General features: G+C 34.1%; 4 protein-coding genes across 5 annotated transcripts; 2 read left to right on the forward strand and 2 right to left on the reverse strand.

Annotated features, from left to right (window-relative positions):
• The first annotated feature begins 7,077 nt into the window (after positions 1–7,077).
• Positions 7,078–11,482, forward strand: LOC142624759 (two-component response regulator ARR2-like). Of its 2 annotated transcripts, none has more exons than XM_075798502.1 (6): positions 7,078–7,720; positions 8,235–8,387; positions 8,491–8,871; positions 9,255–9,331; positions 9,456–10,640; positions 10,723–11,482. In XM_075798502.1, exons 1-6 carry the CDS (start codon positions 7,546–7,548, stop codon positions 10,795–10,797), a joined length of 2,046 nt encoding a protein of 681 aa, XP_075654617.1. In that variant the 5' UTR covers positions 7,078–7,545; the 3' UTR covers positions 10,798–11,482. The 2 variants fall into 2 exon arrangements, with proteins under 2 accessions (XP_075654617.1, XP_075654618.1); XM_075798503.1 differs by having other exon boundaries at positions 10,726–11,482.
• Positions 11,483–13,124: 1,642 nt separating this feature from the next.
• LOC142626126 (COBRA-like protein 7) lies at positions 13,125–16,148 on the reverse strand. Its single transcript, XM_075799916.1, has 2 exons — positions 15,552–16,148; positions 13,125–14,688 (listed from the first exon to the last, which is right to left on the reverse strand). Exons 1-2 carry the CDS (start codon positions 16,084–16,086, stop codon positions 13,280–13,282), a joined length of 1,944 nt encoding a protein of 647 aa, XP_075656031.1. The 5' UTR covers positions 16,087–16,148; the 3' UTR covers positions 13,125–13,279.
• Positions 16,149–46,596: 30,448 nt separating this feature from the next.
• LOC142626359 (uncharacterized) lies at positions 46,597–47,730 on the forward strand. The gene has a single exon (XM_075800182.1). It carries the CDS (start codon positions 46,766–46,768, stop codon positions 47,303–47,305), a length of 540 nt encoding a protein of 179 aa, XP_075656297.1. The 5' UTR covers positions 46,597–46,765; the 3' UTR covers positions 47,306–47,730.
• Positions 47,731–64,497: 16,767 nt separating this feature from the next.
• On the reverse strand, positions 64,498–65,726 carry LOC142623219 (GATA transcription factor 15-like). Its single transcript, XM_075796616.1, has 3 exons — positions 65,307–65,726; positions 65,119–65,208; positions 64,498–65,020 (listed from the first exon to the last, which is right to left on the reverse strand). The coding sequence occupies exons 1-3, from the start codon at positions 65,325–65,327 to the stop codon at positions 64,730–64,732; spliced, it is 402 nt and encodes a 133-aa protein (XP_075652731.1). The 5' UTR covers positions 65,328–65,726; the 3' UTR covers positions 64,498–64,729.
• Between the last annotated feature and the right edge of the window lie 6,363 nt (positions 65,727–72,089).

The raw sequence follows: 72,089 nt of genomic DNA on the forward strand, positions 1-72,089 counted from the left end.
TTTAATGCCACAATCATATCAACTTGAATCACTCGTAACTTATAAAGTGTAAAATGTAATATCTCAATTTCTAAAACCTTCATTAGTTTATCACAATGATAGTGGAAGAGGTTGATGGAATTAGGCACTAGTGATGATGTTAACACTGTCCATTTCATTTATATAACAAGTCACAAGTCTGATGATCTCATCACGTGAGAGAAGAGGTTGCAAAAGTAATACTTTTCAATAATTTTTAAAAATTATTTATTATTATTATTATTCAAAGATGACAGAAGTGTTAAAATATCATTCGCATTTGGGAATTGATCTCATAATAATAACCAAGTTAAATGAACATAACAGATCAACTTGATCAATCATTGTTAATTATCCAATTCGTTTGAGCCTTGAATTTATATAAAACATAATCTAATACGAAACATAAATATTAAAACATATATAGCTTGGCTCTTGGAAAATAAACTATTGGACCAAAACTAAGTTCTATGTTAAGACTTAAGAACTCAATTTTAAATCAGGCATTTGAATTTTATATGAAAGAGACATGCATGAACTTTTTGATATTATATATATATATATGTGTGTGTGTGTGTGTGTGTGTGTGTGTGTGTGTGTGTGTGTTTTCAATTTGAGTAGTTCCCTCAAGCTGAGTTTATTGGCCAATTGGGTTATTGAATTCAAAGATAGACTGATTGTTTTCCATCATATAATTTTTTTTTCTACTAAGATGGAGTGGACCACCTAATCCAGATATAGTCCCAAATTCCAATTCATACCAATTCAACGTCCAAAACTGTACTGGGTTTGTGAATATTGCATAAATAGTAGTAGCTTGAGTTTTATCATTTATGTGGTGTTGGATAGGATTGGTACGAGGTATACCATTTCTAGTGCTTTTTTGGCTTGTGGTTGTGACTTGGTGCCAAGCAAGTGTTTCTTTTATTTTTTATTTATTTTTTAAAAATCACCATGTGATAAGAACATCATGGAATGGAAGAGATATTGGAGTCGCAAAGATGAAAGAATTAACATCTGAATGCGACAATTAAATGGTAATTAACACCAAAACGTGACTCATGGTAAGAAGTTGGAGCAATAATTAGATAGGTTGTAAAAGTTTGACAAACTCAACGTGGAGAAAATGAAACCTTATTGAATTCCAAAATTCTATTGTGAATTGACATCGAATGAAGGAAATTTTGGACATATATCTATATACTGACGTGTCAAGTGTATTAATGCATAAGACACAAGTCATATCCCTAGCACAAACGCATATCATAAACTTCATTTAAAAGTTATGATAACTTTTAAGAAATGGTAAGACATATTATATTACACACAACACACTCTCTTATAGTTTCATAAATATAAATATAACTTGAATTACAAAGTTTAATTTGAAATTTTTGAAATTTTAGGATTTAATCTATAACCATTCCTAATATAAAAATGTATTTATCAAATATCAATAAAAAGGTAAAATTTATAAAAAAAATTATTAAAAAAGGATAATATTTAATTAAAGAAAAAAAAGGTGAAGTGTTGCTTGGGATGGCACTCATGACTCATGTTGCACAGGGAGGGGGGGCGGAAATAGAAGATAGGGAAAGTTAGGAAAAGTAGCTTTGGACTTTTCTCCAACTTCCATGAGGTGCCACGTGGCACATCTCCAATCACCTGCAACCCACCCCACCACAAATTGCTAATATAGTATATAGTTTTAGCTTAGTTTAATACGCGCGTGAAATCATGCTCGCGGTTACACATAATATTCGATTTCCCTTAAAAGCATCTCTAACCCCATAAAAAGCTAAATCCAAAAACCAATAAACAATTGCAATTAGGATCATCATCAACTTTAAAGATTTAAATCTATTTGAGAACCCAACCAATAAAGCTATACCCAATTGCAGCTTAGACGTTTACTGATTTTTATTGGGCTTTGTAGCTATGGCTATGTGTGTGTGACTCTGTGTCACAGTGTGTGTTTATGTGTGTTTGAATGTGATAGAGAGTGGGAGTGAGAGTGAGAGTGAGAGAAAGAGCTTAGAATAGAACCTCAAAACACAGGTTATGACAGTGAAAGAGAGAGACCTCCTTCAATGAATGAATATATATTCATCGTAAGGGAGAAAAGGTTTTACAGGGAATATACGGTTTCAGTAAGGCCACTTTAACAAGTTTCACTGCTTTTCTTGCTGTGAAAAAGCAGCATGCTAGGTGTTATTTTACATTATTTTTTTCCTACAAAAAAGTAATGTGTGAATTGCTTATTGGATTAGACCTACTATTTGTTGTACGCTGTTTCTTTTTTCGGCTAATAATTGATGATGGTACTTGTCTTTCTTGAGGAAAAGAAAATGAGGAAGTTTAAGGTAATATCAAGAAACAAGAATGATATGTTGTTGCACCTTAAAAAAAAAAAGATTTTTTGTTGTAATTCCAAATTACGCTTTTTTTTTTTTTTGTAAACAATAATTCCAAATTACCGCTAGTCATACCACACACCCATATTATATTGCAATAATCGTTTATTACATGAGCACAAAATATTCACCATCATTTTTTTCAAACTTTTTATGAAAAAATATTATATTTATAATATTTTTACAACAAATTTTATATAACTTGTTGTTATTGGCTATTATTTGTAAGCAAAAAATTATTTTCAATTGTGTATTCAAATTATAACCAATAACAACTCACTACCTATAATTTGTTATGAAAGTGTTATAAAAATATTATGGATGTAACACTTTTCAACATGATAACACCACATTTATTATACACCAATTACAACATGACTTGTGAACAATATGTCCCTAGATTTTGTATTATTTACATGAATAATAATTGTGGGGGTAAGAAACTCAAACTCACCTTAACAAGTAAAAATGTCTATGTAACTAACTTTCCACAATATATTTATTATAAACATGAGGTAAAAATTCCACAATTGGAGGCCCTAACAACTGATTAAGAAAGCATGAGTGAAAATGAACTATTCTAAGATACATAAACTGTTTTCCTAAGGTATAGGGAGTAAGCAAGAAAGCAAAAGTACAATGTGGCTCTACTCGACTTCTTTGGTATTCTCTCTATTCTTATTTTCTAGAGTTTTCTCTTAATATTTCCTAACCCATTCTTTGTTGCAACCTCCTCCCCTTTTATAGACATTTTCTCTTCCCTTATCTCCCCAGCTAGCCTACTTCCAGTCGAATTATTTGGGATGTTTGTCACATCACCTCTCGGTTTTGCCCCCCTTTCATCATGAAATAGGATTTTTTGGGGTGTCTACACTATTCAGGTTGTCCTATATGCATTTAACATGGAAAAGATTAGGTAGAGAACCTCTCATTAATGCAAAGGTGACTGTCTCTGTGATCCTTATCCTTTTAGGGTGTTTCCCGCGGCGAATCTAGTGGGAGTGGCATCTCAAATTAAAAAGGGAACTAGTTGCCCGCGGTCCCACTCTTTTCCTCCAAAGGAACATCCATACTCATTACCTCAGATAAGAGTTTCGGTATTGGTGACCAACTCAAATCTCCATGAAAATTGCTTTAGTGAGTTACTTGTCAATCTTCAGACGCCCTAGCTTATATCCACATTAATGGGCCTGGCCCGTTTCTTCAAGTACAACCTTCTAGTTTTTGGGCCTCGGCCCTGAATCAAATTCACACCCCCCCCCCCCTCAAACAATAATTTTTAAAGAAGTTACATGAATAATGTTAGAGGTATTACTTAATCTTAACGGAATAATATTACTTAAAACTCCTAACTACCATTTTGGAGCCACCCTTAAGGAATTGTTTTTGGTAATTATCATGTTGTGTGTGTGACAGAAGAACTATTATAAACACCCAATAAAATTATCGAGTGCTCGAAAAGATCCAGACACATATTATAAATGCTACAAGTAGTATTGAATGTAAGAGCAGTTTTACAAGAGGATCATACCTAAGAACATCGTTTATCATCAAAATGCATTGTGTAATTATATTAAAAGTAATAAATTCAATAAATAAATAACTTAATAGCCTAAGGTAATGACAAGTGGCATTAATATGGTGATGGTCGAAGAGATCTCAACACGTGTATTAAAAACATGTATGGCTCTCATTAGGCTAGAATTATAAATGCCCCCAATAATATTGAATTTGGGAATAGTTTTATAAGAGCATCATCAGAATGCATTATATAATTATATTAAAAATAACAAATTCAGTAAAAAAAATAGTTTAATAGCTTAAGGGAATGACAAGTGGCATTCATATGGTGACGCTCAATGAGGTTTTGACACACATGTAAAAAAATAGGATGGCTCTCATTAGGCTAGTATTATAAATGCCACAAGTAGTATTGAATTTGGGAATAGTTTTACAAGAGCATCATACCAAAGATCATTGTTTATCATTAAAATGCAGTATGTAATTATATGAGAAATCATCAATTCAATGAATAAATAGTTTAATATCGTAAATCAAGAGTTAGGAATCAACAATTGGCATTAATATGTTGATTATCATGGCAATTACCTCGTTGAATCAATGGGCAATTATCTTGAGCTATTACAAAGAATAGTCAGACATAAAGAATCATGCCAAGCAGCCATAAATAACAAGGGGACAATTGCCTCAGAGCGATAAAGAGAGATTACCAAGCCTTGTTAGTCACAAGACATTTGGAAGAAGAAATTATTTTAGAAGCAATCCGTGGAAGGAGAAACTAAGCATAACCGTCAAAGGCTCAAGTACAAATAAAGGCTTATTCTATAAGAAATGACACCATGCACAATTGAGAGCACACCGAAATACTTCTAAGATCATTTGTATTTAGATTCTTAAGAGATCCTCAGGAAATTTAGTAGTTCTTAAGCAATCCATTAGTCCTAAGGCTTTGTAGAAGACTTTATGCTTGTAAGTTGCTCCCTTTGTATTTGCAATCTTGTTTAATTAAGGTTTTTGATGAGTTAGTATTGCATACATACCCATATCATATAGATTAAAAATTGCTAACCTATGAACATCAAAGAAAAGCAATACACGCCAAAGTGTGGGGGGTGGGGGGGTTTGTCTCATTGTGCCAGGGAAAATGACACGTGTCGGTCGGGGGAAGTGGGACAAGTGGTGGAATGACAAATTAAAAGCTGGGTCTGAGAGTAGAGAAGAACTTGACGGAGGTAAAAAGTAAAAACTTGATGAACAGTTAGCATCAAGCCATCAACCACTGCTTAAAAAGAAGAGCTTGAAAAAGATCTTAGAGTTTCAGACTATTACTATATCATATGCCCCCTTATTACTCTATCAGTTTCACCTTGTTTTGGGCTTCACGGGAAATGCGTAAAGCCTGTTGGGTTTTGTTTTGTTTATTAACTTTTTTTACCTTTTCTGACCAATAAACAATGCCAAGTTGTTGAAGCTACACAAAGCTTTTTTTCTAATAGCGAAGAATAATAGCACTCGCTACTCGGAATGAGGAAACCTAAACAACCACATTGACTATGGAACAAGTTTGTGATTCTATTGCAACTTCTTCTGCTCAAAACTCAAAAGAAAAGAGTTGGTACTATTAGTCCATGCTCTCTCAATTAGTTATTAAAGGTCAATTTTTTTGGTCAATTTGTATAACTAGTTTCAAATGCTTTACATTTTGTTTATGTACTTTGTTTATATAGATAATAACACCATGTCAAGGCATTTTGGTGTTACTTTAATTAAATTGCAGAATAATCATAGAAACATGGGCATTGCTGTATTTAAGAATGTGATGCCCCATCAGTTTTTCTTTAATTATGTAGGTCAATTGGTCAGTTTGAGAATAGAGGACAATGATAAACAAGTGAAAAAGAAAAAGAAAATAAAAAAATGGGTTCAAAGACGAAAGGGAATTTTAGTGAAGGACGCTAATGAAAAATTGCTAAATTAAGCAAAGGAATCGAATTGTATGTATTTCCATTTTAAAATCATTTTAAGCCAATGATTGATTTTTTGACAATTTGAATCAGTTCAGATCCTTGCCCTTAAATAAAAGCCATTTAATTCATAAAATTAACTTTCTATTTATTTTCCCCTCAAAAAAAAAAAACATTCTATTTATTTGCTCGTCCATTTTTCCCATATTTTGTTTATTGGTATTAATGTATTATTATTAATTAGCATTTTTGCGTGTCAAAGATTCTATTCCTTATAAAGTCATTTGGATAACGAGTGGACTCATTTAAAACTAGTCTTAAATTTTTAGAATGAGAGTATTCATTTCCCTGGGTATTCACCAATTTGAAGGGGCTAAGTAATTATGAGGTTTAGACGTTTAGTTAAACGCTGATTAATCCTTTTTCATTAGTTTGGTTGAAAGAAAATGTTAAAAAGAAAATTAAAATAACCTTAACATACGAGAATTAGTTAAAACTACTTTTCATCTTACACTCCATTTTCGGAGCTGCAATTTGAATGCAGTTGCCAACTTCAAAAGGCTATGTCAAGCTGGGAATTTCCTCAAAAAAATAAAAATTGTTGGAAATTCCAAACTAAATTTGACATTTAGAAAAACGTATCTTATTCCACGATCTTAAAAAAAAAAAATTCTAAATAATACTATTTTCAGTTTTTAAACGAACAATTTAATAACATTATTTTTATTGTACAATACCATGTGACGGCCCAGCAAAATAAAAAGATAAAAATATTAATTACGTCATTTTTCTTACAATTTATTAAGATAATTAACGATAAATTATGATTAGTGTAATATCAATTTATTTTGACACACAAGTTCTAATACTGGAATCATAATATACTATTCTAATAATTTTGAAAAAAAAATTAATAAAAGGAAATTGTAACAATAATAACATTCGAGTTGACTTTTTAGTAAGCGAGGATAGTGTTGTTTTACTTTGGTAAACGAAAAAAAAAAAGGAAGAAGAAAAATAAATAAAATAACACAAACAGAAAGAAGTACTTTAAGAAAACAGTAGAAGCAGTAAAATCTTGGATTTGTTAACGTTGGATTTCTGTTACTGTTTCTCTGCTAGAGTAGATTTAGGATGCCCTGTTGTTGGGTTAGTTAATCGTAGTATGTGTGAGCTGGATCCACTCTTCTAGGACTGTCCCACCTTTGATTATAATATTAAATAAAAAAAATAAAAAAACACACACACACACACAGAATTAATTGAAAAAAATAAAATAAAACCAAAATAAACCCAGAAACAGAGAAATTGTGAGCTTGAATTGAAGCAGAGACAACTATCCAAAAAGCCCACAAGTCTTCAACTTCTATTATTAATAACAATCCCACGCAAAAAAAAATACACATAAAAATCTCATCTTTTTGTATTTTGAAACTCAAATTCTCTATCTTTTTCTTTCAGATTCTTGCGTAGCTCAACTGGGTTCTTTGAATTCGAGCTGGGTATCGAGCTTTTTGATGCCGAGTTCAACTATGTGAATTCAATTCCTTTCTCTTTGTGTATGTGCGTGTGAAATTTCTCTTTGTTTTTGGCTTCTGGGATTTGGGTCTTTTTTGGTTTTGTGATAAATGAATCAGAGTAACTGTAAGGGATCGATGTCAACGGCTAGTTCAAGTACCAATTGGAAGGCCAACGACGTCGTTCCGGACCAGTTTCCGGCCGGACTACGTGTCCTGGTCGTCGATGATGACCCCACCTGCCTTGTGATCTTGGAGAAGATGCTTAGGACTTGTCTTTATGAAGGTAATTTCTTCTTTAGTTTCTCTTTGCTTTTTATTCTTTAATTATAGTTCTCTCTCTCTCTCTACCTCTCTTTTTGCTTTTCTTCATAGGTTCTCTCAGTTTGTTTTGTTTAAGAATTTGATTTTCTTGTCCTTTTGGCTAATTTAATGTGTATATACATATATGTAGATATATGTATTCTTTAATGGTTTCAATTGTTGTGTTATCATTTTATTTTTCTTTTGGCATGGAATTGGGAATCTTGGTAAAAAGGGGAATGGAATGGACTCTTGGATTATTGTTATTGTACATGTTAAAGATTGTGATTTGGTTCAACATGGCTTATATTGTACAAATTTCTTGTACTTTTTGGGTTGTTTGTCTTGTTTTAGAGATCAGTTTGAGTTTCAAAGTTGTGCATCTAGAGCATCTCTTCTTCTTCTTTTTTTTCTTTTTTTTTTTGTGTGTCTTTGTTCCTTGGGTTTGATTGTTTAAATTGTTGAGTGATTGATTTAGTTTATTTATGTGATCTTAGTTACCAAATGCAATCGAGCAGAAGTTGCATTGTCAATGCTTCGAGAGAACAAAAATGGGTTTGATATTGTTATTAGTGATGTTCACATGCCGGACATGGATGGATTCAAGCTCCTAGAGCACATTGGTCTGGAGATGGACCTGCCTGTAATCAGTAAGTTCCTTCTTGTTGTAAGTGTAAATTGGTTTTATCCAGCCATGAATCCATAGTCTATATCAAGTTAGTGCCTGATATCTGGATTTATGTAATTGAACAGTGATGTCAGCGGATGATGGGAAACAAGTTGTCATGAAGGGTGTGACTCATGGTGCTTGTGACTATCTAATCAAACCAGTCAGGATTGAGGCATTGAAGAACATATGGCAGCATGTAGTTCGCAAGAAAAAGAATGAGTGGAAGGATTTGGAGCAATCCGGTAGTGTGGAAGAAGGAGATCGGCAGCAAAAACTATCTGAAGATGTGGATTATTCATCCTCTGCTAATGAAGGGAATTGGAAAAACTCAAAGAAGAGGAAGGATGAAGAAGAAGAAACTGAGGAGAGGGATGATACATCTACATTGAAGAAGCCACGTGTTGTTTGGTCAGTTGAGCTCCATCAACAGTTTGTAGCAGCTGTTAATCAACTAGGCATTGACAGTACGTATTCTTCTCCTGTATCTCTCAATTTCCTACCAACCAATTTTTTGCAAGTTTCATGCTAAAAGACTTGAGAAAAAAAAGTTTACATCTCACACTTGGGGACTTAGGGTATGCGAGCCATAATCAATGTGTATTCATTTTTCCTATTGGCAAAAAGCCCATGCTATTGGTTGGATTGATGTTGTAGTGGCTTCTGTTGTGAGTTTGATTCATTTTGAAATGACTCTTTTTAAGATTAGTATGAACCACAAATCTGGTATCTTTTGGTACCCTTCATCATGTTACATGTTGAATGATTATTAATGAATGTGTAAATTAATTTCCCATTTACGAGAAGCTCTTTAACCTCTTACATTTTCACCTTTGATATGCAATTCCAGAAGCGGTTCCCAAGAAAATCCTGGAGTTGATGAACGTCCCTGGTCTCACAAGAGAAAACGTTGCTAGTCACCTTCAGGTATAGTACAATTGCACTTAGATTGTAATTATATATGTTTTACTTCTACTTGACTTGACTATTTCATGTGATGGCTGTCTTTTTTCATTTATTATAGAACTGACTATTCATCCTTATGGTACAGAAATATCGCTTGTATCTTAGAAGATTAAGTGGGGTTTCGCAGCACCAGGGTATGAATAATTCTTTCATGAGTCCTCAAGATGCAACTTTTGGGGCAATGTCATCACTCAATGGGCTTGACCTTCAAACTCTCAGTGTCACTGGTCAACTCCCAGCACAAAGTCTTGCCACACTTCAAGCAGCAGGACTTGGTAGGTCAACCACAAAATCCGGCATTCCCATGCCTCTAGTTGATCAAAGGAACCTTTTTAGCTTTGAAAATCCAAAATTACGGTTTGGAGAGGGGCAACAGCAACAAATGAGCAGTAACAAACCAATGAATTTACTTCATGGAATCCCAACAACTATGGAGCCAAAGCAACTTGCCAGTTTGCACCAATCTGCACAATCAATTGGGAGCATGAATATGCAAGTGAATACCCATGGAGGACAGGGTAGCTCTTTGCTGATGCAGATGGCTCAACCGCAATCAAGAGGGCAGATACTAAATGAATCTACTAGCAGTCACGGTCCTAGGCTTCCCTCATCCATAGGGCAGCCTATTATGACTAATGGCATTGCTGGTGGGGTTATAGGAAGAAATGGGATTGGTGATAATAGCAGAGGGACTGGGTACAATCAAGTTCCGCCAAGCTCTTCAATGTTGAGTTTTCCGATGAATCACACCACAGAATTGGCTGGCAACAGTTTCCCTCTTGGAAGTTCTCCTGGGATATCCAATGTCACATCTAAAGGACCATTTCAAGAAGAGGGTAACTCTGAAATGAAAGGATCAGCAGGATTTATTTCAAGTTATGATATTTTCAATGACTTGAACCAGCACCAGCACAAATCACATGATTGGGAATTACAGAATGTAGGCTTGCACTTTGATGCCTCTCAAAATGCAAATCCAATACAAGGCAATCTTGATGTCTCACCATCAGTTTTAGTTCATCAGGGGTATTCTTCTAGCCAAAGGAGTGGACAGAACAGGAATGCATCAGCTGTAGGCAGGGCTATGTTTTCAGGGGTCGAATGTGTTGAGCAAGGGAATATGCAAAATTTTAGTCCACACCTTAATAACCTTCTTGTTGACAATTCCATAAGGGTGAAGGCTGAAACAATTCCTGACGCAAATAGTCAGACAACTCTCTTTACTGAACACTTTGGACAGGACGATCTCATGAGTGCACTCCTCAAACAGGTTTGTGGTTTGGATGTTTGCATTGGCTTTTATCTAATCAATGTTTTCAATTACTAAAGTAGAAAATTCTTCTGTTTTCCAGCAGCAAGGAGGCATTGGGACAGCTGAAACAGATTTCGACTTAGATGGTTATTCCATGGATAATATTCCCGTGTAGAAAAATGCTCCATGCTTCAGCTCCTTCTATGATTGCAGTTTCTGTTGTACATACTTGCAACCATTGATGGAATTTTAACCTGCCTCACAAAAAAGATTCAATTTTCTACCTCAAGGTCCTGAACAAAGGGGGCTGCATTATTTCACTTATATGCATCTTCCTTTGTGAATAGCCTGCTATGCTAGTTTAACTTGGATGGATGATGATTGGACCAGTGGAAGATTCAGATGGATCAAGCAGGTAAGATAGACCACTGCATTATATGCAAAGATGTACATGGCTACATGCAAGTTTTGACTGCTGTTAGCAGCAAACTACAGCAAGAAGCTACTAATTTTAGGGTGCTTGTGAAGTTGTCCATTGATTTTTGTGCGCATGTCTTTGAGTTGTGGAGACAAGGTTTTGATACATCTGCAGATTTGTAGGAGCTTTTCTAACTCTAATAACACATTAAGTTTGCTATGTTTTTCTCTATTTTTGTCGTTTTTTCATTTTATTTTATTTTTTACTCTTACTCAGAAATTGACTATGATGTAAATATACCATTTCATTGCTCAAGACACAAGTCTGGGCTTTCTTTCCTGGTTCTTTTCTTGTACCAAAATTTGAGGAGGCTCTCATCTATGCTTTATAATAAGCTTTTGTTGACAACCTCTTCATTATGTGACCTCCATTCTGCTTTCAGCTCTTTGTGTAAGATCTTGTTTTTTGAATCTTGTTAAATTTTTTATTAGATTGGAAATTGTTATGTTGATCAACAAGCAACATAAATGTCAAGGTAGAGCTGGGGAAAAAAGCCTTAGAATTTTCCCCGTGCTTAAGTTACAGAATGTTTTAGATGGACTAGTCAGCAAGGGGGGTTGTAGCAATTCTTCACTTTCTGTTTATCTCCACACAGATCATATGCATCCAAAGCGTGGTCTTTGGACTTCACTCCTGGACAGTTCATTTCGTAGAATTGAAACCTATACTGCGCGCTAGACGTGGCTGTAGCATTTGGAAAAAGAGATTTTGAGCTTGTCATGGTAATGGTACAAGTTCCATTGCTTCTATGAGAAAACAGAGGTACCAAATGCTGATGATATGAGAATCAGTTTGGCACATCAAGGAGTATATATACCTGGACTTGATTCTCCTAAAAAAACCTGGACTATAGGGCTAGAACATAGTGAATAGTGAATACTTGAAAGGACATAGGTTGAGACGTTGAGGCAGTACAAAACAACATATTTGATGTAACATGAAAAGTAAAGAATAGAATCAATTATGATCACTTAAGAGTCGGCGTACAGGGATAGGGTTGCTTGAAGTCCACACCAAGGGAGGTTGAAAACTTTGGAATCGACACTTTATATTGGCTGGAGTCAACATCAGACTGTAAGAAAATTTCAAGAGATTTTTATTAACCAAGCAAACTATAAACTCTCCCTAGAGGTAGAAATAGAATACTATGTTTATGAGTAACCCCAATTCTAGTTGATTAAATAAATTCTAATTCTAATTGATTTAGGCCTTTAGGGCGTCTAAATTATTAAATTATACAAATAACCTTCACCCTAGGAAATTAAATACGATACCAATAAATTGAATTATACTCTCAACCTAGAAGTGTAAATTATTAAATTATTGGAATTATAAAAATAAATTTCAATCTAAGAAATTAAATAAGATATCAATAAAAATATAATTTACTTTCAAAATAAAATAAATATTTCTTTGCATTTTCCACATCAATCACTTTTTAATGCCTTACTATGAACAAGTAAACTAGGCAAACAAGAATGTAGAACCAACACTCGGTATGGACTTGTTCTGCCTTTAAGAAGTACACGACACAAAAATCGACTGGCTAACCTGAGAAGTGAAAATTTTGACTCTTTCCATATAACTAGTTCAGGGAAATAATTTATTATCATTCACTGAAAAGTCTATTGAACAACGCAGATGATTGTCGAGCAATTTTGTTTCAAGAAGCAAGAATTGCTATGACAGTAATGAACTAGTAAAAATTCAATAAGATATAATTTGCCTTTAAAAATGAAAAACAAAAAAGAAAAGAGAGACTCAAAGATCAGGAGAAAATATCACTGTCCAAATTAAGTTTACCAAATTCACACGGGATAGAACATGATCTACTCAACACGAAATGATGATCACATCCAACAAAGGATGAGTGGGAGACATGATACAGAATTATACCATCCAATTGGCTTCAATGATGTTAACGCAATACAAAATTCTACATCACTTTATAGACTTGCTGTCATGTATCATTATATTCATCTTCTGTTAACTATATGCAGATCAGCAAGATTAAAAAGCCACAGTAGGAGCACAATAGCATCATGTATATATATGTAACAATCATAGTTTACACGTCTTCCCGTAATGAAGAATGTGCCAAACAACTCCTGGATAAGGTATATATCAATCACTAAACGAATAAAAAAATCAGAAGTAGCTACAAAACCCCATCCCCCAGCTATTGCCACATCAACATAAACACTACAACTGAGAGGACTGAAAATATAGCAGCCGGGACCTTTCTACTACCACTGCTTGGAATTGTTGAAGGAAGTGAGCACTCCTCGCCATTGAAGTATACCTTAGTGGGAAAGCCATCTCCTTTAGCCACATTTATTCCAGGAGTCAACTTCTTAGTAAAAGAGATCACAGACTGTTGTTTCCCAGGCACCCAAGGATTCTGCTGTTGGTCTTCCGCCACAAGATAGTTTAATCCTGGATTACCCTGCATGAATATAGTATCATTGACACCATTCAAGCTCAAGGTACTTCCGTTGAACGAGTACATTTGTTGGAAACCAGCGGATGCCTTGTCCAATTCTACTGCAGCAAACCAATCAGCAAAGGAAGTATCGCCCCAATTGAAAAGTGTGATTCTTGCACTCCATCCATTAGTGTAATCTGTATACAAGTGCCAGTTAATACTGACCCCACAGTTATCTCCACAGGGCAATGGATTTGGCACTGGCTCATGTTGAAGTCGAGCCCACGCAGTAGACAAGGCAGTCCGATTATCAAATGGAACAAGAAGTGCATTTGATGGAAGAAGCATAGCTGGAGCTGTCGCGCTACAAGTACGAGCAGTGTTGCTAGGGCAACCACATGCACAAGTTTTGCACGGAATGACAGAGTCATTATAGTAAGCAGAAAATGAGACACAACATTTGGGACTTTCACTCTTGGGAATTGTGATATTGCACACCACCTGCCAGCTTGCAACTGCAGTTGAATTCACTGGTACACCGCTTGAAGCTGGAAATTCACTAGGACTCACCTGCACTGGTTGGCTGCATTGATAATTAGGGTTGAGTGTACCATTGATCGCCCAGTTCATTGGAGGTGAGAGCTGGGAACGGTTGAGATCTGGTGGCATTTTAAACACCTGCATCTGGAATGATGAAATTGACTTGCTTGGATCCATCTCTGTTGGCAAGATTGTACCATTTCGGCAACAATAAGGTTTAAACCCAAGGATCGTGTCATTGTACATTGTTGCAGGCAGATCAATTATGGTTGGCCTTCTTTGACAATTCAATACAGTGGAGAAGTCTAAACTCTGGTAATAAATACCTTGCGGTCCAAAGATACATTCTGAAGAATCTACGACAGATGGATACGCCCCTTTCATTGCAAATATGAATTCATCATTCATCCACTCCCAGCTCAATTTCCAATAATCAAGACGGCCAAGAGGGTTATGGTTTGAGATTGTGACCTGTGCCCAGTAATTCGACTCATATGTTTGGGTAACATCATACATAATTGTAAGGTCACCGCTCCCACGAGCCAAGAACCCATCACTTGCAGTGATGTTTGTTTTAGCATTTGGGTCTTGCACGCAACAGATTTCCGTCACATTACTTTTCCCTGAAAAATCATCAAGCATCCATGCTCATTAACATGTTCTCCATTCAAGTTGAAACACCCAAATCAACAAAGAAGCTATACATATTGTCTTCATAAATCAAAGTGTAATTATAATTTTGTTCACAACAAGAAAAGAAAAAGCTAAAAAATCATTTTCATTCTTTTATCATAATTATGACAAATTCTCCTATGGTCATCATGACTCACTCAACAAGATCAACAAGACTTTCCTTACTAGTGAGACAAGTCCAAAGAAAAAAAAAGAGGTCAAGTTTATGAATATACATGATCTCACACAAGTTGATATGGTCAACTACATTATAGGAGGCAATATTGAAATAATCTTCATCCAATTCTCCTTGGAAAAAAAATAAATAAAAACAAAAACCAAGAAGATTCAAGACATATTTTCATTGATCTAGTCTATCCCACCATCCTATAACAACAACCAAACTTTACGGCCAAAATTTTTTACATCGGCTATGGATCCTCAACTACTCATAATTAGTCATATGTATTCTTTTCCGTCATTTTATTTTATCAAAAGTCATACATTTAAAGCCTTAATATAACACTCAAAACAAAAAATCCAAACAACCCCAAATATAGCTTTTAAAAATAAATAAATAAATTGTTGGTTACACCTTAGTCCCAAAACTATAAAATGCATTATGCATACTCAACAAAATGGGCATATAAACAATTCATTCAAATGTATTCTTTTCCGTCATTCTATCCTATCAAAAAAAAAAAAACACTTCAAGCCGAAAAAAATGCAACAAATATAGAATCCAACACAACCCAAATGCCAATATACCCATTAAAAAAAAATTTTAATTAAATCCAAAAAAAAAAAGTGGTACCTGTTGAGGACTTAGGACAAGACCAACCATCGTTGACAAGTGAAATGTTAGAAGGCATAGGAATACCAGGTGGAGCCACACCGAACTGAGTCCCGACCATGCTGACCTGAACTCGCATCTGGGTCAAGTCCCCGGCTGTCTCGGTCGCCGTCTTCAGATCCGTCATCGGGTACCCGACCAAAACGGTGCCGTTTCCCACACTCGCCGGCGAGCCAGTGCCTCCGTTACCAATCACGGCGTTAGTGGCCGAGACCAATAACTCGCCGTGTTGAAACCCAACGAACACTTTCCATGACTGTAGCTCCACGCGGTCGTTATTCTGAACAGTGAGTACGGATTCGAAGCGGTAGGGCTGGTGGGTCGGGTCGGATCCTGTAAGGTTGGGTGGGAGCTGGGAGCCGGTGACGTAGGCGTAGGAGACGTATATGCCGTTGCAGGAGTTGGGTCCGGTTGCTTGTTGAGAGAGTGTGGAGGGTAGGATCGTGAGTAGGAGCAGAACGGCGACGTAGAAGTGGCGGCGGAGTTGGGAGGCCATAGCTTTTTGGTCTGTGAGAGAGAGAGAGTTTTGAAAGTTTGAATTTGAAGTAAGAGAGAGAAGGAAATGAGTAGAGTTTATATATAAAGTATGGGGTTTTAGAGAGAGAAACGCGTAGAGTTTTGTGTGTGTGTGTGTGCGTGTGTGGGTTTTGTACAGTGTTTATAGTGTGTGTACAGCTTAGAGGGAGCTGTGTTTTTGCTTTGAATTTTTTTTTTTTTTTTGTATTTTTATATTATTTCTTTGGTTTGCCATCTTGGAGTTGATCAAATCAAAGGAAGGAGGGGGATTTGGTCTTTGAACTGCGGATTTGGATTGGGAAAAGGATTGCTTGTATTGTTTTGATTAGTTTTAAGTTTACATTTGATTATTCTTTATGAACAATCCTCTTTGTGAATATAAACTTTGATTTAATTATATGTAATATTATGTTTTATATGTGTGTATATATACATGAGGGTCAACTAAAGCACAACACATATAAGCAAACCAAATTGAAACCATTTTCACCAGTCCTTCGTCATTAGTAATGACAACTATGAATAGATGAATGAAAAATTCACTTAACTATTCCATCATGACATTGATGTTATTATCTGAAAAAAAGTGTTGACTGTTCAGAGAGTCTCTAATTTATTGCACCCTAATTACTTCACATCACATTTGATTGGATACAATCTATCCCCTTTGAGGGCAAACCAAAAGGCCATCTTGTACCCTACAAGCCAATTGAGAAGTCAGGGTTTTGGGAATGCTTTTTGGCATGAAAGAGACCACCATGAGCAAGTATATATAAAAGGCATAATATTTTAAAGAATGTAAGAAAAACCTAACCCAAAAAATCAATATTGTTATTCTAAAGAATAAGCCCCTTAGGGAAGAGCTTATCTTACCAAGAGCTTTCTATAGTGCTTGTGCAAGATTCATTACCCAAATTCATTCCACATCTAGTGGTCTTCACTTGTCAAGAGAATCTCATCCCTCACAACATTAAAAAAAAAATATATATATATATATATATATATCAAATTGTATAAGTTTGTAAATTATTAAATTATAATATTTCAAATTATCATTTAAAATTTATTAATATTATAAATAGCCCATTTTGTAGTAAGAACTAGACAGTTTGAAATTTTATAAGTTCATAACAAAATCATTTTATTTGATTAACTCAAAAAATATAGTGTAAGGACTGGATTTGGTTCCCAATCCTAAAGGGAAAATGATTCAGGCCCAAAGAGTCCACCTTCTACAAATTTATTGTATTAGACTCTTTAGGCCTAAATCTTTTTCCCTTTAAGATTGGAAACCAAATCCAATCCTTACATATAGTTTCAACTATAATTTAGTTACTAATTAGTATTCGCACAGATGTAAACACATAAAAATTTTTAGTTGTAGTGTTTACAACATATGAGAAAATTATAAGTTAATCAAGTTTAAAATAAGACAATTACATCCCCAAAAATGACATCCCCAAAAATGAAAATTATTTACCTTGACCTCTCTTGAAAAAAATGTTTCAAAAATTTTATATTGTTGTCCATACTCCCTCCAAAAGGAAATTCAAGGTTTAAAAAAAAATTCAAAACTTTTCTTTTGCTATTCAAGGAAAGTTAGTGTAAATAGTTTGTATTATAGGGAAGTTGAGTGTCTTATTCTAAATTGAAGGGGAGGTGATTAATGCAATAACAGAAATTCAGAGAAGGTCAATGCAATTTTTCCAATAAATTATTAATAGTACCTTTTTTTTCTATTACGAAAAAAAAAAACCTTTATTTAAACAATAAATAATCAAATCCACCCATGGAAAATTTTTTTTTTTTAAAAAGGAAAAAAAAGGACAGTTTAAATGTGAAAAGGTGTTGTCATGAATGTTTCCGTTGTTTCTTAGAAAGAAAAGGTGTTGTGAAGAATGATTCTTAGAAAGGTTCTGCGAATGTTCTTTAATTTGAATTTGTAGTACCAACTAAACAACTCCTATACTCTATGATATTGATATGAGCTTCATATGGTCAAAGACATGTTTCTTTGATTCATATGGTCTACCAATAACGTAATGACAAGTGGACTATTCAGTCATTTTCACACACACAACCAATAAAAAATCAGGCAATCATTTGAAGCTGAGACGGTGGGTGATTAGTCAAAAAAAAAAAAAAAGAAGAGAGGGTGGGTGACAACATGGTGTGGTTTAATTGGAGAGCTAATCGTGAGCCATTATATACTACCATATGAAACGCACAAAATCCCGGCTTGTGTTGCGGCCTGCGGACACGTCTTTGTCCAAACCAGTTGTAGGAAAAAATAGTCTTACGTTAAATGTTGTTGTGCATATGCACATGTACATTTAAAATCAATCACAATTATATATATATATATATATATATGATTTAGAATTTAATTAGATCTAAACTTTTCAGTTTTTGTACCTAATAATTCATTTGCCATAAAAATTAAAAGATTAGACGAGGCACATGACACAAAATTGAACTTCAATTAAAATTTAGAATCTAATTGAATTTAGACTCTTTAATTTTTGCACCTAATAATTCACTTGACAAAAAAATTAAAAAATTAGATGAGACACAAGGCGCAAAATTAGACATGATTTAGAATCTAATTGAATCTAGACTCTTCGATTTTGCACCCAATAATTCACTTGTCACAAAAATTAAAAAATTAGATGGAGTACATGACACAAAATTGAACTTCAATTAAAATTCAATTTAGAATCTAATTGAATTTAGACTCTTTAATTTTTGCACCTAATAATTCACTTGACACATAAATTTAAAATTAGATAAGACACGTGGTATAAAATTAGACTTCAATTTAAAATTTAATTGTATTTTCTCTCAGCTTCACCTATTATTATTATATATAAATTAGCTTCTGAACACGTGTTTACGGTCTATTTTTTTTATAAAGATTAATAATTTGCATTCATTATAATTTGAGATACTACATTTTTCAATCACAAAAAATTCATAGGAGTGTTATGAGTAATATGTGTTTATGGTTAAAATAATTTTTTTATCACACCTTTAGGTATTTTTTGTAATTGAAAAATGTAATATCTCAAATTATAATGAATGCAAATTATTAATCTTTACAAAAAATAAAAGAGCCTCTGAACACGCGCTCTAATATATGATTAAAATTTTATAAATGTAAAAGAATCATAAAAGAGATGAGTAACAAATTGCAAACATAGAATTATCAATGGGTAAGAAATTTCTTCTCTCTCTCTCTCTCTCTCTCTCTCTCTCTCTCTCTCTCTCTCTCTCTCTCTCTCTCTCTCTCTCTCTCTCTCTCTCTCTCTCTCTCTCTCTCTCTCTCTCTCTCTCTCTCTCTCAATGCTCCTCGTAGCCTTGTGAATCCTAGTAATGCCTTTGGAATGAAAGGATTTGATGTCCAGGAGTATTCGTCAATCTAAAGAAAACAAAATTATATTTAAATCAACAACATAAAGCTTCATTGCTCCAGTGACATTGAACTCCACATTTGCGTCCTTTACATAAGCCCGAATAATGCTGCAAAAAGATATTAAAATAACTAGACAAAATTTTATTTGACATGAGAGAGGAAAAAAACTCCTTAAAAAGAGTGTATAAAAGAAATGGAATAGAAAATTTTACTACTAACTATAAAAATAAATAAAAATTCATGTATTTGTGCTAGTCCTTCACCACAAACACTGTGCTACCTTTGCCCCAAAATTTACAACCGTATTATCACAAAAAAAAAAAATTAATAATAATAATAATTATCATGAAAGGGGAAAAAAAAAGAACCCATTATCAACCAAAGTTTAATAGAGAAAAAAATAAAAATAAAAACTCATATGGATTGAAATTGAAGTTGGAGAATGCATGTGAAGGTGCGAAAACAAATGGGTTTGGAATAAGCAAAGAAGGCAAAGAGATATGAGAGCGATGGATGTGGGAGTTGTCATTTAGAAAAATAATCCAACCAAACTGTGGTGTTATGGTTAGCAATTTGAAAATCAACAGGAGAGTAATAGAGGGCGTTTGGATGCAGCTTATTGCTGCGTCCACGTTTTGATTTTTTTTATTTTTTTTTTGTTTCTGCTGCAGAGGGGACATGTGCGCACTGTGCGGCACTGTGCGCGTACTGTTCATGTACTTTTTCATCAATTTTTTATTAAAAATGGGTCCCGCATCACTATTCACACATTTAAAAATTATTTTGCTACAGTGTTTTCAGTTTTCAGCAATAAGTTCTATCCAAACAGACCCATAGTGTCTAAACTTAAGGGCTATGGATGAAAAGTTATAGTGATAATTTTATAGTATGAGTTTTTTTTTTTTTTTTTCTTCCTCTCTTCAATTTCAAAAAAAAAAAAAAATAATTGTTATAAGAAAAAATAAAGAAGAACTGTTATCAAAATATATATAAAATAAAGAAGAATTTATTTGAAAAAAACACGTGAGATCTCAGATTTAGGGAGTAGGAGTAAGGGAAACATGAATTAAAAAAAGAACAAAAAAAGAAAAAGAAAAAGAGAACCTAATATCGAAAAGGAATAATAAAATAAACAAAGAGGTAATTATCGAAAAAAAAAAAAAGAGAGAGAAAAAGATCACGTGAAAAATGAAATAGATAAAGGAAAAAAAAAATTGCGGCCAATTAAAAAAGAAAAAGATCACTTCAAAAAAATAATGATAAATAAATAAAGAAAGAGAAAAGTGTAAATGTGGAGTAATGGGGGAAATTCAAATCTCTTAATAATTTCTTCTAAATAGAATTTGTAAATTTATCTTATTTTATAGACAATGTTTTAGAAAAGAAAAAATGGATAGAAAAGGAATGAAATGTGGGGTTTTAACTTTTTAACGTGAATTTCTTCTTCTTTTTTTAACTTTTTAATGTGGATTAAAAGAAAAGTAATATTTTGGACCAACCAATTAAGAAAAATAAAGGAATAGAAAAGTTTAAACGGGAAGTTTATTTCTAAATAAGTAAATTAGTGGGAGAGTGATCATATTTTGTAGACAATATTTTAGTGCAAGTTAAACATATATTTTTACCGGACTATCCCTTAATTTTATCTTTACTTAAACTTAGGAGTGTTGGGAGTATTTTGAAAAGAAAAAAAAAATCCAGTCCAAACAAGAAAAATCTCTTAAATAGTAGTATAAATGTAATTAAGTAAAATCTATTTCATCTTTAAAAAAAAAATGTAAAATCTAGGAATTTTGTACAAGTAGAATTTTTTTTTAATGTCTTACTCTTACGCTTACCTAATGTAAAACAATTTGATTAGGATAGATCCGGTAATGGGCCCAAAATTCAAATACGAGGTTTGTGATGCTGATCAGCATTGGCTAACGGATGTTTTAATGATATGATTTTGAAGGCCCACACATGAAAAACGTTGGGATGATGTGTGCCCTACTAAACAATGTGAGAGCTGGGTTTTGAGAAGTCATCGATGTCAATGAAATTTCCTTTTCAAGCAGTTATGGATATGTGAAGATTTTTGTTGCTAAATGAAACTTTATGACTTTTCAATGAAAACATTCGGATTAAAATTTTTCATCTTCTATTGTATCCATTGTCCATTAAATAATAATAAATAATAATAAAAAACTAGTAGATATTTGAACAGAGTTTATCACCAAACTAGTTTATAAAGAAACCCTTCAAACTCCATTTGTTTTTTTCATGAAATGCTCATTCCAAGTATCGATTTCACTCATCCAAGAACAGATCTCTCGCTTAGAGTGTGTTTGGTTGGGGTGAAAACAGGGAGGATGAAAACTAGAGAAAGAAAAATAGGGTAAAAAATGACATTTTTCACTGTTGGTTGAGAGGGGGAGGGGGAGAGAAAAGTGGTGGGACCCACAAGTTTTCTCTCCTCCCTCTTCAAAATATAATCTCTCCAAATTGGAGTGAAAAATGAGAAATTTTTTTGATAAAACTGCCCTCACTTTTCTTGTTCTTTTTTTTTTTTTTCCACGGTAACGTTGGTTTTTTTTTTTTTTTTGACTTTCTACTGTAACATTGGTTTTTTTTTTTTTCTTTTTTTTTTCTTTTGTTTGGTAAGGTGGTGGGTTCTTCTTTTCTTTCTTTTTTTTTTTCTCTTAATTTTTATTTTTATTACTTTTTAAGAAAACACTTTTGGATGATTTGTTATGCTATTTTATCTATACACATTTAAAAAAAAAAATACAATGCATTACTTTCTCTTGTATTTAAAAGGGACACGATGGTAAATTTATACAAACCTTATTTTCAACTAAATCAAATAATTTTTCATCCCTCTACTTTTCCATTCTCTCAACCAAATATAACTGAGGAAAACTAAAAACTTTTCTATCCTCCTACTTTTCCATCCTCTCTCTATTTTCTATCCTTTCATTTTTCCATCCTCCCCACCAAATGGACACTTAGTGCACTTTTTTTCTTTTCTTCATTCAATCAATTTGTTGTCTACGTTTCAGTTTAATAAAATTGTTAAGAATAGTTTAATACTTTGGTTTCTAACAGCCCAGCAGGGAAACAGGTCTCATGCTTGAGTTTCTGACAAGTGTCACACTCTTTCACATACTGCTTCAAGTCTTGTCTCAACCCAGACCAATAAAAATCCTTCTGAAGCCTATGCAAAGTCTTCAGATCTAGTGGTTCTTGAATATGCTCATGGTGCTGAGCTCAAAAATCGCAACATTCTATACACAATGCGAGTGTGGTTGGAATGATACTTGCAAATACAATAGAGCGTTGAGGAATTTGCTTTGAGAGATAGTAATGGATCTAGGTTTGTTTGTGTGTTCAGTGGTAGGAATGACAATTTTGTCCCACCCCGCTTAACCCGCTCAGCCTTGCCCTGTGCAAATTTCCTTGTCCTACAAAGAGCAAGATTTTAGCCCCGCACCACGAGGCGGGGTGGGAATGAGTTTAGACTTTTCAGACCTACCCTGCTTCACCCCTCCCCATCCCCGCCCGGCATTGCTAAGGGCTATAATTGTAAATTTTTCATACCCTAAAACCCTACTAATTAAACAAACATTTCAATATTAGCTTATTTTATTTTACTCAATGTGGTTCTCTACCTATATTTTGTTATGTATTGTACTATAAGATTTTTTTTTTTTTGTGTGTGATTGTCTTGTTAAATGCTTGGATATATTATTCAATTTTTTCTAAAAATTGATTTGATTTGATGGGCTAAATTTAGTTGTAATTTCAAGTATATTTTTATTAATAAAATAGGTTTCATTAAAAAAAGGTACTAATTGTAGGAAAAATTAACAAAAAGTAGAGTTTTACAGGGTTGTGGGGGGGGGGGGGGCTTCGCGAGGCCCCAAGGGGCGGGGATGGGATGAGAAAGTCTTCCCTGTCATGCGGGGTGGGACAGAGATGGGGCAAGACAAAACCATGCGTGGCGGAGACGAAGACTCCATCCTTTGGCCTCGCCCCGCCCCATTGCCATTCCTATTCAATGGGGTTGGGTTTAAGTGGTGGTGGCAATGACGGAGTCAGGAGTTTATCTTTGAGGGGGCCATATATAATTTTTTTTTTTTGTATGAAACGTAAAATAGTAATGTGTAATCTTTTTGAGGTTTTTCTTTTTACTTGAAATGCCTTAATATATTGTTAAGTGGACCAAAGTTTAATTTTATTGGGCATAAAAAAAAACTTAGGATGGTCACAAATCTTTTTTTAAGCGTAGACAATGTTTATTTTCAAGTATGGAGGACCAAAATGATAAGATTATTTAAAAATTTTCAAATTATTTAAGATATTTCAAAAAAAAAATTGTTTTAATTTTTTCAAAAATTTTGGGGGGCCCGGTCCTTTAATAGCTATGCCACTGGGTGTTGGACCGTTGGGTTGTTGGTAATTCATGTTTGGTGGTGGTGGTGGTGGTGATGAATTGAACTACGGCATCACCAAACACTAAAGCTGTGTTTAACAATATGTAAAATATTTTCCGAACGTAAAATATTTTTGAGAAATGAAAATATTTTCAAGTATTTGGCTGCATTATAAAATTTTTTTTAGAAAATGTTTTCAGGTATTTGGTTGCATTCTAAAAATGCTATTTTCTACTAGTTTCTCACATTTTCTCAACTTCCAGGCAAATTTTATAATAGAAAATTTCAGTATATACAGTTAACAAAACAAAAATCGATTAGTTCCATTCATTCACAAGCTGAACTCGGTCAAACTGAGAGAGAGAAAGGGAGGAAGAAAGAGTGAGAGATTAAGGGAAAGAAAGATAGATCGGGAAAGAGATGGGGATCGGTTCAATGAGATCGGTCTTCAGTGGTGGCGACGATCTTCAGCGGCGACAACGAGATCGGTCTTCAGTGGGTTGAGAACGAGATCGGTATTGGGTGGATCGGGTCTTGTAAAGGGTGGGTTTGAGAGAAGTGTTTCGCCGGTGATGTGAAAGCAACGGATCGGAGATGTTGGAGGTGAGATGGGCTTCTCTAGCGTGAGGGGGGACCTCAGACCAGTGTCTGCGTGTGGGGTGCCAAGATTTAGACGACGAGAGTGTTGGAAAATACTGGTTTTGTATCTCATACAAAACACACAACGGAAGTAACAAATAATGATCTATTTCATTCATGATTAATAACATGCACTATGTAAATTTCATAATTTAAAAACAAGATAACATAACTTGATGTGGTGAAATTCAAGATAAAAGATTAGAAGTACTTGGGAACACTTTTAATCTTCACTCTAATTTCACTTTATGCCCAAGAAGTGTGGTATCTCAATCAGCTTCCAAGGGAGAATAATTGAGTGGTTTCACTCACACATACACACCAATTTACAATGATGTCTCTCTTTTTTTTATATAAAAAATTCTGTATGTTTCTCCTTTTATAACTAACTGATTATCTAATTAGGTTAGCCTATTGGGCCTTTCCAATTGGGTTTTAGTGTGTGGCTTGGAGTGGGACTAAAAGGTAGCTTCAATGGGCTTTTGGCTTTTTTGTCAACTCTTGACAAGTCCAAAGTTGCCATTAATTATATTTAATACCATTATATAAATATAATTGCATTCTAGGCCTTATTAATAAATTATATTCCAAGACTTTATTATACATGCAACCCCTTTATAAAATATTCGTAGTGATACAAAGTCATGAATGTAGATTGTCACTTTGAAGATTACTACATCTTAATCCTTGAGTACCTGGTTTAATCCTTTAAGTTATTCATCATATATTTATGAAATCCAATTCCATAAATATGTACTTTAGTATCTCCTTACTAAAGTAGTTAGGTCTAACACTCTGAATAACCAAACCCATTAAACTTATTAAGAGAATATTTTATATCTCTGTTAAGAGATTATGAATTCCATCTTGAGAATATATGTTCCGATTATAAATTTCATCTTGAGAATATATATTCCATCAACACTAAATGTGACTGCCCAACATACTGAAGTTTTGATCATGACTTTAGATCTCACTCTTGATATATCAAAGTAACTTACACCTTATGATCAAGTCCATTATTTTTTCAGGATTAAGAGTTCATGCAAATAGAAGTCGTGAGATTTATTATTCATTTGACAGTCATTAGGAGAATAATAAATCTCACAACAGTTCAGTTCAATATGTCTTAATTCTTAAAACATATCAACTAGAAGTCTCCGCTTCTATGATCATGACAAATCATCTTAGTTGCTACGTTATAATCTTCGCAAATGAAATACTCAATTTCATCGCCGACTACGAACTATAATTCTAAATTTACAAAGAACTTGTGATTTATATCTTCTATGACTTTTCACATAAATCATATACTATGCATCTCATGGGCTATATGATAATGTTCAAATATTCATGTTACTATTATTTTAGATAATAATAAAACAACTTTATTATTCATAACATTAAGTCATATGTAATGTTATACATGACATTATACAATAGGATTTAATGGCACATATCCTAACAGAGAATTCAATCTAGAGGGCGCTAGTGTGATCTTGGCGATGCGATCTGGGGTGCGATCTCGGCAGTGCTAGGGTGCGATGAGATCGGTGCGATCTGGGGTTAGGGCAGTGGTGCGATCTGGGGTTGTGTTTGCTTCTAGCTCTCTCTCTCTCTCTCTCTCTTCAGGTGTCTGAGTCCGAAAGGTAAAACGCGTATGTAATTCATTTTCCAGTTCTGGGGGCTGAATTTTACAATCAATGAAATGGTTTTCATTTTGACCAAATTTTCCATGCTCAACCAAACACACAGTAGGATGTAAAATATTTTCTCAAATCTATTTTCAACCGAAATAAACGCAGTCTAAGAAAAATTCTTCATTGCTTGATCTATCACCTCACATGACACTCATTTTTCTTTGAAAATCGGAGTTTTCAAACTTTAAATTTAGTATTTTCTAAAGTTTTTGAAAAATAAATGTAATAAAAAAGATTATTTTATTTTATTTTATTTTATTTTTCATGTGTATTTTTTTTAATTCTTTAAAATTACTGATACTATTTGAATGTCAAAGAAATTTCTTATTATTATTTTGTAGTCACGTAAGAATAACTGAATAAGACATGCCAATAGTGAACACCATTTGTTACATTTGCGTTTCCATTAATAAGTTAATAGTAAAGATTAAATTAACTCCAAGTTAAAAATAATAACTATTAAAATTTTATTTTATTTTGAAAGCAACTATTAAATTAATTTGTACCAAAATATTAGATATTTAGAACCAAAATTATATTTTCGCTTAAAAATTATTGTGCGATTGATTGATGGGATGGTCTAATGAACCCTGGACTGTGGCAAGAGTTCATAGATCCAAGGAACAAATTCTATTTCTGTGCTAGCTGGGCGCTTACTTGGGCTCCTGAGTTTTTTTACGTGCTCACAGTCACAGCTGCTCATTGGATTTTCAATGGGCTTAACTTTAAACTTGGATAATATTGAACTCACTGTGGGCTGTGGAGAGGCGTTTGTGGTTTCTGATTTGATAAATTCAAATTCTAAGTACGGCCCATGACGTGGTCCTTCAGCCGATTTTCAGATCAATTGTAGGTTGGAGCTTGGGCTTATTAGATTTGTTTGCACCTTCTTATCCGCGGGACTCCAATACGATATTGCTTGATTTATTTATTTATAATATCGTGTTTTTTGAGAATTCAATAGTATAGGATATTACTTGATCAAATAAACGACAGACGTGATTCTTCGTTGTAAGTACCCCAAGATCCAAGAAAGGTAGACGTGACCAATAAATGATTTGATATAGTTCGTTTGGATGGAGGGAGGAAGAGAAAGTATAGTAAAACAGAGTAAGATTTGTCTAAAATTAGCTTATTTTTAGCAAATTCTACTATATTCCTCTCTACTTCTTCTCTTTTCCCTCTCAATCCAAACAAACCTTTAAATCCATGAAACATATGTTTTGCGTGTTTATATATACATATTACTCTTTACGTTTTGGCATCTAAGCATTAGTATTGGGAGTGTTAAAACAGTTCAAATTGCTATTTAACATCCGAAAATTCCAAACATGCCCAGATTGCACTTTATCCATGTTGTTATTGCTAAAACTTTTTTAGAAACTGTGAACAATAAGTTAGTATATTTAACAACTACTATAGTTGAGTTTGAAAAATAATATATATTATCTTATTGCCTCTCTCCACACTCTCTCTCTCCCTCTCTTTCTCTCTTCATTTAATGACTTTTTCTTTCTCCTCTTTCTTTATACTATTTTATTGTGTAGTTATATTATTTTAATATGTTGAATGTTAAAATAAAAACTAGAATGTTAGATGTATTGTAAAGTGAAATAGTATTACAGATAAAATAACTTTTTAGATGGTAATATATCAATTTTATGTAAAGAAGGTGTTGAGCTATGATAAAATATATTCATTTTTTTATGACCTATTGAGTAATTAATAGAGATGATAAACTATAATTTATGTAAGGGTAATCAAGGGCGTAGCCAGGAATTTTGACTTGGGGGGGGGGGGAGATTGTAGTATTGATAAATTAACCATAGTTCATAAATTTACTAAATACAAAATTATCAACTTTTTTTTTTTGATGGGAAGACTAGAACTTTCATTAATTGATAAAAGACATTAGATCATAATGAAGAGCTTGTTATAAGAAATAAGGGCTCTCTTCCGTCCAAACTAAGAAATCAACAATGCCACAAGCATGTTTAGCTAAAAGATGAGCAAATATATTCCCTTTGTGTCATATATAAAAAAACCTTACATTGTGAACCTCATGACAAATGTCAAGAATCCCATACACTATAAAAGTCGCCACAATTGCCTGAGGAGATAATCCCACAAGAGCCAGATAAACAATAAGGGAATCACCTACAAAATGGTTGACAGCTTTTTTAATTTCTGATAAAAATTTTCCTAAAATAATTTACTAACATATGGTAAAACTTTTTTTTGGAAGGGGGGGGGGGGGGGGGAATAGCCCCAAGGATCAATGTAGCTTCACCCCCTGAGGGTAATACTTATGTACCTAGGTTTCCTAATTGAATTTAAACACTTGGCTATGTTGACTAGTAAGATAAGAATTTAATTTTTCAAGAACAACTAAATTCATAACAATTAAATATTTACATTCAATATTGTATTTTTTTTTATATACAATATGGAAATTTTACTCTAGTCTAATTTAAGCACTTATGTGTGTAAAGCTCATTTTTAAAAATTTGAACCCTAACCCTTACCTCTCATACCTCACAAGTACTTATACTTGTAAAGTGATCATCGCGCCAAAGGTGCGCAGTGATAATTCAATTCAATAGTATATTTAAGATTTATCATTAGTAAAATATCAATTTATCGTGAGTTCATCAATGAAACAAAAATTTCACACATCAAACGTGTGATCAATACTTTAACACCTTAACAAGTTAGTGAAATAGTATATGAATATATGTGAAAAACTAAAGCACCAAACATTTTAGGATTCAAATTCCACGACATTGTTTAGTTTTTCTTCAAATAAAGGAAGATACAGTACTTGTTTGTATATGCATAATTGGTATATGAATAACGATAATGCCAATGCAAAGCAACACAACTGATGACGACTCAAGAATGCATTTCCAATGTAACTGATCCAATGAATTACACCTGATTTAAGGAGCCACCCATCTGCCTACAATGACCAGCAACATTGTATCCTGGCATAGCCACCTAACCTTTAAGGGGCAATGATATTGTACACATATCAAAGGTGGAGCTTACAATTATAAAGATACAAAACCTTTACCATAGGGCATAAACAATTCCGGATTTAGAGCCTAGCACTTGGTGATTTGTGAAGTTAAAGAGAATCAATATACCATTTCCTCCGGTTTGTTTTTTTTATTTTTATTATATATATATATATATATATATATATATATATATATAGAAGAAAACACTTTCAGACTTTTATTCAAGGGGCTTTAAATCAGCCAAAATAACAGCATCTAAATCTGGTGGAACAGACTCCATCCAGACTTGTAAAGGGAAGAAAAGTCTTGCTCTCTGAGTTAAGGCGTGTGCTACTGCATTGCCTTGCCTATTGACATGAGAGAAAGAATAGCTTTGTAACAAGCTAACATAAGACAAAGTGTCTTTTATAATATGACCAGCAGCTGATTTTTCCATACCACTACCACGTAAGGACTTTACTACAATCTCCGAATCATCCTCAAAATAAGATTGCTGGAAACCTGTTTCCGAAGCAAAGATTGATGCTCTTCTTGTTGCCAGTAGCTCCAAAGTCACAATTGAAGGTGGTTTCTTGATTTTTTCGGACAGAGCGGCCATAACATGGCCTTCAGAATTTCAGATGACTACACTGAGGTCGGCTTCATCTAATTCATCGAACATTGCTCCGTCATAATTTGTCTTGAAGCAATCTTGAGGTGGAGGACACCAATGCTTTTGAGAAGTATGTCTACTGCTCATGGACTGATTTTCTTGAGTTCCTTGAGTCTTGAAGCTTCGAAGATAGTCTTGTGCGAAACCTGCAATTTTGTCCAGCGGCAAAGAAGGTTCCTAGAGGCAAGATTTATTTCTGTGGTGCCAGATAGACCACGCTGTGATGTTGAACAACAAAACTTTGTGGGGTTTTTCCTGGGTTAGCTGCACTAAATCAAAGAAAGAACCCAAGGCAGCTTTGTTTTTGTCTACCCAGCCAAAATCAGTTGCCTAAACTGTTTGCACCTTCTCACAGCCCTACAAAGAGTGGAGAACAGATTCATTATCCCTTGAGCAGAGATGGCAGATGGGATCGATAGGAATGCATCTTTTCATCACATTTTCTTTTGAGGGCAGAGAATTTGTACATGATTTCCATAAGAAATGCTTGATTTTCCTTGGTACATTCAGTTTCCAAATGTTCTTCCAAAAGGATTTTTGTGCAGCAGAAACTATTGGCCTGACAGTATCGAGGTTAGCAATTTTCATGAGACTTGTGTACCTTGATTTCACGGAATAAGTACCAGATTTTTCTTTAGGCCAGATGAGGATGTCAGGTTGAGGAACAGTACACAGAGGCAGGGATTTTATAAGTGCAGCTTCAGGCGGATAGAAGCAAAGATCAATGAGGTAAGTATTCCACCAGCCTGTTTGGGCATCAATCAGTGTATCCACCGTGGAGTTAGGTGCTAAAATTTTTTGAGGGGAAACCACTTTGCCTTTTGGTGAATTCAATAACCAGGAGTCATGAAAAATTCTTGTAGACTTACCATCTCCAACCCTCCACCGAGCTTCTTTCTCAATAAGTTTTCAAGCAAACAAAATGCTTTTCTAGGCAAAGGAACCCGATGATGACTTTGCTTCAAAGATCGAATTGTGGGGGAAATATATACTTTTAAAACTTTGTAAAATAGGGAATCTGTATCATGGATTAATCTCCACACTTGTTTGGCCAACATTGCTTCATTGAACTTACATAAGTCTTTAAAGCCTAAACCCCCTTCCGGCTTTGGTTGACACAAAAGTTCCCGTTTCTTCCAATGAATCTTTTGTCTATCACCCCTTTGACCCCACCAAAATTTCCAGATAAGCATCCCAATGTCTTGACATAGGACTATAGGCAATCTAAAGCAACTCATAGCAAAAGTAGGGATGACTTGTACCACCGCCTTCAAAAGAACTTCCTTCCCAGCTTGAGACAATAATTTTTTCTTCCAACCTTGTAATTTACTCCAAACCCTATCTTTTATATAATTTAGACTTATCTTTTTCTCTCTACCAACCACTACAGGTAACCCGAGGTATTTTTCATATTCTTTGATCTTTGGAACTCCAAGCAAATTTTTTAATAGATCTTTTAAGGATTCAGATACACCCTTGCTGAAGAAAAGATTAGTATTCTCTGAATTTATCTTTTTTCCCGAAGCCTTTTCATACTTTCCCAAAATTTCTTGGTTAGTATTGACATCCTCAATCTGAGTTCGACAAAAGAGTAGGCTGTCATCTGCAAGAAACAAATGAGATATTTTTGGGCATTACAACAAAGAGAGACACCTTCCACCTCCCTTTCATCCACTGCATGTTGGATTAGTCCATTTAGGCCTTTGGAGCAAAGGAGAAAAAGGTAGGGGGAGAGGGGGTCTCCTTGACAAATACCCCTTCTTGGAATAATATGACCTTTTGCTTCCCCATTTACCAAGACAAAATATGTAACAGATTTAGCACAATCCAAAATCCATCTAATCCATTTATTGTGAAACCCCATTTTTTCCATGATCTTTTGCAAAAAAAATTCACTCCAATCTATCATAGGCCATACTCATGTCTAACTTCAGCGCCATGTGACCCACTTTTCCATACTTCTTAGTCTTCATGTGGTGGAGAGTCTCAAAAGCAACCAAGATATTATTCAAGATTGCTTTGTCAGATTGAAAAGCACTTTGTGATTCAGAAATGATTTGCGGAAAAATTCATTTTAATCTATTTGCCAAAACTTTTGAGACAAGCTTATATAAAATATTACATAATGCAATAGGCCGAAATTCAATAATAGATTCAGGACTCTTTTCCTTAGGAATAAGAGCGATGAATGTATGATTCAAACCTAAAGAGATATGGTTAGAGTTGAGGCAAGAGAGGACTGCCTTGATCACATCATCACCGATACTTGACCAATAGTGTTGGGAAAAGATTGGAGGCATCCCATCTGGACCAGGAGCCTTTAAAGGAGCCATTTGTTGCAAAGCTATCTCCACCTCAGTCTTGGAAAATTCGGCAATCAAATCTGAGATCATCTCCTCACTGACAACCCGTTGAGTGTGCTGCACAACAACTTCACTATTGTCAGGTGCTGAAGAAGAAAACAGGTTTTGGTAGTACCCTACGACCAATGCCGCAATCTCATCTTCACTCGAGACCATCTCACCATTTGGACCTCTAAGCTCTGTGATAGTATTTCGCCTAAATTTTTGGGAAGCCCTGTTGTGGAAATAACCTGTATTTTTGTCCCTCAAGACCATCCAATGGTCATGAGCTCTTTGTTTCCACAATTTCTCTTCCATTCTGAGGAGATCATTAACTTCAGATTTCAATTGTAGGAAAAACTCCATACTGCCCCCCCTCACTACTGTTGCTTCAGCCAATTCTAAGGACTTTTTCTTTTCCAACAAAGTTTTGGAAATATTGCAAACAGAATTTGTACTCCATCTACGTAGATGGTTTTGACAATTCTCAATCTTTTTCATCACTTCTACCATGGGTGGACCCCAAGAGACCTCTCTCCATGCTACTATAATAGTATCATGGTAGCCCTCATTCTCAAGCCATAATTGCTCAAATCTCCATGGCTTTTGTTTCTTAGCAGCAATTCCATCAGGGAGAATAATAATAGGATTATGGTCCGAAGAAACACAAGAAAGAGTCCGGGCCTTTGTTGCTGAAAAAAGAGAAAACCACTCCACTGTGCACATCACCCTATCCAATCTTTCCCAAACAGACCCTCCATTTGGATAATGCTTGAACCATGTGAATTTTTTGCCAATGAAGCTGAGGTCAAGCAACCCACATTCATCCAAGGCTTCATGGAAAATCTCCATTTGCCCATAGGGTCGTAAACGGCCACCCAATTTTTCATGAGACTTGAGGAGCTCGTTAAAATCACCTGCACATAACCAAGGTAATGAGGACTACCCATTTAAGTTCCTCAATAAATTCCAAGATTCAATCTAAAGCTGAGTTTTAGGTGCTCCGTAAAATCCCGTAAAGCTCCACGCATTTTCTTTACCACCATTGATTATAACATCAATATGATTTAAGGACGATGATTCGACTTTCAAGTTGAAGTCCCTCTTCCAAAATAAAGCCAGGCCACCACCAAGAGTAATTTTTGAAACTCCATGATAGTGACCAAACTTCAAAGTATCGCGAATAACTAATAGCCATGCTTCATCCAGCCATGTTTCGGCTAAAAACACCATAGGATCTTATGCCCGGACTATACTCTCGAGCCCATGAACTGTCTGTCAGTTCCCAGGCCCACGACAGTTCCAGCATAAGAGATTTATAATTCTCGACAGGGCTGAGAACCAGCTGTTGCCTTATCCATGGAATAAACTCCCTGGGCTCCACAAATGGAGAAGAATCCTGAATTGTATCCATTCCCTCCATATAATCAAACTTTGTCAACTCTTGGTCAATCTCCTTTAATTTCTGAGTAAAAATATTTTCTCCAAATATTTTATCCCAGAGGAGCATCAGTTTCATTGTGAAACTCTTTTGACAGAATAGCAATATCCTCAACCTGATTTGGAAAGGAAGTATTGGAAGGCGTAAAATCTGGTGTTATCTTTTATGGAGTAATTATCAAATTTGCCTCATGCACACGTGATTGCGTAAAGCCCTTTGCACTAGCCAATTAGTCTGCATGTCTATCCACTAACTCTGGGGTAGACTCAGCCTTCCTAGCTGTCATTTGTTCCTTGATTCCCTCATTTTCTCCCTCTAGGTTGTCCATTGAAAGCATGCCTCTCGTCGTGTCAAATCTACCCAGTTCCTTGTCAATCTCCTTTAGCCTTGAATTTCTCCGCTGAATCTCGGCCACCCGATTTCACTAACTCTACAGCCATATCCTCTGTTTCAGGCTCAACTGATACCCCATTAAATGCCTCCTAAAATTTCGTAGTTTCCTTGGTTTGCACATATGCCATCGTGGTAGGTTGATCACCGTTCAGCACTACCAGCAGATTCACCCTATGCCCCTTGGCAACCTGTTTTTGTTGGGCTTTTTTTTTTTTTTTGCAACGTAGAAACCCGGTACCTTAAACACTGTGTTTCTTCCCTTCACAAAAGTAGCTGCATGTATCCACGCCCCATACGCTTGACTCTCCTTCGTGAGACTTCCTTCACTCTAAATCTAGAGGTCACAGTCTCGATCCACATGGTTCAGGCAACCACACCAGTAGCAAATATTGGGCAGTCTTTCATACTTGAATGACACCCAACTTTGCTCATTGTGGGATAGAGAAATTCGCCTCCCCCTACACAGTGGTTTATTAATATCAATGGTGACCTTCATCCTCAAAAAACTTCCCCCATCCATCTCTCCCTCATCGATCTCTTGACAAACCGTTCCAACTACTGCACAAAGTTTTTCAGCCACTGTTTTATTCATAAACCTTATCGGGACATCGTGAATCTGGACCCATATTGGAAGTTTATCAAACTCTAAATCCCTGAAAGGAACTTCCTTGTCATACCACTACAATACAACAAGGTCTTTATTGAAGCTCAAAGGGGCGTTGCTCATTATCCTCTCCACCTCTTCCTTCCTTTCAAACGTAAACAGTAGGACATGATCACTAATTCTTTGAACCTCAAATCCCTTCACAGACCTCCAAAGGGGGGCTGAAAGTTCTTGTCACCGCCTCTACATTTAGTGACCTCTTTGTCAAAAAGTTTGCTGCCATGGTAAAGTTCTTGGTTGATAGCCTACCGTCCAAACCCAATTCTTCACCCTCCCTAGCATTCAACGACATGCTTTGCCAACATTTTGTAAGATTTTCCATTTTTTCCACTTCTCTCACCTCTCGTGTCTCCCAAGCCCCCAAAAAAGAAGCCTTTCATCTAATCCTCTCCAAGCAATAAATTGCTAGAGTTACAAAGGATCCTCCTACCAAGAACGACAGCTTCTACAGCCCAAGGGAAGTCTACTGGTGCCCTAGAGACGCCTCCTTAGTGGCAGAGAAATTTGAGATTGGAATTGTGACCTATTCCCCATTTCCTCCAGTTAGATGATGCTTTGCTTCTGATAATTGGGTGCAAGGACTTAAAGTGATTTGGATTAGGGATTAGCTGAATTAGAGAACAGCTAGGTCTCCAGAACAAGGAAGAAGTTACCAAGAGTAGGTAGAAGAGAGAGAGAGAAAGTAGAAGATACAAGAGAATGAGAGATTTATTAACCAATTGCTTGAATGACCCTTATGTCTGACCCGTGCTCTTATATCTGATCTATTGCCTTTAACAAACTAACTACCACTTAACTCCCTCTAACTACCAATTAACTCCCTTTGACCTCCCTTGACTAAACCATGGTTCTAACTTACCCTCCCTTACTAACTATATTGAGTTACAATGAATTACAACACTTACACAATGATCCTAACAATTGTTCCCCCCTTAAAGCACCTTGCCCACAAGGTGAGGGAACCTTACTTGCAAGTCATAGAGCACTTCCCATGTAGCTTCTTCCTTGCTCTCCCCTTGCCACTGCACCTATACTTCAGTCACAGTTCTACTTCTCAGCTGAATTGATTTGCTATCCAAAATCATCACAGGTTTGGGAGTGATTATCAAATCAGCATTCACAACTGGTAGAGTAGGTCTAGGCACGACCTGGTTGCCCAACTTAACTTTGAGATTGGACACATGAAACACAGGGTGAATCAAGGAACCATGAGGTAGGTCCAACTTGTATGCCACAACCCCAACCCTCTGAATGACCTTAAAAGGTCCATAGTACCTAGGAGCAAGGTTACCCGATTTCTTATTATGCATTGCAGTCACTGAAGTCTATCTATAAGGCTGCAACCTTAAATAGACCTAATCCCCTACTGCAAAGGATCTCTCCACCCTCTTTTGATTAGCAAACCACCTCATACGCTCTTGAGCAGCACACAAGTTCTGCTTAAGCAAGGACAGAAGCTACTGCCTATCCCTTAACATCACATCCATTGCATCCACCCTTGTAGTACCAGCCACATAGTCCAAGATCCTTGGAGGAGGATATCCATACAGAGCTTCAAAGGGTGTCATCTTAATGGAAGTGTGGAAGTTGGTATTGAACCAAAACTCTGCCAAGGGCAGCCACTCCACCCAAGTGCTAGGCCTATCAGCTGCAAAAGCCCTCAGGTAATGTTCCAAGCTCTTATTCACAACCTCGGTTTGGCCATCTGACTGAGGGTGATAAGCAGAAGACATGGCCAAAGAAACACCTTGTAACTTCATCAATTCCTTCCAAAACAAAGAAGTGAACACTGGATCTCGGTCACTAACAATAGTGGCTGGCATACCATGCAACTTAAACACATATTGCAAATAGAGATTGGCTACCTTGGCAGCAGTGTAAGGGTGGGACAAAGCCATAAAATGAGTGTATTTGGTAAGTCTATCCACTACCACAAATACCACAGACTTCAAATGAGATTTAGGCAATCCCTCAACAAAATCCATACTCACATCCAACCAAGGCTTCTTGGGAATGGGCAAGGGTTCTAACAGCCCAGCAGGGAAACAAGTCTCATGCTTGAGTTTCTGACAAGTGTCACAGTCTTTCACATACTGCTTCAAGTCTTGTCTCAACCCAGACCAATAAAAATCCTTTGAAGCCTATGCAAAGTCTTGAGATAACCAGAATGACCTCCCAAGGGGCTGTCATGGACATGCTGCAACACCACAGCCTTCAACTCCTGACTAGAGTCTCCCAAATACAATCTACCCTTGTAAAATAACAGCCCATTACAAAAAGTGAACCCTGGGGGACAAGGACCTGACTGAACCTTCTGCAAGAGTGCCTTAATCTTGGGATCAGAATCATAGCTATTCTTAAGAGCAGACAGCCAAGAAGGAGTGGGAAAGGAAATAACACATAAAGTACCTTCAGCATACACCTCATGAACACCTGACCCACTTGCAGCAAGGGCCAAGGCAGAAGAAGAATCATCACAGGAAACAGTTGTATCATCACCATGTCTCCTGGAAAGGGCATCAGCCACCACATTCTCCTTACCTTGCTTGTACTCCACTATGAAAGCATACCCCAAGAGCTTAGAAATCCATTTTTGTTGAGCTGGGGTACCCACCCTTTGTTCCAGCAGGTACTTCAGACTATGGTGATCTGTTTTAATAATAAAAGGACCTCCCAACAAATAAGGACTCCATTTCTTGACTGCCACCACCAAAGCAAGGAACTCCTTTTCATAAGTGGAAAGAGAAAGCTTACTACCTTTCAAAGCCTAACTGTGATAAGCAATATGCCTGTGATCTTGCATCAAAACAGCTCCAAGGCCTAAACCAGAAGCATCACACTCCACAATGAAGGGTTTGGTAAAATTAGGTAAGGCCAGAACTGGAGGACATGAAACAGCTTCCTTGAGTCTCTGAAAAGCAGTGGCAGCTTCTGAAGTCCAAACAAATGAATCCTTCTTCAAAAGGGCAGTCAAAGGGGTAGCAATTTGGCCATACCCTCTCACAAATTTCCTATAGTATCCAGTTAAACCAAGGAATCCTCTCAAGGCTTTGACATCTTTAGGGGTAGGCCACTGCTGCATAGCAGCAGTCTTCTTAGGGTCAGTTCTGACTCCCTCTCCAGAAATAAGGTGGCCAAGATACTGTACTTCAGCACAAGCAAAGGTGCACTTATATTGTTTAGCAAAGAGCTGGTGTTTGGTTAGTGTTTCCAAAACCAACCTAAGATGACCAAGGTGATCAGATAGAGTCTTGCTGTAAACCAGAATATTATCAAAGAAGACAAGGACAAACTTCCTCAAAAAAGGCCTAAAGATAGTATTCATCAAGGATTGAAAGGTGGAAGGAGCATTGGTTAAGCCAAAGGGCATAACAAAAAATTCATAATGCCCTTCATGTGTCCTAAAAGCAGTCTTGGGTATATCCTCCTCTTTCATTCTAATTTGATGGTACCCCGACCTCAAATCCAACTTTGAAAACACACAAGCCCCACCCAACTCATCCAGCAACTCATCAATGACAGAAATAGGGTATTTGTCCTTAATGGTCTCTTGATTCAAAGCCCTATAGTCAATGCACATCCTCCAAGACCCATCAGCCTTCCTCACAAGCAAAACAAGGGAAGCAAATGGACTGCAACTATGTCTAATTGATCCCACAGATAGTAAATCCTTAACTATCTTCTCAATCTCATTTTTTTGATAAAATGAATATCTGTATGGTCTTTGGCAGACAGCTTGGGCACCTTCCTTGAGCTGAATTTTATGTTCATGCCCTCTAATAGGAGGTAAGCCAACAGGGGTAGCAAAGACTGCCTTAAACTCCTTAAGCAAGGCAGCAACCTGGACAGGAACTGAAGCAACCTTTTCTGCAGATACGTGAACAACCTCCTCAACAGAACTAAGGGACTCAGAAATCTGCAATACCAAGCCTCTTTTAATAGGTTCTTTCAAGAAATGAAGGCCATCTTGAATAGAATCACCACCTGCCCCTTTTAAACCATGTAGTAGCACATTTTTATGACCAAAAAAGAAACACATGGTGAGCAACTTGAAATCCCATTGAATTACTCCAAGAGTACTCAACCACTGAGTGCCTAAGATCAAGTCACACCCTCCCATGGGTAACACATGCAACTGAACTAAAAATTGATGACCCTGTAAGTCAATAGGCACATCTTTACACAACCCATGAGTTCTAAGTACCTCACCATTAGCAACCTTAACTTCCAAGATTTGGGAGCCATCCACAGGAATATGTAATTGGGAAAACAGTGAAGGATCAACAAAGTTATGAGTGCTACCTGAATCCATCAAAATTACCACAGATTTACCCTTAACCCTACCCTTCACCCTTATAGTCCCAGATGTAGGAGTACCACTTAGAGCATATAGTGTAATTTCAGCCTCCTTAACCATATCATTTTGACACTTCAAGGCATCCTCAGAAACACAACTACCACTACTACTATCTATTTCAGTAATGTGCACACCTGAATTCGCATTAGGCATAAACTCTACACAATCAAGAAGGAAAAGCATAGCATTTTTACACTTATGACCCGGACCCCATTTCTCATCATAGTTGTAGCATAAACCTTTTTTCTTTCTTTCTTCCATTTGGGCAGGAGTAATTCTTTTAAGTGGCAGCCTATTATTCTTGTTATCAATCAAAGTTGTGATTTTAGGAGGTGGACCAAGAATTGAGGTCTTACCTGGTTTTAATTGATTCTTGGAACTCCTTTTACAGCTCCAGTTGTACTCTTCTTGAATTTTAGACAACCCAAAAGCTTCATTCAATGACTGTGGGTTAAGCATACGAACAGGAAGTCTGATTTCATCCCTCAACCCACTGAGGAAGCAACTCAGCTTATGTGAAGATGAGAGACCCTTGATCCTGTTTGACAAAACTTCGAATTGGGCCTTATACACTGCCACAGAAGAGGTCTGTCTTAGCCTTGTTAGTGTCTCCATAGAGTCATCATATGCAGTAGTACCAAACCTCACATGCAAGGCTTGAATCAAAGAATCCCAATCATGAAACACCCCTGTTTCCTCCCCTTCTTGGAACCAGATTAGGGCCTCACCTTCCATGTGAAACGAAGCTAACATCAGCTTTTCTCCAATGGGGGTGTTGTAGTATCTAAAATACTGATTGACTTTGTAGACCCAACTCGCAGGATCTTCCCCAAAGAATCTTGGAAACTCCAATTTCATGGTGCGAGATACAGGTAGTAACGTAGAAGTAGAATTAGGATTTATATTCTCACCATTTCTTTGAGATTGGAATCCTTGTGACCCTAGATTTTCAAAGGAATTCAATTTCTGTAATACCACATTCAACTGTTGACTCATCTCATTCATAGTTCTCGTGTGAATTTCTTGCACAGTTCGCATCTCCTGTTGCACCGTTCGCATCTCCTGAAATTCCTTTGTATGATGATCAGTGGTGGTTCTCAGAGATGCAATAGCTTCATTGGTGGTTGTTGTAGCACGCGTTTTCGTCATGGTTGATCAAGAAAGCCTGCTCTGATACCAAATTGCAAGGACTTAAAGTGATTTAGATTAGGGATTAGCTGAATTAGAGAACAGCTAGGTCTCCAAAACAAGGAAGAAGTTACCAAGAGTAGGTAGAAGAGAGAGAGAGAGAGTAGAAGATACAAAAGAATGAGAGATTTATTAACCAATTGCTTGAAGGACCCTTATGTTTGACCCGTGCTCTTATATCTGATCTGTTGCCTTTAACAAACTAACTACCACTTAACTCCCTCTAACTACCAATTAACTCCCTTTGACCTCTCTTGACTAAACCATGGTTCTAACTAACCCTCCCTTACTAACTATACTGAGTTACAATTGAATTACAACAATTACACAATGATCCTAACATTGGGTCATTTGGGTGCTAGTCTTCAATAGCATTGACTTGTTCTCACTTCTCACATTTTTTTATGAAACAATCGAATATGGCCAATAGTGACGTTAGTGTTATTAAATATTTTGATTGGTTAACGTTAATAAATGCCCTAAAGACACATGTTAAAGATTAATAAATGCTCAATTATGAATTGTAATAGATATTTTTTTTAAATGAAACATAATAATCATTTATTGGTGTATCATCAATGATCAGTCATGTGTAAGTTCCAGGTAATTCAACTAATAAAGTTTTTTGTGATTGAATAAAATATTTGGGATTCGATTTTCGTTTACACTAAAAATTTGGTGTTTTAGTCTGATAATAAAGTGCAATTATCAGAAGCAAATGCCATAAATTAAAACTATCTCTAGAAAAAATTATCAATCATAAATAGTAAATTTAACATTCATTAATTATATAATTAAAATTATTAAAATTATATTTATTATCATATCAATTTATAAAAAAAAATTAATTGTAAAATTGACGTATATTTAAGTGTTTAACTTCTATAAATATATATATATATATATATATATATATATATATATAAAAGTTCAAGTGTTTAAGATTTTCTTATGATCAAGTGTGCGAGCATGTTTTACAAAAATTACATCAATTGTGGCCTCAAAGCGAGGCCATTGCTTATCAATCACTCGTGTGTACGCTAATCTTAGTGTCTTATTAGTGGCTGTGACTAACTAAATAGACCATTATAGTTTTCATAGTAGTGGGCCTAGTGACCTTGTCTAACTGAAAACTAAAATAGACCAGACTGCGCGGAGACAGCAAAAATTATTGTACTAGTCATCGATCAGAAGCAGCCATCAGGGTCTCTCGGTGGTCAAAGAAATAGGACTGAGACGTTGCCATAAATTGTCTGATTAAGAAACCCATGTGTAGCTATACTCTGCTCATAAATACAAGTCCACTTTACGATTACCATTTTGGTTTTTAGATTAATAGTTCTAAATTGAAATCTTCTCTCTCATTTTTTTTTTTTTTGGCACTGGTTTATATACAATTCAACCTCTCTCCATTGATGAGATTTTTTTTCTTTTTTATTTAATTGCAATCAGTCTAATGATCCCATGAGCTGCCTCTTGGAGAACACCAAAAAAGCTCTCTCATTGCAAAACACCTACGCCCCCCCCCCCCCCCCCTCCCCCCCTATGACATAAAAAAATCAAATGCAAAGCATATAATCCCACATGTTAATAACCTTATATTTGGGGTTAATATTTAACAAATGGCATGTGGATTGTGGAATGGGAATAAAGTGAACTAGAAAATTCTATTCACAGAATCATGAGGGGGCCGCTAATATAGGCAAAGTGTGCATTACCAACCAAACAAGGACCTTGTCTGGCTCAATAGATCAGGGTCCCCAAAATTTTGTTTGGTAGTAGTGTCAAGTGTGTCACCTATATGAATATTATCATACTTAAGCAATGTCACACAGACACACACAGTCTATAAGCTAAGTAGTAGAGGGGTCCAAATTAAAGCCATTTTCAATTGCGTGGCAATTTTATTGGAATAAAAATTAAAGTTTGTGACTAGTTAAGACCCAGTCACCCTCAATCACAATCTTCCAATTCATCAACCACAATAACAAACTCGTAAAGAAATTCAAACTTAACAATTTAGTTTGGTAGTTAAAGTTGTTGGCTGAATTCAGATTTAAACAGGCCTAAACCCAATCATAAAAGAGTTTCACTAATCATGCAAAGAAAAAAAAATTAAGTTCCAATAATTTGGATACATTGATGACATTAATGAACTTTTTACCCATTGTAAACATGTATTTTTAAACTACTTAATTAGTAAGAAGCTAGTTTTATCATACTACAGAGTTTTAAGGCTTGAGTTGATAGCTTCCATCATTGAGTATATCGTTGTTTTTTTTTTAATGATTATTAAGTGTACATTTGGCTATATGCTTTAAGCAAATATGCTAACAACAAAATAAGAGTTTCCGCTTCCAAATTTTAGAAAAGTTTATTTATTATTTATTTCTTTGTTGTGTTGAAAGTTATAGGAAAAAAGCTAATCAAAATGTACTAAAAGGATTGTGTTTGCTTTCGATTGTTGTTACAATTTTTCTTCCTTATCTTTTTGCCTCTTTCTTACCACAATCTTGTTTACACTTTGGGCACCTCCAACGAAGCAATCATGTTGGAGAAGAACTTTGAAAAAGCATACTAGAGGTGTAGAAGCTCCCTTAAACAATCAAAAAGAGAAAGCGAGGAAAAGAGTAAGTAAAGTTCAAGATTCTTTAAATTTTTTAATTTGGACCTTTGGAATATATATCACCGTTTTGAAGTTAAATTATGCAAATTAGTTCAGCTTCGGCGATAATGGATCCATTAAATTTTATTGTATTGTTATATTGTAACGTTGTTAGTAGACAACTTTTAAACTTTTCAATATAATTTCTAGAGATTCGGAAAGAGTACAAAAATGTGGAAAAGAAACTCAAACAACAATTCTTTTCTACCCTGAAAAAATTCAGAAGAAATAAAAGACCAAATTATCAAAATTTTGATGTCAATTAACAAATATAAAAAAGTAATGACACTTCATCCATTTTTTAATTAAGAAAGAATTGTAATTTTATTAATTTTTTATGTAGTGTCAATATTGCATTAAGCATTATAAGTTAAAATTGGATCGACAAGAAGTTAAATTTTAAGATTTTCATTTGATATTGATGAGAAAATTGAGAGGCAAAGGGCTAACAACTTTAAAGCTCTTTTTACTTTTTAGACATGACTTAGAAAGAGCAATATATTGACAATGGAGAATGAATTATTGTCATTTGAGAATGGAACCCACATTTGAGGCCTAAATTGGGACTTTGTGCTACCATGTATAATGGTATAACCTAAACAGCCTGGAAAGTCCCTATGGACAGTGCTTTGCTGTAGGTTGTGGCTTTGTCACCATTGCCAATGAAAATAATAAGCCACCGAAATGCATACCTTCCTTGCATACATGCCCTAGCCCTCACACAATTACAAGTCAAACATGTAAAAGTTCTTGGATCTTGCTCCCAATTTCGTAAGCCTATAGTCACTCAATTCACACACAAATAAGACAAATACGGCCTGCTAGAGACGGCAAAAATATTACATTCTATCCTATGTGGGATTTCTTTTTTCTCCGAAGAGAAGATGGGATGGAGATGAATTTTGCCCGTCCTATGTACCATCTCATCTCGATTCTATCCCAAATATGATATCTTAATTGTTTCGGTAGCATATTAAATTATGAATCTTTTCAAAAGTTTTTAACTTTTAAAATATGATAAATTTAATCATTTTTTATATAAAAAAAAGAAACAGAACAGGACAAGACAAGACCCATGGTTCTAATCTGCTTCACCTCATTGTTATCCCTACCTAACGTGTGGATCTAGCTATGCCAATTTTATCACAATTCAAACGAGATTTTTGTTTAAAATTTGCTATATCACATGCTTGTTCACACATGCATACAGATTACAGACATAAGATATACGGTCAAATTTTGTCGTGTAACGACGAAAATTGGGCAGCCTTAGCTTCTTAGGAAGTGTTTGGTTGCTTCCGTGACAAATGGATGGCAGTGGCACCATCTTGTTTCTGGTAATGACACATGCAGACGATTTTGAAGACACTTTAAAAAATGGTCATTGTGGAAAAATAGAAGTTATTAGTTCAATAATTTGTCATTTGGGGTAAAGTGAAAGAGATCGAGGGTATAACCATTGTGTCTATACGTGATTATATGGAAAATAGAAAGTTCTATCATCTATGGGATCTCATGAAATGAATTGAGAAATTCATTCCGACTCAGAATGTTCTATGTACTACCGTCTACTGCCTAATACTCTGAATTTTTCATGAATGAATCTTCTTTTCCTTCTCCTGGGTCCATTTGAAAACTTTGTGTTGCTTAAGAAATTGAACATATCATAATACAGATCACTGATATCATAAAGATATTAATTGAAAGAAAAATGGATTTTTTAAATTATTTATTTTTGGCTGTGTTAAGGAAAATGGGGATCAGTTTTTGGTGTTTTTCTCACTTAGAAGAAATTCTTGGATTGTAATGTATGGTTGGAGTGGTCCCTCGATCACATATTCAGCATGTTAGCTGAGAAAATATTTCCTCATATATTCATTTACTAGCTTGCTCAACAGTATTCTTAAAATTAACATTGATGTTAAAGTTGCCCAAAATAGGAAGAAACTCACTCACTCCAGAAGATATATTCTGATGTCAGCTTTTACTATTCACGTAGATCCAACTCCCCCCACACACTTTTTTTTTTTTGGGATTAATACATCATTATACATCTGTTGATAGTAATTAAAGAGAAACGTAAGAGAATCATCTCCATCGAGAGAGAGAGAGAGAAAAAAAACAAAAGTCAGGACTAGAGGAGAAAGAGACTCTTAACTTTAAGTTACACAAAAGAGTCCATTTAACTCTTAGCTTTAAGATACACAAAGGAGTTAAGGATAGCTCTAGTTTTACTTTTAGCAAAGATATGTTCTATCAAGGAAGTCGATATCTTATTGGTACCGACGCATACAAAATTGCCTCCTTTGATTCAATGTCACAGTGTGGTTGTTCAAGAAGTTTTGAAGCGGGGGGTTAAATTACATTCAAAGCATTTCATTCACACATTATAAATTTATAGCGCAATTAAATTGCTGTTAACACTATTAGTAAAGCCATTTTGACTTCAATTTTTCAGGGATTCTGCTCTTCAATAAGCACAATCTAATGAAAAATAATTTGAAAAAGAGAAAGTCTATTCGTTTGAAAAAAAAAAAAAAAAGTTCTTGGTTTTTTTATTATTGTCTCAGGTTTTTTTTTATAAAAAAAATAGTACTAATTTTTTGAAAATGAGCTAACTTTTTTTTTTTTTTTTGGCTTTACTTTTAGCATAAAAACCATTGAAAACTAGTAAAGTCTCTAATGGTTGAATAAAAAAATTAAAATTCAATCTCCGCTTATATCAAAAACCGATTGATATCTTGATGCCTACACCAAAAATTGATTTATATCTTAATTAAATAATAAAGAATTAGTATCAAGAATGCACGTCACATGTTAAAACTTTCTATAAAAAAACTACTAAAAACTATAATTTATATCTCATATTTAACAAATTAGTTACCGAAACCTACGTAATATCAACATACCATAAATTTAAAAATAATTATTTATCACTCACAATCATCGACCTCAATAAATCATGAGTCATGACAAGGGTTGTGGTAACAGAAATATAGCCAAAAAAAAAAAAATTATAACTGCAAGGTTGCAATTAGTCAAGTACTTCGTTGAGAATGGTATTTACTGCCTTGCCGAAACTGCACTCAAGAGGCCACCCACATGTCTTGTTCACGTCTGCGTTTCTCTTACCACGTCACTACAAGTACAAGATCCATCCAATTCGAACCTCCACGTATGAACATCTGTGCACAAAGTCAAGCCCAACTACTTTGAGTCTTTGACTGTTTGTAATATCTCTTAAATTATTCACATTAAAATGTTTTACTTTATTCTTGTAAGTTGTAATTATTGTCTTCTATCTTTTTGACATATAGATCACTAATAATAAAGGAGTTTATCACATAACCAAGGAGTTTATCACAAAACTACAAGTAACGAGATTCCTACATATACCCTTCTATTTGCTATACCATACCTTTATATTTTTACTAGATGGGTCAGAATTAAGCTTCAATTCCGTGTCCTTGCTCTGCTGTATTCAAATGAATGTGGCTGCTTTCTGTGAAAGTAAAACGTGTCGGTGTCATCTTTTTTTGTATTTTAACCTTTTCTTTTTAGTCCAATATAAAAGGTACATGTATTGGTAGTTGCTTCGAAGATAAGAAGAGCTGCACACTCTTACTCTTTAACACTCTCACTTAGCCACTAATCTCTCTTTTTCTCTCTCTCTCTCTCTCAATCTTTTGCCCCAAAAACTTGATCTTCATCTTGTACACTTACAAGCGATTCTTGAAGATCTTTCTCATCTCTCTTACCAATCTTGTCAAAATGAGAACCCTCCACATGCTAAAAATCTCTCTCATGTTCCTTTTCATGTCTCTCAAGATGTCAAGCCCAGCCACAGCCACAACAGCAACAACAATAACAGCCACTTCCAAGTACCAGATCGCATGCACAATGTGCTCAGCTTGCAACAACCCTTGTAATGACCCAGTTCCTTCACCCCCACCACCATCACCGTCACCACCACCACCATCACCACCTCCACCAACACCATCATTATCCTCTTCCAATTGTCCACCACCACCAACACCAAGCTCAGGAGGCGCAGTCTATTACTCACCACCCCCACCATCTCAGCCCTCATACACTTATTCCTCACCACCACCACCTAATGGTGTAATAGGCACATATTATCCTCCACCACATTATAAAAACTACCCAGTTCCCCCACCACCAAACCCAATTGTACCATACTTTCCATTCTACTATTATAACCCTCCTCCTGCATCTAGTGCAAACTCAATTGGGTTCTCTTTATTTTATACTATTACTATTGCCTTTTCCGTGTTTATTTGCTTACTTTGATGGTAAACAATTAAGAGTAAACAAAAAAAGGTGGAATAATGTGGCAGATTGTCAGATCTCTAGGAACTTGAAGGTGAGAGGAAAGAAAGAAAGGAACTTTGATCTTCATTCTTCAAAGAAGAAGCAAGAAAAATGAGAGTTGGGAATCGAAACTAACTGGGAGCTTGGTTTTGTATTTTTAGTATTAAAGATCCCATCTTTCACTTTTGCATCCCAAGAAGATGAACCAAGGTTTCTGTGCAGTGGGACCTAACAAGGAATTCTGACTCATTGTCAAGTAATCCCAATCCCTCTCTCTCTCTCTCTTTCTTGTGCTGTATTGATCTGTAATTTGTTTACAATTTGTACCTATTTTGTTTCTGTTAATTACAAATTAGTTATAATTATGGAAAATAAAGTAACAAAGTAGTCATTTATGTCTAAAATTTTGGTTCCCCAGTGGTACTATTAAAGCATACATGTTACTAATTGTTTCTTCCTAATCATTCGGTTGAGTTTGATTTTAGACAGTTCGTAGTTTAGGCTTGTTATTGTCAAAATATTCAATGGCTCGGTGATGTTAATGGGACTATGGGAGTCACTGTCCGGGCCAATTTTGCTGTCTACTGGATTTTCTTCTGTTGTCTTATTAAGGAGCGGATTAAGATTGTTTAAAATTCTTATCTCCTGTTGATCACATTTTGAATTTTAATAAATTCTTTTTAAAATTTTAAGGACCTTATGATAAAATTAGTTGAACTCTATAATATTTTGACCCAAACAAGGCAACCCTCCTTCTTAAAGGAGTACAAAAAAAATAGTCTTATTCAATGTATAAGCTTCCATTTTTACGGTACAAGAGGTGATCGGTAATACTAATTGTATGCTAAAATTGGTATGGGTTTGGTGTTTTCATATAATATTTGACCAATAATGGTAGGACCACACTTGCATATAATTGCGTAGCAGATTTTCCAATATATTTATAGAAATGTAGGTGGAGTCATTGTGTATCATTTAATGAGCTTAATGGTAGTGTGGCTGATGAAGTTTCAAAGATTTTGGATGAATCTTATTTCACCGAGCCAGTTCAGCTAGAGTTCTTTATTAAGGTTTTGCTTTTCAAAAAGGTTTTCAATCGTAGACCCCATGAGAGCCATGTAACAAAGTGTCACTATTAAAAGACGCTCGTCCTCCTTTTGAATCAAACATTGTATATCAATATTTATTTTACTTTTTTAAATTTGTACTTGATGTAATCCTAGGTAGGGATAACAAACTAGCATTTTGTCAAAGCAGAAGCAACTACATGCTGATGTTTGATCTAACCACAAAATAACCTAACTTTGAACTAACTAAAAAGCTAAAGCAATGCATTTTCTTTCTTGGTGTATGATGAGACTAGATAGGCACATTTTATATATATATATATATATAGTTCAAGCAATTGTCAACCGAGAATTGGTTCAGTTGGTAAGGCTTGAGCACTGCCTTGAAAAGGACCAGGTTCAAGCTAATATGGGCAGTCTCTCTTCACCTAAAAAAAAATTCCAAAAACAGTCAGGTTTACACGAAGGATCTGGAGGGTCCTAGTTTCTGACACAGGATTTTGGAGGATTATACTAGTATATAACTAACCAAAAATTATGAACAATTGACCCCTTGAAATATTGTATAATATATAAATCTCGAAATTTGTGAGATGTGGCCCATCAATTTAACTGTGATGCACTTGAGTTTTCTGAGTTGCACTTTGTGCTCTCTCTTTTCACTGTGCTTTCACGAAAGTGGTGTACCAAAAGTTTGGCCTTTTCCATATTTCCATCATCCATGTGCTTAAAAGTGGAATATACTTTATATTTAGGTAAAAAGAGAGAGAGAAAAAAAGAAAAACACAAAGACCTTTTTTTTAATTGAGTGGTATAAATTTTAAAATCAAATTGATTGTGCGTTTGATATATGGACTAAAAAGTGCTGAAATTGGGAAATCAGAAATGGCACATTGATTTTTGTACCAGATTGTCTTTCATTTTTAATGTATGCTGCCGTATTTTCCCATTAAAAAAAAAAAAAAACAGAGAGAAGAATGTGAGTTTTGGAATGTGAGCCACATTTTTATTTCTCTCTTTTTTTCAATTTCTTTTGAGAAAATAAATTGAAAAAAGAAAAGAAAAAGAGAGACATAAAAATGTGGATGAGAGCAAAGGAGTTGGACATATTGTGGGGGCAATTAGCTGGATGTCACGTAGCTTGATGAATGATGAGTGCGTGGTGGTGGGGTCCAGTCACGTTGGCATGGTATCCGACACAGCCACTTCACACTCCGAAAAACAGAAATGCCACGTACATAACAACACTTTTCTTTTTCTTCTTTTCACGTCGGTTTTTTTTCTTTTTTTCTTTTTTCCACGTCGGTTGAATTGCCAAGTTTTTACCAGTTTTATGTGTCCACTGCTCACCACTATCCGCTGGCATTATTTTTTTCACTTATAACAAATAATCAGTTACATCGACAAGTGCCAATTATTTTGATCAAAACTTTTATTTTTAGACTTTCTCAAACATGTGAGTTTCATATAATTTACTTGGTAAAATTTTTGATGAATAAATAAGACATTTGAGTTTTAATCTCTATTTACACCAAAAATCAATTAGTATCTTGATCGGATGATAAATAACTATCATTATGAGCGAACACTATAGGTTGAAACTTTAAAAAATAACTTTATCAAACTAAATTTCATAATTGCACACCACTAGCTAACTATTGATTGTGCCCTTTTTGCTCCAAAATCTAGTCATTTTCCAACAATAACGCTACAAAGTACAAACAATGTTTTTAGCTGAAATCTTTTACTGTTTCTAACGAAAAAGTATAGCATTTAAATCTCATCTCCCAATTATCAAACTATCCAATTTTTTTTTTTTTTTTTTTGTAATTATTGAACTAATTGACCATGAGTGGTAAACAAAACTAACACTTATGAACTCACAATTTTTTCTTTACCACTCATAATTGACTACTTCAATAATTGTGAATAAAGTTGTTTATATATAATCATTATGGTATATAAGTTTTTATATACCACATTTATCTAATATTAACCATTCATCTATCATTGTAAAACTTATATTAAATAGAATAATATTTTATGTTAACCATTAAAATTAGATAGATATGCTACATACCAAGAGAAAATGTGCACAGTAAAATTCTCTATAAATGCCAGCTCAAATACTCAACAATTATTATTCTTGTTATTATTATTTTGTGCACTTCAGTGTCAAGGACTCTTAAACCAATTGATTAAACTAGTCCCTCAATTCCAAATACATTGGGTAATTAAAAAAATGAATTCCTGTAAATAGTCTCAAGGTGTTCGATAACGTACTTGAAACACAAATGGATCATATGAGTATTGAAGATTACTAAACCAAGCCCTTGGGGTTAGCAATTACTAAGACTTAAAAATATGGTATAGTGGTTAGCAATTAAGATATTTATATGTTATGGGTGTGTATTGAACCCACAAACTTAATGAAATCAATCCATTGCAACCTATTGATGCCTTGAGTTAGTTTTTGTGGGGTGATGGGTTGAGGTGGAATTTTATTTTAAGCTTAGAGTTGGGTCGGATTCAATTGATAATTTTTTTCAACCCTTATTACTCAATTCTTATTTTTAATTTTTAATTTGATTTATTTTGGTATTTTAAGAATTAGTGTTAATGAATATATAACATATTTAGGCATATTATGTAATTGTAACAACTTTTTTTTTTAAATGCTCAAATAGTTTATTAAAATTTATGTAAGTACAACCCATTGATCTAATCTATTCTAATCTGGCCCAGAGGGATTAGGTTGGGAATTTCTCAATTTGAAAACGTCATGTTAAATTGGAAAAAAAAAAAAAAAAAACTCTCCAACCCAATCCATGTACACCCCTATGTATAGCGTAACTAATGAGTTATTGAAGACAATAGTAGAAATCAAACTATCAAACTAAGGTTAAAATCAAACCGTCAAACTTTGACTCAACCCATTATAGTGAAATTATGTGAATCTTTCACTTAAATCTCACACCTTATGCACTTGATTATATATCTCTTAATCATTGGCTCTTTTTCATATAGGGAGCACTATGGGCATGCCTAAATAGAATTACCACAACTAATAATCCCTTCATCCTTATATAGATAGATTAATGGACCTTTATGTCATATTTTTATGAGTCCATCCTCATCTCCTATCTCCCCATATGTTTGCCCTTGGGTGAAGGTAGAGATGGATGGAAAAAAGGAGTTAATTGATCATTAGTTATACATATCAAAATCGGAATCCTATTTAGCATCGTGGGAGATAGGTGAGATTGTGAATCGTAAAATCCTACATTATTTGAGGGAAAAAAAAACACATTAATATGTTAAATAATTACATAAATTATACACATTCGTTAAAAAAAAAAAAAAAAAAAAAAAAGCCAAAAGTATGCATCTATTTAATGTAATCATCATACGTTACTACATTCATTTGTAAGCATCATTTAAAAATGCCAAAAACCTCAAAACGTGGCACTCTACTCTCCACCCATATTCTCATTCCCACCTACCCCCACCATTCGTTCTCCTTTTTCTCCTATGTTACTTTACTTTCCTTTATCTTCTTCTTTTGCTATTTACTTTCTCCTTCATTTCAACTCAGACTCTCTAGATATGAACTATGAATCATCAATGGATAGGAAGAATAAAAATTTACTACAAAACCTATTGGGATATTATTTTTCATTTGAGTCCAACTGAGTTTTTTGTCAAAATAAAAAAGATTATAGGAAACTAGGAATGTTTGGAATCGTGCGATCCTACCAATCTTAAACGATCATAGTGTTCTTACTAATGATCCGAATTGTTTTAAGCAGGTGGGATTACAAGATCATAGGATTCATATCAGAATTTTGACAACCATGATACACATAGATAACATAAGCAAGTATTAACCATAATTATCAATTACCACATCCAAATGCAGTAATAATTACAGCAATAGAAGGAGCAAATATTTGTTACGAAGTGGAAAATTAATGAAGAATCTTTTAAAAGGAAGTATCACTCTAGGTCTTCAAGGATTCAACTCCGCAGAAAATCCACTATAAAAGAAATAATTACTATAGCCTACAAACAAAACCTTTAAACCTAAACTCTATAATCTGTATGTAACCTTAAAAAACGTCTCAAACAGTGACCACAGAACTCTAGAATGATTCTACATGAACAAATCGATATCCCATCTGCAATACCGAAATTCAGAAAATCAACATCCCATAATTGAAAAACTAATTTCATGGTTTCAAGAAATCTATAGTTTAGGCTTAAAGGTGAAAAAGAGTCACACAAATTAAGGCTGTGTGGGCCTTGGAATGATGAGAAATAACGCTCCTGGTATAGCTGCCTTCTCTTCCTTGAAATCGTGCATAAGAGGATTTATACAGGTAAGTTTAAGGTTTGATAGAAATCATATTAGTAACAAAATTCAGAATCTGATTTTCATAATCTTGCTCGAATTAGAAACTTTAGAATCGAGTGAGTTTCGAGCGAAATCTCTGTCCACTTTAATGATTTGCCTACATGTTTTCGTTTGACAGAAAACTTCTATTCTTCAACTAGCCTCCTTTGACACTTTTGCATAATATATAACCTAACTTTATTTACAATCTTCTTTGACCCATGAATTGTAACGTGAAATTTGCAAAATTTTAAAATATCCTTCTTCATTTGGGAGGTGAAAGATCTTTCACAATAATTTTGTTTTTTTTTTCTGAATTAGGATAATATAGAAAATCAAACTGTCAGTCTCTCACAAAGTTTAGTACTCGTACTACACAGACTCAATTAAAAGATGAAAAATTATCATTCACTGTAGGACCCAAGGAGATAGAGTAATAAGTGAAAGCAATCAAAGAGTTGGGCTTGATGGGCCTATATACAGGTTGCAAAGACAAACCTAAGTGGATTTTTATTTTCTGTAGGCCGAGGAATGGACCACATGGTCATTAGGAGGTCCGGTCCACCTTGCTAAAGTGGGTCATAGACTCATCCCTCAACCACAATTTTCCTATTCTCATGAAGTTTCAGCAATAGTTCATGTAGTACACTGATGCAGTCATGCTAGCATTATTGTTATCATTGATCATGGACCAAATCAAGTAAAAGGGCTTCTTGGTTGTTACTTTTCACTATATTCTCTCCATAAATTATGAGTATTTCTTAGATACTTTTAGAGTAGGGAGAATAATACTCCATCTTCTCACGTTCATGGTTGGGTCTACATATCAAATTGGTCTATCATGAATATGAAAGGAGAGAGCACTATTTTTCGGTACTTCGAAAGTACTTAAGAATTTTCCATAAATTATAGTAATAATTTGTGGACAGCCTGCTATTCTGCAAATGCTGGGTAGTACATGTCCTAGAGATTATCAATCCAACAAAAGAAAATTAAAAATCAATTTTTTTAGAAATAACCCAATTAAAAGTTGAAATGTACTTGCTTTAGATGATCTAGGGGACTGGCAAAAAAATCCTAAGTTTTTTTCCCCCACAAAATTATAACTCAACCCAAATTCTATTCTAGGTCGAAAGTCAGAAATGTCCAGACTCCAGAGCACCTCAACATGACCTGGTAACTTCTCTTTCTTTTTATTCTTTTTTTTTTTTAACAGCTGAATAAAATGACCTAGTATTTGGGCTGATATGTAACAAGAGAATGTATAAAATGATATTCGAAACAGGCTTTTTGGAGGACAAACTTTTTAAGGCCAATGTTCTTAACTTTTCTCCCTTCTCATTCGTAAAGGTAGACCCAAACCTATAACTTGGGCCGATCCACCCTCATGTTAATCGCTTCAATATGTTGGGATTGGAGTTTTTGTAAAGCGGGCTGTAAGAATTATGGACCATGAAAGATTTAGTTATTTTCTCGCACAACTTTTCTTTCTGGGAAAAAAAAAGTGGGGTGGGGGAGATTATTTTTAATGATCATTCAAGAAGTATTTGACTATAATTACACCAAATATGTATGAAACATAAAAGAGATCTTCTACTATGGGAGATATTTATACAAAGATCCACAACTTTCATTTCAAGAAAGAACTGAAATTGTTAACAAATTAAGAAACACTTGTTTTGAATATGAAAATATTTTAATGAATTTCCACTATGAAACAACCATGTTTGGTTTAGATGAAGAAGATAATCAATCTTTAAATTCCTCATACACTGCCAACTTGGTGAGTGAGAGTGAAATCGAAAGTGAAGAAGAAAAAAAAGAAAGAAAAAAGAACCCCAAGATCCAGAAGAATTTGTATCATGGAAGATTTATGATGTAAGGAAAAGGGTATGCACCCTTATTTTATATATATATATATATATATATATATATAACTAGTCGCTAACCCGTGCTACGCACGGAAACCTACCTATTTATGAGATAGATTAAAATAATTTTATAAAATCTTAAATTGATTAAGATAACTATACTATTGCATGATTTGCTCCTATATAACTTCAATTTGTGTTACAATTGAAGAACTTGAACGTGCAATGGCTTACAAAAAAAATTTCAGAAAATTTCATATACTGTAAAAAAAATAGCTTAAAAATTCAGATATTAAAACTTCTGAAAAACCAAAAAAAATATTAAAGAATCAGATAATGCACTGCTTAGAAATTATTGGAACAAAACGAAATATATATATATATATGACTAAACAATAGAGAAATATAAAAGAAAAATAGGTTACATTCATAAGAATAATTTCAATTATTGCAAACTTTTTTACGTTGTAAAAAACGGCTAAAAAAAGTTTGGTAGTTTATGTACGAAAATTACTTTTTAAAAAATACATGAAAAACCATCAAATAATTTTTTTTTTAAAACAAAGTAGAGGAGAAGAAAATAACATAAGAAGAGACCATACATCTACTCAACTTTAAAAAAAAAAAATTTTGGGGTTTGCATTGTTTTTATAGTGTTTATGATTAACCTTACAAAGTTTGAGTTTAAGTTGGACTTGTTAGAGAAATAAAGTTTCACTCTTTGTTAAGTTTAGACTAAACAAAAATAATTTTGTTTAAAAAAAATGATAATGATGCCTACCAAGCATCTTAATTACTACATTGTTGTAGAAGAAGTTGTAGTATAATTTTTCTATGATCCAAAGAAGTTAAACTTTATCAATAGTTGATGATTTTTATATTTATCCAAATAAAGTCACGCTTAGAATAATCTTAATATAGGATTTATTCAAGTTTTTTTATTTTTTTTTATCAACATTTGAATTTGAGTTTAAGTTAGATTTGTTAAAGAGATAGAGTTTCACCCATGGTTAAGTTTGGACTAAACAAAAATAATTTTGTTTAAAAAAATGATAATGATGAGTTTGAATTTAAGTTGGATTTGTTAGAGAAATAGAGTTTCACTCATTGTTAAGTTTGGACTAAACAAAAATAATTTTATTTAAAAAATGATTAAAAAAATGATGAGATTGAGTTTAAGTTGGACTTGTTAGAGAGATAGAGTTCCACTCCTTATTAAGTTTGGACTAAACAAAAATAATTTTATTTAAATAAAATAGTAATTTTATTTAAATATTATGCTGACGTGAAAAATTGTGGGAGTTTTAAAGGTTTCGGTTTTATAAAGATACATAGATAAGGGTGCATACCCTTTTCCTTACGTCATATATATATATATATATATATATATATATATATATATATATATATATATATATATTTTAGAGTAACTCTAGTGTTTTTTATGTAATTATTTCAAGATTTTATTTATTGCAAACAAATTTTATACATATTATCACGTAGAGAACTTGAATTCTTTTCAATCTGTTTTGGATGGTAATAATAATATTCTTTTTTTTCTTCTAATTGATCAAAACCCTTGCTGTTTTTATTTATTATTATTTTTCTAATAGTGTTTTCCTTTTATAAGCTTTAAACTTAAAAGCACTAATAAAATACAAAATATTTCAATTATATATTTTTTCTGAATTTTGATATTTAAAGAAGGTAATTACCCATTAAGATGCAAACGAAACACATAAAAGTATCCAAAGGGGAAAACAATCAGATTAGAATATGAAATACATAAAGTAAACATCTTGGTTATGCACTTTTTGGGGGGACAATTTCCCCCCAGGTTCCGCCTTTGCTGCCATGGCTGAGTTATCAGGTCCATGATAGTGGATGATGGTTAGGCCTTGGCTCAAGCTTGATGTTTGTCCATGTCTTAGAAAGTGTAATTTGTATTTGTTTTCATTTTTCACATATATTAACCATAAGGGAGTCATAACACAAAAAAAAAGGGTATGTTAGTGTTAATATAAGACTCACTACATAAACTTATAAACCGATGTGGGAATTTTTAAACATAAAATAAATAATTATAATTTTTATTTATTATTTTATTAATGACAAAAAAAAAATTATATGATTGATTTGATTTGTCTATTAAATTCATATCTTATCACAAAATTTTAGAATTATGGCTTGGTTGTATTTATTATTGTGTTGATGTACTGATTGCAATTTTTATTTTGCCAACATTCAATTATAAATATTGATTATTTTAACTAAATTTGAATCGTTAATTAAAAATTCATATATATGCACACATAAAAGAGTGTGCGGGTGTGCGGAGATTGTGATGATATTTAAGGATATTGTGATAAATGATGTTTAACAAGGGCTTTAATAACCTCCAAAGTTTTTTTCCCCTCAGTTCATTGGTTTAGAAGAAAGGCAGAATCATCTTTCACTTTAATGATGTTATGTATAAGTGTTTGAATTCTTTTTTTTTTTTTTTAAACATTATTTTAGTAGAATCATGATATGACATAATCCCGCTTAAAGAAAAAAAAATTATATGACATAATTTTAATCATTTATTCTTAAATAAATGGTCATAATTAAAAGAAGCTTATGTGGTAGAGTTTCCTATAAACTGTTAAGGATCTTGAACCCTATGCTATATGATAATTTCTATCATAATTTATTTATTTTTGGAATTAATAGTTTACTTAGTTATTACTTTGTAAAGTTTAGTCCCCCACGCAAAATCATTTTTGAAATTAACTAATGTGTAGGCTGATTAGGGTGAATACTACAAATTAGTGGAAATTATTATGTTAATTTTGACATATTAGTCACTCTACCACTCAAATAGTCCATTGAATTTTGAGCAAATTATAGTAAACCAATCTGTGGTTTGGCCAATTTGCACTTTGGTTATCCGTGATTTAAAATTTAACACTCTGTCCACCTGTGCTTAACTCCATTTTGTCCTCGTTGCCCACCTCACCCTTAAACGTTAGAAAAACACATTTTTATACAAATTTATAACATAACACTGATCAAAAGTGAAGCCCGGCCCGTAGAAAACTCCTCACAAGACCTAGAAACTTCGAAATCCCCCTCTTTGAATCTGATCAAGAAATCATGTTACATTTTCAGTCCATCACATTAAATCAATTAAGAACAATAATGAATGGGACGAACCAGCTAAGCCAATATTTGGCAAAATCGATAGCAATATTGGTGTTTGGAAGCAATGACTACCTTAACAACTACCTCTTGCCATCCCTCTATTCTTCCAGCTACACCTATAGCCCCCAAATTATGCAAACCTTCTACTCAATCGCTGTACCCGCCAAGTTTTGGTATATTTCATTATTTTATTTTCTCTATCATTTTTCTCTTTTATAAATTCAATGAATCATTTAGAATATATATATGGGTCTTTATAAACACAATAATAATTTAGAGACTTTAACCTTTGTGTGGGATTAGTGAACAATTTATATGAAATGGTTCGCTGCATGCATTGCAGGCACTGTACGGTATGGGATTAAGGAAGTTCTTATTAACAGGAGTGGGACCGCTTGGTTGCATCCCATACCAGAGAGCTAGTGGTCAAGCCCAGCCAGGAAGGTGTGCTATGGATTATGTGAATCAGATTCTTGGTACCTTCAATGATGAGCTTAGATCGCTGGTCACTCAGCTCAACACCAACCACCCGGGTACTTCGCTCATATTCTTGTAACGCTATTTCTAGATCAGATTCAAAGAGGGGATTTCGAAGTTTCTAGGTCTCATGAGGAGTTTTCTAAGGGGCTTCACTTTTGATCCGTGTTATGTTATAAATTTGTATAAAAATGTGTTTTTCAAACATCTAAGACTGAGAAGAGTAATGGAGACCAAACAGAGGTAAGTACAGTTGAGTAAAATGTTAAGTCTTAAACCATAAGTAGGTAAAGTGGAAATGGGCCAAACCACAGGTGAGTTTATTGTAATTTGCCCCTAAATTGTTTTTTTGGACTAATTTTCAATGATGGATGTAAATCAATCACAAATTAGGATGGTGGTTGAAAAAATTATTAGTTGATGGTAAACCTTGTAAAAAGACTTTTTAAACTAATGGTTAAGTAATCATTTTTCATTAATTTAAACTTTTACAATAAATAGTAATTTATCAACATAAGGAAAATTGCTAATATAGTTGGTTCTAATTTGAACCTTCTATTCACTTTACCTCACAAGTTAAAATTTTCTCACATTTAATCTCATTTATTAAATAGAAGTTTGAAATCCAAAAATCTGAGTCCTATCCAAATAGAAAATGTCAAAATAATGGCTAAGTGACTAAATTCACCGATTCTTATTAGTTTAAGTTTTTAAGATCGTTAATTAGATCTGGATAACAAATTTTTTAAAAATATTTGTTAATAAATCATTTTAGAAAGATTTTAATCCTACTTGCCCCAGTTGATTAGACCCAATACATGAAGATAGATCTAAGTCCAATTAACCTTTACATTCCTAATTTCAATAACTTTGCTTCTATAGTTATTCCAACTACCATCGATTAGGTTGATGGCCATGAAGATGAAGTGCAGCTTAGAGCATTCTCATCAACTCTCTTATAAAAAAAAATCATTATGACATGCCAAAAGTCTACTTTATTATTTTACCACATCATTTTACAATTCCTCATTTATCACATCTTCTATTCTTCAATTCTATACATTAAAATAACATTTACACCACATTAAAATAATATATTAACTCCTCCTCATCATCATCTTCTTCATCATCATCAACAACAACAACAACAATGGCACAACCACCACTGCCGCAACGACCACCAACACAACTGCTGCAACAACACCGATAGTTACCACCGGCACAAACTCACATCCACCAACACCACCTTATAAATAAATAATTACAACCAGGAAAAAAAAATTTCACAACAACCCACAAGGCACAAACACCACAACCACCCAATAATCACCACCACCACCACCAAATTGTCGCCACAACCACAGTACCACTACCACAACTAACCCACAAGCCACCATATTTACAAACCTCAAAATCCATCCCAAATCAAACAAACCCACAGCTTAAGCGGCGAGATCGGCTTCAGGCGAGATCGGTTTTAGTGGCTTGAGGTGGATTTAGGCGAGAGAGAAGACGACTATGGCTTGAGGTGACTTTAGGCTAGAGGGAGCTATGAAGGACGACTATGGTGAGATTAGCGGGCGGCAGCTCCAGGCGAGCGTATACTGATTCTTCTACAGAGTAGAGTAAGGACAAGAAAGGAAGAGAGTGAGAGAAAAAAAATGAAAGTGAAAAAGAAATAGGGAGCAACGGGAAAGATGGAGACCAGAGAGGAGAGAGAGAGTTGTTGCAGACGGAGAGAGAGAGAGATGCGTTGGGAGAAGAGAGAAGCAAATAAAATAAGCAAAAGAAATTTTGGCACACCAGTTCGTTCCGTCTCATATTTGAGACAGTATTATAGCGGTGTGTCAAAAATTTTAAGATTTGAAATACCTGATGAGAACTAAATTTTAGTGTTTAATGTATCAAATGTGTCATATTATAGCATTTAACATATTTACAACACCTGCTACGAATGGTCTTATACCATTGAAGTGAAAAACTGAAAGCACGTGCTGCTGCTGCAATGTATCATGTATGTTATGAAACAGGGAGGCATCATTTTGCTCTATTGTAATAGACTAATAGGTAAGGGCGGCTCAGCGTGTGTTCAAAAGTTGACACATTTTGAAGATACGAATTTTAATTATTGATGATGCTTTGATGAAACAGACAGAACAGAATTGCCGTAGTACTGCCAACTGTTGTGTTACAAATTTATTGAGCCTGGTCGCTTTTGGTAAAAACCAAAAAGAGCCTCGCTCCTAGCTTTTGATTTGCTTACGTGACCTTTTTGCTCTTCCTCACTTTTAATTATGATTTATGCTTACACAGTCAGTCACACACGCAACAGTAATTCCTCACATAATCTTTCTAAAAAGTCCCTGCTTCAATGATTTCTCACAGTCACAGATTGCACAATTATATATGTGCAAAATTTCTTTGTCAATTTCTAAATTAGATTCTTGAGGCCACAGGCTACACCTTTGACAAGTCTTATTTAATGAAGACCACTCATTAGGTCTTTATATTTGTCAATATTGATTAACAAAGTTTATCTCATGTCAATTCTCAATGCTGTAGTATTATGTGATTATGTACGTACACTGGAAGTAGAAGAACAACTCATTAAACATCCATTTAAGAATAATTTATTTAATTTTTTGTTACAAGTTTTTGTTGAAAGAGTACTAAAATATACTTATACTTAAAAAAAAAAAATTTAAAAAAAGAGATTTTAAAAAACCGTATATAAAAACTAAAGCTAAAAACTAATAATTTAAGCTAATAACAAACATGCTCAAGTATATGAGAGCTGAAAGCTATTAATATTGTTATTAAGATTATAAATAAAGATCTTCTAATGCTACAAGTTGATAAAATCCACTAATAGCAAAAGTATCCTAACTTTTCTAAAGTGACTATTTACAAAATTACGAATTTGTCATCTTAAATACATTGTCTCTTTATTGTATGCAAATCTCTACAAAGTTTCTTGCATGTATTTCTTATACCCCCATCTGATTAATGAGTTTGTGATATTCTTTATCATCTATTGATAGTGAAGAGATAGGACTCTAGCTATCATCAATATGACGTAGAGCCTCTGTATCATCTATCAATAAAGGTAACTCATACAGTACATTAAGAGTCCGTTTGGATAGAACTTATTTTGCTGAAACTGAAAACTGAAAACTGAAAACACTGTAGCAAAATAAATTTTAAATGTGTGAATAGTGCTGTGGGACCCATTTTTAATGAAAAAATTGCTGAAAAGTAAAATTTGTGGGATCCATGAACAGTGCATTTGTGCACTGTTCATGGCTGAAAAGTCCAAACTTGGGGCTGGGTTAAAAAAAAAAAAAAAAAAAAGAAGCAAAACGCGGACGCAGGAAACTTGGACGCGCTATCCAAACTCCACCTAAGACTTCTTTTTTTTGTAACCATGTCTTCTAGCAAATTTTTATTTTATTTTTATTTTTAACTTAATTTGCAATTGGCCTTTAGTTAATTGGTATTTGAGTAACAAGCAGCCTTTTAATTGCCATTACTTATATAGTAGGTTGGTAATTATTTCCCCCCATTCTACATATTCAATATATATTATACACTTTTTTCTAAAAAAAATATATACATTATACATTTATACAGTTCTTTATTTTTGAAAGAGTTTAAACTTATGACGTCCGCTTCCGATAACAGTTCTTTATCATTAGACCAACTTATACAATTCTTTATGATCAATGAAGTGTTTGCTTTGGTAATCCTTTGATAAGATTTTTCCTAATCGTTATTCCTTGGTTTTTGAGTTTTTGTTGAAGAACTTCAAAAATGTCATGAGGCAGTAAGCCTTTTGCTTTTTCAAATAGAACAATTCTTTTGTTTTTTCAAATTTTGGGTTCAAATCTTCATTTTTGAGAAAATAAAAGATATTGTCAATTTTTTCAATAAGATTTTTTTGGACTTTTCTAGTCTCGCTATTTGGTCAACTAGTCTTTCCACCAAACAATTCATGCTCAATTCACTCTTGTGATTTGTAAGAGCATCCACAATGGTTTTTTCAATCCTATCATATTTTACCATCTCAAAAAACTACTTTATCAATTATAGTATTATACCATACCATTTTACAATACACCCAACATCCCAAAATTCTTTTTTTTTTCCCATTTTATTTAAATATTCTATTTTATTCTTTTTTTTTTTTTTTACTATTTCTCTTTTTCTATTCATTTTCCTCTTTTTCTCCCTCAACCTCTAGCACCGGTTTCAACACACAGAGCTACACACACACAGAGACCCATGACTGACCACACAAAACAGAATGCACAGCTCATCAAAACTTTCTTTTTCATCCCAATTTTCTAACCAGACAAACAATACCTAGAAGAAAATTCATACAGAAAACACACAAAGTTGAGTTGAACTACGCTCTCATCCATCAAAAAGGCAAACTAAAACAACAACAAAACCCAAAACCTTCTCTTATTTTCTTTCATCTTCACACCAAACAAAAACAGATCACAATCCAAGAGTTTCAAACCCATCGGAGCCCTCACGCCGATCCAAACCCAACCCATCGACCCACCGTCGTCAAAACCCACAATCTCCACCGTTGTCAAAACCCACGCCTTTAAAGAAACCCACCACTGATGCCTCGTCAGAATCACTATCGAAGCCATCGGAGCTTCGATTCAAACCAATCAGAGCCATCTGATTCCACCGTTGTCAAAACCCACGAGGTCTTGGGTCTGAAGAGAGCAAAGAGCAAATGAGAAAAAGAGAAGGAAAAGAGAGGGAAAAAAAAAAAAATAATGAGAGGAGAGAGAAATTCCCGGGTTAAAAAGAGGAGAGAGAGTATTAAAAAAAAAATTATCCTATTCAGCTACAGTACCATCTTACATTTAAGATGGTACTTAAGCTCAATTTTTTTTTTTTTTTTTGTTGCAATAGTTACATTTTACAACATTTAATGAAGTGGGCATTTTGGGCTTGAATTGTAAAATTAGCCTACATTTGGGATTTGGCTTATCCGTTGCTGATACTCTAAGCCTCTAACACAAGATTTTCCAACACCGTTGAGTTCTTTGTAGATTTCTCTAAAGATTTCAGCATTATAGAAGTTTTTTGTTTTCAAAAAGTCCTACATAAATGTTTTCAAAGAAATACTCAAATTAATTGGAAAAGTATTTTGTTGTCAAATAAGTAATTGTGATAAAATGCTTTTAATCCAATATGAAAGTCGATGTAAATTTTTACTTCAAAAAAAAAATCGTTGAACTGATATCTTTGGTTGTCACAGTCAGCTTTGTCAACATTTTCCTTCTATATAATGACTCATCTAAACGAAATGAAGTAGACAGCCTCAATGTCTTGTCTTGTGAGATATTTGTGCCACAGACTTTCTATTTTTCGGAGTGCCACATACTTAAAATTTTTTAGAAGAATCCACGTACTTAAAATTGAATCTATGTGCTATGTTGCTAATTGCAATCGATTTAATAATATATATATATATATATATATATATATATATAATTTATTAATAATTATTCTAAAGATACCTCCAACCTACTCCCTTTATAATTTTATAAAGAGCTCTGTGCCCTCTGCCCCCAGGTGTTCGTGCAATCTAGTAATCTACTAGCATTTTGTTGCCTATAAAAGTTAAATGAATTCATTAATTAAGCAAACAAACGCTTTGGCTTTCTCAATAGTCAATACCCTCGGAAACAAAACTGCGGGAAATACAAATTTCACATTCCCTCTTCTTTTCTTATTTACAGTGGATCCCAATTTCTAAAAAACTCAATACAACAAAACACTCCCATGATTGAAGTAGAAAAACCCAAAAAGAAACAAAGGGAAAAAAAATGAATAAAGGGAGATTCTCACCAAATATGATAAGGGAAAATGTTTTTTTACGCTAGTACACAAAAAGCCCATATTTCATGATTTCATTACACATCATCAATTTTTCCTCTTATCCTTTATTATAATTATTATTATTAATTTTTTTGAGTATGTGGGTATGTACCATAACATGATTGTAACCGAAAAGCTTTAAACAGCTCACTTGTAAGTCTTAACATGAAAACATCACCACCATAACAAGAGTCAAGAGATAAACATCACCACCAACCAAAGAAAATAAAAAGCAAAAAAGAGCCGCAATATATATATTTATGCTTAGAACAACAATATCAAAAATAGGATCAATTTCCATTTCTTACAATTCATAAAATACTCTTCCAAGTCCCAAAAACAGTTAGTTAATACTTAAAACAATTATAAAAAAAAAAAAGACAAAATATAAATTCTCCTAAAAAAATAAATATAACAATAATTATAGAAGCAGGATTACACTTCCAAGGTTAGGATCCACATCCCTAAAATTCTAACACTTTTTTTCAAGAATTTCTTTGAAGAAGACCTAAGCATAAACAGAGCCATAAGATAGAGCCATCAATAGCACAGCCGCTTCTTCCTCTTCACCCAATTTCTTTCGTTGCCTCTCTACCGTTGATCTCTGCATCAAAACCTCTCTTCCCAAAGCCAATAGCCTCTGCTTCAAACTATTGCTTATCTTATTATTATTATTATTATGGTTGTTGTTATTGCTGCCATTAATACTAGCTCTCTTGCTCTTCTTGTCCTCTTTGTTCAAGCCCAAACTAGCTCTTCTCTTCTTCCTGCTTCTGATCCCACAAGCATTACACAGTGACTGCAAAAATCAAAACCCAATATCAATTTCTGATCAAGTAGTACCACAAATCAATGATAGAGAAACTGGGATTTGGATCAAGATTGTGATTTGATTACCTTTGGACCAGCTGGGCCGCCACGCCAAAGAGGGGTCTTTGTGGTACCACAATCAGCACAGGTCTTCTTGTGGGTCTCAGACTCCGATCCCTGCAATAAAACAAATAAATCATTCTGATCAAGCTCGAATCTTTCAGATCACAGATCAAACAGTAAGAGAGCAAAAGGAAATGGCAAAAAAAACTCACTTTATCACTCAGATCCACCATTTTCTTTAATGATTTGAACCGAACCAAACCAAACAAAACCCAGATTGGAGAAACCAATACCCAAAGTGGGTATTGCTTGTTTAGCTAAAAGAGGAAGTGGGTAATCCTTAAAACCCCAAAAGAATCAGACAACAAAGAGATCACAGACCTCACACTATAGCAAAATCAGAGCCACAAAGAGAGATAGAGAGAGAAGGAAAAACAGAATATAAATAAAAAAGAGCTATTCTTGTGTTTGAAATGAGAGAATCTATGGTTGTTGAAACGGAACGTTTGGGAATCTAAAAGAAACCGACATGCAATGAGAGACTGAGGCACTGTGTGTGTGTGAGAGAGAGAGAGAGAGAGAGAGAGAGAGGGAGAGGGAGAGAGAGACCGACACAAGAACCAGCCGCAGCAGATCTAAAAAAGACCACCTTATATAATTGGGACGCGAAACCCTAGCCCTATTGTATTTGTGAAATTACTTTTTTGACCTTGCCACCTTAAACTTTTTTTTCCTTTTTGTTTTTTCTATTTTTTTTTTGGGTTATTAGGGACCCGCCAAAATAATGAAAAAAAAAACGAGGGTTCTTGAAATGAAAAGCAAAAAAGAGGGCGCCATGGATTGGGAGTGAGAATTTTTTTTTTTTTTTTTGGTTGGGTTTTGGTTTGGGGGTTTAATAATTGAGTCAAGGAAAGGCATAAGTTGGTGGTGCAGTGCAGCTAGATTCCATTTTGTGGTCACACAGACGTTTTAGTATCTAAATTCACAATTTCCCATTTTTGTTAGGTCAACTGGGGGTACCACATTTTTTGGGTTCAAGACGTTTCACATTGTTGCAAACAATCAATTTAGTGTTTTTCTAGTTTCTACAGTGGATTACTATGCTTTTTTCGCAAGTACTTTTCTACTAGAACTAATTATTTTCCTGACAAGTCTGATGCTACTGATACATTTCTTTCGTTGGTACAAAGTTTTCCTCTATCTTGTAGTGACTCTTATCACTCCATCATATAAAAATTAGAAGAAAAAAAAATGGCCTCAATGTTATTTCAATTTTGCTAAATGTAACTAAAGCCATCGTTAACTTTTTGAATGTTTGTGTTGCATTTATTTCAATGTAAAATATTTTGAAGAGAATAATTTTTTTGTAGTGTTTGATTATTTTTCTGAAAATGTTTTAAAAAATATTTTTTTGATACCTTGACATGTTAATAGAATCTTGTTCTTATTATCAAGTGCCTTAAAACCAATTGTTAAGATAAAATTTTTAATCAATTGATCCACTTTTTCTAGGCAGTAAAAAAGTACAAACTTTTTATTAGTTTTTGTACTTTTCTTACTTCCCAATTTAGGTGACACCTATTTTATTATCTTTGGATTTAGCTTATTTTTTATACTTTTTTTAATGGAGGGTCTTCTTTTGTTTTAAATATACAATTGCAAGTGTAATGAGTTTTAATTTTCACCTTTTATTTAGTTAGTGGGTGATGTGGTTGTTTCCCATTAAAATAAGAAAAATGCTAACGGATACTCTTAGGGCAGCGGTTAACAATTCATTTAAAAAAAAATTAATGGGAAAATAAAAAAAAACAATTAATATTTTGACTTTTTTTTATTTCTCATAAAAGTGGTGTCAAAATTTTTTTAAAATGGATTGTTAACCATTGCCCTAAGGGCACTCATTAACATAATCCTTAAAAGAATAAAAGATTTCAGTTAAAAAAGTATTGGAGGTAAATCAAACCCATTATTTCTCTGACGATTACTCCAAGGAGATTTGTTAACACATTGCATGATATTAGGATGACCAAAAACTTTAAGTGGTGATGAATAAAATAGAAATTTAGAAAATGATTTTGCCATCCTTAGAGCAATTGTATCATTCCGGCTAAATTTTTTTGTCTATTTTACACCAACAACCTACTTTTTTTATTTTACAATACCACTTTTACAAAACACCCACATCAGAATATTTATTATACACTCTAATTTATTTAAATAATATTTTTTTATTAATATCTATTTCTTTCATTAATATGTATTTATTTCCCATCTCTCTCTCTCTCTCTCTCTCTCTCTCTCTCTCTCTCTCTCTCTCTCTCAGCCTCTCTTTCTCCCTAAACTCTCTTCCTCACTCATATCTCAAACCCAGAATTTACACATGTAGTAGATTTGGCAACGGCAGCAAGACAAATCCAGCTGTAGCAGCAAGGTAGAGTGGCGGCAGAGCAGTAGTAGCTTTGGCAACAGATCCAACTGATTTTCGTTGGGTTTTTCATGTGGATTTTTTGTTGGATTTTTCATATGAGTTTTCCGTTGGGTTGGATTCAGTTTTTATTGATATTGGTTTGGGTTTGGGATGAGTTTTTCTCTGAGTTTGGGTTGATTATGAGTTGGGTTTTCCAATGGGTTTAGCTTGATCTTTGTTTGGCTTGATTTGACGTTGATTTTGGGTCAATTTTACGGTGGATTATCAACTGTTGAAATGGATTGTGGTGGTGATGGTTGGGTGGTGCTGAGTTGGTGGTTGGATGTTTGTCATCTTCAAGAGAGGGTTGCTACGGTTGTTGGGAAAGAGAGGGAAAACCTGAAAGATGAGAGAAAAAAAAGAATAAATTATTAATATACACAGTTACGGTAACCGTGCATATTTGCATGACTGCAGCATGTGTTTATAAATACACATTTTTACACCTACTTAAAATTGTGTAAATTTTGACACTTTCTATTATAGAGGCACTGGTGCGGATGCTTTTACAGCATCAGAGAGAAGCATTCCAAATTGTCTACTTGTCATTACTAGCAAAAATAATAAGATTAATGAAAAGTATAGGAACGTGACTCTCATTTTCACCTGAAAGATTCTTTTACTGATAAGATTTTATTTTATGTATATGATAGTATATTATAGACTAGATAGTGACACAATTAATGTTTAAAAATTAAATGACGTGACAGTAGATATATTTTTAGATTTGAAATATTTAATTTGAACCATAAAATAGATCAATTTCAAATAGAGATGGTCGTAATATAAAACTACGTGTTATTGACCAGTACCCAAAAGGATCAAGGGGGTATAAAAATATAATTGTCTTTTACAATCATCAAATTTTTTTTTATGAACATATATAATTTGTTATGTGATGATTGTTATTTACTATTAGACAATGATATCAAGATTTTTTTTTTAAATAGTAAATCAAACAATTGAATAGTAATATGAAAGAATGGATTCCATTTAGTCTAATTTGTAAAATCTCTTGTCATAATATAAGAGGCGTAGGTTAGAATATTTTTTATACCATACCAATTAGAGTCTTGATTTAATGATAAAAAATAATCATCATGAAAACATTATAAGTTCAAGTTCTATTGTATTGCATATATATAAATAAAAAAATAAATTACAAATTATTTTACTCAATGTATTATTCATTTTTTACGATTGTTTTTTATCATCAACATAAGATATTAATAAATTTGTTTTTAACTTTTTAGACTTTTTTTAATGGGTGTCTTTATACACTTGTTAAGGAGTTTTTAAAAGAGTCCCAATTGCATTGAGAAGTAGTAAGCATTAATAAACAAAAAGTACACTTTCTTTTTTTGAAGAAAAACAAAAAATACACTTTCTTTTTTTGAAGAAAAACAAAAAATACACTTTCTTTTTTTGAAGAAAAACAAAAAATACACTTCAGATTAAAAAGAACTCAATAATAATCTATAAAAAGTAAATTCGATTACACTATATTATAAAATTCAACTTAAACCAGAAACTTGTTTTTAATACGATCAATTTTAATTAAGAATATTAGTTCTTCATTTATATCAAAAGCTGATTAGGGAGGTTTCCTTATTGAAAAAGATTACCCCCCCACAACAACAATGCATACATCCGAGCCCATCTTCCACACAGCCCTTAGCAAATCCTTGGCCTCACATTGGTTGAAAGCTTGTGTAGTAAGAAACCTCCCTAACAAACTAAGGGAGCATTCTTCCAACATCCTTTCCCTTTGTGAGACCCCAACCTTCATGGAGAGTCAATTGAAGTGGGTCCTAGCAAATGGTCCGTGGAGTTTTGAGGACCATCCTCTGGCATTACGAAGATGGGAGAGAGGTATGACAGCAACTTCGGTTAAATTCACTGCAATGCCAATGTGGGTTCAGGTATGGGGCTCACCTTTTGATTTGTTATTGGAAGAAGTGGGCAAGGATATTGGCAGTGGTTTGGGTGAAGTAATGGAAATTGATTTGAAGGCGCTTTCATCGGACCAAGCTCGCTTTCTTAGAGTAAGAGTGAAGTTGCCGTTAGATAAACCATTACGTCGAGGAGGAGTTGTAGCTAGTCCGAAAGGAGATAAAAATTTTATTGGTTTTAAGTATGAACGTTTAGTTGGGCTCTATTATCAGTGTGGTCGAATTGATCATAAGTTCAGGGACTGCTCTGTTCTATGGAACTGAAAACAGGGGCCTCTGCCATATGGGGAATGGTTGAAGGTGGGGTATCATAGAACCTATGGTAATGCAAATACACCAAGACGTAGTTCGGGGCAGCGAGATGATGACGTCCAAGCTGATCAGGGGTATCGGGGTTCTTTACAAAAGAATATAACTGAACCAAGTTATCTAACAATTGGAAGTGGAAGAGGAAGGATATCTTCAACGCAGGGGAGTAGTTTGCCTGAATGTGATAATTCCGACGATACTCCGACAGTTGGTGGTGCTTCATTAGAGAAGGATACAATCTTGAAGAATCGTGTTCCGATCTCTGAGGAGGTGAATGCGGAGATTGATCGGGACATCCAGACCGTTTCAGAGTTTTCAAATTTAAAAACGGTTCCAACTGATTTCGTGCCAGATAATAGCGTGATTTCATCTGACTTGATTGAGGTGGTAGTTATGGATGAGGATAACATCACTTACAATCGTGACTTAATGGGGAACCAGCACATATCTCCATCGATTTTTAAGGGATCAGAGGAAAGTTTCAAGGTAAGATGTGGCAACGTGAAAGGAAATAAGAATATCAGAAAGGGCCGGCCCAAAAGAAGTGGTAATATAGGTGAAGGTGTGAGGCAACCCTTGCATAGCCCAAAAAAAGCTGAGACTATTATCAACTCTTCAATTGTTGTCACGGAGCCTGGGAATAAAAGGAAGCAAGCAGAAACTATGAATAAGGAGGCTATGGGTGTTAAGGGAGAAAAGAAACATAAAATTGTGGAGACTGAGCAAGGTGTTGTGTCAATTATGGAATTGATGGGGGTTGCAGAGAAACCATGCCGGGCATGAAGACGAAAAAAAAAAGAAAAAAAACTCATCACGCTTATGTCCATATCAAGAAGGTGTCGTTTGGCATTTTTTCGTTTTCTGGGTTCTAAGTGAAGGTTTTTTTTTTTTTTTTGTCTTTTTCTTTTCTTTCTTCATTTATTTAATTTTTACGATGTAATTGTGCTTCTCAAGTATGCTAGTGGTGCAAAAGAAAAAAAAGGAGTCGTATATTCCTGTTTCTCTTCCTCATTGTATATTTTGCTTATTAATTAATAAAGTCTACTATCGTTTCTGCTAAAAAAAAAATTTAATTAATATTTTAGTTTGATAATAAAGAACTAAAATCAAAAGCGGATGTCATAAAAAAAAACATAAAAAAAAAAAAAAAAAAAAACTGGTATAGCTTTAGATTAAACTCTATTACCCAAAACAAAAAAGACGGGGCAATTTGCAAACTTTATTAATACCTTGTACGGCCAATAGGAATACGGATTAGAAGGTTAATGACAACTCATAGTCTCAGACGCTCCACTTGTCTGCCATTCAAAAAGAGAGGGAAAAAAGAAACACAATAAAAATTCGTATCGAACATTTTGGGCTCTTTTGTTTTGAACTCCAAATTCTAAACACTCGAATACAAATCATGGTCACGTTGGCGGGAGATTACAACATCCATGGCGGGAAACTAATCTGACGTGGATCAGCTATTTATTCATTGACAAGTCCTTTTTTTTTTTTTTTTACTGAATAATTAATAGGATGATAATTTATGGACTAAAATGTAAAAATTGTTATATTAATGGGTGTTCTTAGGTAATTATTAATAAACTATTTAAAGAAATTTTAATGTTACTTTTATGAGAAATATAAAAAGTTGTCAAAAAAATTACTCCCTCGGTTTCAATTTGTTTGTCCTGTTTGAAAAGTTAAACTTTTAAAGGGAATATCATTTATTGTCTTGTCTATCTTATAAGAATGTATAAATTTATAAAACTATCCTTAAATAAATTTATAAGTTTTTTAAAAAAAAAGAATTATGTTTTTCAAATAGTTTTGAAAATAAAGTAGGGGTATAATAGGAACATTAGTAAATTAATGACTTTTATTTTTAAAAACAAGACAATATTTTGAGATATCAAAAAATGAAATAGAAGACAAACAAACTGAGACAGAGGGAGTAATTGGTTTATCATTTTTTCATAAAATATTTCTAAAATTAGTTCATAAACTAATGTTCTTAGAGCATGTATTAACTTTTCGCCTCTTTTTAATAGATAACTTTAAGATCATTCATATCAAACATGTCATAAAATATAGCTTTTAATATTTTAAAAAGTTATTTTATTTATTTTAATAACCCATGTAAATGCACAATTTATGCCTAAACCCAATAGTGAGAAGGGAATAGGCCCAAAGAGCCTAATACAATGAAATTTGTAGAGAGTTGGCTTGAAATCTAGGTTCTAGTGATGCTTAGATAACAAAGATGATGGACTCAATTACCA

This window comes from Castanea sativa, chromosome 2 (assembly GCF_040712315.1).
Source record: "Castanea sativa cultivar Marrone di Chiusa Pesio chromosome 2, ASM4071231v1".
NCBI lineage: Eukaryota > Viridiplantae > Streptophyta > Magnoliopsida > Fagales > Fagaceae > Castanea > Castanea sativa.

Excerpts from the sequence above, each read along its gene's own strand:
- LOC142626126 (XM_075799916.1), bottom strand. The coding sequence starts at position 16,086 with ATGGCCTCCCAACTCCGCCGCCACTTCTACGTCGCCGTTCTGCTCCTA. Across the intron at positions 14,689-15,551 it reads TTGTCCTAAGTCCTCAACAG|GGAAAAGTAATGTGACGGAA; the intron begins GTACCACTTTTT and ends ATGATTTTTCAG.
- LOC142624759 (XM_075798502.1), top strand. The coding sequence starts at position 7,546 with ATGAATCAGAGTAACTGTAAGGGATCGATGTCAACGGCTAGTTCAAGT. Across the intron at positions 8,388-8,490 it reads GATGGACCTGCCTGTAATCA|TGATGTCAGCGGATGATGGG; the intron begins GTAAGTTCCTTC and ends GTAATTGAACAG. Across the intron at positions 9,332-9,455 it reads ACGTTGCTAGTCACCTTCAG|AAATATCGCTTGTATCTTAG; the intron begins GTATAGTACAAT and ends CTTATGGTACAG.
- LOC142626359 (XM_075800182.1), top strand. The coding sequence starts at position 46,766 with ATGAGAACCCTCCACATGCTAAAAATCTCTCTCATGTTCCTTTTCATG.
- LOC142623219 (XM_075796616.1), bottom strand. The coding sequence starts at position 65,327 with ATGGTGGATCTGAGTGATAAA. Across the intron at positions 65,209-65,306 it reads TGGTGGATCTGAGTGATAAA|GGATCGGAGTCTGAGACCCA; the intron begins GTGAGTTTTTTT and ends GTTTTATTGCAG. Across the intron at positions 65,021-65,118 it reads GCGGCCCAGCTGGTCCAAAG|TCACTGTGTAATGCTTGTGG; the intron begins GTAATCAAATCA and ends TGATTTTTGCAG.